Raw genomic sequence first — 72,089 nt, 5'->3', positions numbered from 1 at the left:
TATGTTGGTTTGTTTTACTCGGAGAATATTTCCGCTGTTGTTAAATGTAAGAAGTTATGTGACATTATAGGCAGTATCAAGTGAGTAAAAAATGAATTTAAAATACAATGTCAGCATTAAATTAACTACTGATTCAATTGAATGAAATTATAATATTTCTTAAAATATTGGTAACATTATTATTATTATTATTATTATTATTATTATTATTATTATTATTATTATTATTATTATTATTATTATTATTATTATTATTATTATTATTATTATTATTATTATTATTATTATTATTATTATTATTATTATTATTATTATTATTATTATTATTATTATTATTATTATTATTATTATTATTATTATTATTATTATTATTATTATTATTATTATTATTATTATTATTATTATTATTATTATTATTATTATTATTATTATTATTATTATTATTATTATTATTATTATTATTATTATTATTATTATTATTATTATTATTATTATTATTATTATTATTATTATTATTATTATTATTATTATTATTATTATTATTATTATTATTATTATTATTATTATTATTATTATTATTATTATTATTATTATTATTATTATTATTATTATTATTATTATTATTATTATTATTATTATTATTATTATTATTATTATTATTATTATTATTATTATTATTATTATTATTATTATTATTATTATTATTATTATTATTATTATTATTATTATTATTATTATTATTATTATTATTATTATTATTATTATTATTATTATTATTATTATTATTATTATTATTATTATTATTATTATTATTATTATTATTATTATTATTATTATTATTATTATTATTATTATTATTATTATTATTATTATTATTATTATTATTATTATTATTATTATTATTATTATTATTATTATTATTATTATTATTATTATTATTATTATTATTATTATTATTATTATTATTATTATTATTATTATTATTATTATTATTATTATTATTATTATTATTATTATTATTATTATTATTATTATTATTATTATTATTATTATTATTATTATTATTATTATTATTATTATTATTATTATTATTATTATTATTATTATTATTATTATTATTATTATTATTATTATTATTATTATTATTATTATTATTATTATTATTATTATTATTATTATTATTATTATTATTATTATTATTATTATTATTATTATTATTATTATTATTATTATTATTATTATTATTATTATTATTATTATTATTATTATTATTATTATTATTATTATTATTATTATTATTATTATTATTATTATTATTATTATTATTATTATTATTATTATTATTATTATTATTATTATTATTATTATTATTATTATTATTATTATTATTATTATTATTATTATTATTATTATTATTATTATTATTATTATTATTATTATTATTATTATTATTATTATTATTATTATTATTATTATTATTATTATTATTATTATTATTATTATTATTATTATTATTATTATTATTATTATTATTATTATTATTATTATTATTATTATTATTATTATTATTATTATTATTATTATTATTATTATTATTATTATTATTATTATTATTATTATTATTATTATTATTATTATTATTATTATTATTATTATTATTATTATTATGTTTTTGTTTTCTTGGTTTTTACCCGGTTGTACTGCATTCGTACGGGTTTCCACCAAGTATGGATGTGTTTTTATTTATATTGGGGATTCAGAAATTTCCTCACAATTGCGCATATTTCTATTATTGTTGCTTTTTGAACTGTACTTCGTATGTTTGGGTTGATACCTATTTTTTTTTTGTTTTCTGTGAGGGATTTTGGTGTGACTCCTGTTGTTCTGACGACTATTGGTATTAGTTTTATATGTCCTTGCTTCCTAATTTCTTTAATTTCTATGGCTAACGGGGCGTACTTATTGATTTTTTCTTCTTCTTTTATTTTTGTGTTTGCATCATTAGAGACTGTTGTGTCTGTCAGCTATGTAGTTTTTGTTTCTTTGTCTGTGTATGTTATATCGGGTCTGTTGTGTGCTACTGTTTTGTCTGTGTGTAATGTTGTGTCTCAGTATATTTTTTCTATTTGCTACTCTAGTATCGTTTTTGATTTTGCGTGGTTTGTGTAATTAGATTGTGTTTCTGTGCTATTTGTTGGTGTATTATTTTTGCTATTGTATTGTGTCTATGTGTTGCCTATTTTCCTTTCTCTATTCTCAGTATTTTACATGCTGCAAGCCAAATTCCATGTATATGTCCGTGCTTATGTTTTCTGCAGTTTTTATTAATTGCTGTATTTGGTTTTCAATTTCTGCGCATAATTTGATGTCGTCCATATACATGAGGTGCTTTATTGTATGTGTTGTTCTACTTTTACATTTTATTTCGAATTCGTATTTTGCTTTGTTTAGTGTTCTGGATAGGAGATTTACACACATGCAGAACCATGTAGCGCTTAGGGTGTCTCCTTGAAAGATCTCCCTTCCGATCTTTTACTTCTATTTTTCCGTTGCTTGTGTTGAGGTGTATGATTGTTCTCCGTAATTTCATTGTTTTTTCCAGGAAGTTTATTAGTGTTCGAAATATTCTATAGATTTCTAGTGTTTCGATTTCTAGTTATGTGGGACAGAATCGACTGCTTTTCTGTAGTCGATGTAACATGTGTATAAGTTTCTGTTCTTTTCTTGCATTATTATTGTATCTATTGTCAATTACTCTTTACAGCCTTGGCTGTTTTTCCTACACCCTTTTTGCTCTTCTGTTAGTATATTGTATTCCCATAAGTGTTTTTCTATTTTCTGTATTATTATTGTTGTAATTATTTTGTATAATATTGAGAGACATGTTATTGGTCTGTAGTTAGATGGGTCCTGTGTGTATGTGTCGTTTGGTTTTAGGTATATGATTCCTTTTGTTAAGAATTATGGTATGTCGTGTGTTGTATGCGTGATAGCTTGCGCGAGTGATTCGTGTAGTTGTGTCAGTTTCTTGTACCAAAAGTTGTGTCTTGCTTCTGTGCCTAGTGTTTTCCAGCTATGTAATTTTCTGATGATGGTTATGTCAGTTTTTGTGATTTTCACCTCTTGTGCATTGTCTATGTGTGCGTATTGGTTTTTTTCTTCCTTTATTTATGGCGCCTGATAATTGTGCGTTTTCTTGTCGTTTCAGATTCTATTCCATAATTCCTCTATTTTTATTTTTTTTGGTGTCGTCATATGTATATCTCTGTTACTATTGAGTCCCTTATAGAAGTTTTTCTGATTTTTGTAAAACAGGTAGTTTTGTCTTCTTCTGCCTATTGCATCTTTGTATCTTTTATGTCTCATGCTGTACACTACTATTTTCTGTTTTATCGTGTAGGTGGTTTTGTGGCTCTATTTCGGTATTATTTGTTATGTGGCTTATGCTTCTTAATTTTGTGTGTTGCGTTAGTCTTCCGGCATCTTTTCGTAGTATATCTATTTCAGTCTCGATCCTTTTCAGCCAATATAGATTTCTATTTTCCTTCTGGTAGTTTGTGATGGGTTCTTGCTTATTCAGTTGTATTGCGGTGCTAGCTGCACTATATGTTATTGTATGTATCTCTTGGAGTGTGGGTGTATTCTTGTTGGTCAGTGTTGGTATATATTGTCTTATCGTTTCTATTATTTCATTTATTTTTTTGTTTATTTTAAGTTTTGGTAGTCTGGGTCTTGCTTTCAGTTCTATTGTGAACTAGTGTGCATATTGTTCCTTTAGTTGTTCCACGATTTGGTCCGTCTGTGTGTTTCTTTGCATATTTTCTTGCATCTCTTTATTTAATAACCTGTGTGGATGTAGTCTTGTGTCATTTAGATCTGTGGTTTCTGTGTTTGTTCCTTGCTGCGCTATTTCTTCTTTAATTCTTTGTATTCTGTTTTGTAGTATTCTATTGTTATTTATGGTTGTGCGTTTTTTGGTCTATTAATCTTTTCCATGATGTTCATACGATGGTGTTTTTCTCTAAATATTTGTGATACTCATTCATTTCGATCGTTTATTTCATGTACTACCGAATCTTGCCTGTTTCTGTAGTCATCGACCTACTGTCTGATGAAGCACATTCAGTAGTTGCAGATCGAAGCTGTTGGGCTCTGCTACTTCTTGTCATGGCGGTTGTCTTTTCGGGTGACGTGGTACAGTAGTGTCAAATAAACAAAAAGAAAGTCCAATCTACGATACCAATATATATATATATGAAGTATAATTAAATATTTCTGTCGTATGACAATTACTTTTCTACCTACATTCTTATTACTTTATAATATAATAATATAATTTAATAAAACATAGTATGATCATAGTATCATTATCATCTATTTTACTTAAACTAATATTTTTGCCGCATTGTTCAGCTTATTTCCTTTTTTGCTCTCTTTCTTATAGGCAGCCGAAACGTTCGTGTTTTTCTTGTCAGTTGATTCAGGGTTTCTGTTTTCCGCAAGTTTCAACGGCCTCGAAGTGAAACGAAAGTTCACGCTTAACTCCATCGAAGGAAGAACGAGTAGTCTACGGAAAATTTTATTTCGCCCAATCAGTGTAGGCGCACCGTGAACCGTTAAGAAGTTTTTTCACGCATGAATCGACGATAGGGGAAGGAAAATGGAAGAACCGGGAAAGTTCCGGCCGAGAGACGAAGCGCTAATCTATTACTTTTATCTGCCATCGGTTTTTTAGCGTTGAATCGATCGAAGCATTGAAATCAACTTGATTTAATCCCGATAGCAAATCTGTAGCCTTATCAGACTGGAAGTGGTCTTAACAGCGATTTTAAAGGAAATGTGAACAGTCAGTTGCTAACGTGTCATCCGAGGAACATGCTGTTGGCGTTTCTGCTGCTCGCGTTCGCGTTTGCGGACTGTTACGATCCCAGGATAATAGGAGGATCCAGTACGACAATCAACCAGTACCCATATCAGGTAAATTAATTTTATGTAAAAGATTTTTCCATTCTTGAAGACACTATACTTTTAGAGGTAACACAGAAAGAATAATTTGCATCGTTTTCCTGTACTGATAAATGTAATTAATGGTAATGCAATTTTGTTTGAAAAAACATAACAATTTGAAACCAGGGAAAATACATAGATAGATATATATATTTTAAAATCTTATGCCGTATAATGTTCTAATAAAAATGCATTATCTTTTACTATAGTGATAGAATATTATAGGAAATTAAAATTTATTCAATTGAATGATATTCCTTGCAATATTTAATTCTACCTAGATCTGAACAAATAAACGTTCGAGATTTTCTGGCGGTCCGAACACATTATTGGCATTCAAAATATTTGCTTGAATAATTTAACCTTCCACACATATACGATACACACACAGTGACTCGAAAGGAGCTGAGATGTTTGTATTGCATAAATTTTATCCATTGTCAATTTTAATTCTTATTAACATTAGATCCCTGATATAGACCTATTTATTTCAAACATTCCATCTACATTTTCGCAAATTCTAAAATGCAGTTATGCTTAATAATTATAAATATCAAACGATCCCACCCGCAAAGCGTAATAGATTTCCATTTTTGTTTGAGAAACTTCTGATTAACACGTGTCTTAAAAATTCATATCATTATGTACTTTCTTTTTTACACTTGTAAAGTGTTCAACGCTGCATGTTTTTTCTTTGTAAAAGGTATTTTAAAAATATATGTCATGATCACTACAGCGTGATTCTATATCTTACATGCGATGGAAAGTAATGTAACAAAGTACTCGCAAAATTCATTCTGACCTTGAAAAAAGGCTTAAAATTCTAGTAATTATTTACAACACTGATTCCCCTCCGAATTGACTGACCTTGCAATATGTTCGTAGGGGACTTGATTCTGAACAACGTTTTCAAGAGGTTTCATACTCATTTACAAAAAGAGTAACCATTGTATGACCTTGCTCTTGACATATATTTTCAAGGTCATTCTTATGTACACTCAAGACTTTAGGCTTTTTGACCGTGAGTACTGGTTCAAAAGTTATAAAATATTAAAGTTTCGTATTGCGCTAGAAATTTTCGTCTTCATTTTTATTTATTGAAGTTGTACCTTATAATATGTGTATTTGAACTTCATTTAGATAACAGAAATTGATATTAGTGGGATGGAATTTTCTCTCTGTTATCTAAATAAAATTCGAGTACACATACTATAAGGAACGCGATTTCGATATATGAAAATGGAAAATGGTTTGATGAGTATACATGTCATCTTAAAGCTTGAAATGATACTATCCTTTCAACGATGAATTCTTTGGTATTGGTATGTTTCTACAAAAATTGATTTTCCATTAAAATATACTCTACGTGAGTTCGTCCTGCGTTTGACGAGTACGCACTTCATTTTTTGATTTTATTGCGCGCAAAACGAAAGATTTTTCAAACTAAATTCCACAGTTAACAGGTTAATGCTCCTGGGTGTATAAAACAATGGCCTTAATAATATATGTCAAAGTGAAGGTCATAAAAGGATTACTATTTTTGTAAATAAATACGAAAGCTCCCCATTCCTGGACGTACGTTTGCATAACATTTTTGTAACATGTATGGGGAAAACTTGTTTAGAATTATGGCTTTGATGACATATTTCAAGGTCATCCAAATTGGCGAGGAATCAATGTTGTAAATAGTTGGTAAAATTTTTTATCGCTGCATCGAGTTATACTCATTGCGAAAGTAAATAGTCTGAACAGAACTATGGGCCGAAAATGAATAGTTTATTTGCAAATTCCTGTTAATGTTTCCATGGGAGTGTAAAGAACTACAATATCCCATATTAAGTTAGATTAGTTAAAGTAGCAAATGTAATGACTGCATTCTCTGACGGTACAAAATGATAAAATGTGACGCAGCTTGACACAGGATGAAGTTCTGTGAGTCTCGAGTTTGGTGACCCATCGTGTAACAGAAAAGGACATTGAATACCGTGGTCCTTCACTCACCCATAGGAATTTCAACAGCGTTTTATAAGAAAACTATTCAATTTCAATCCATAGTTTCTTCCAAACTATTTACTTCGACACACACGATGCATCGACAACAAACTTTAACCCTTTTTTCAAGGTCAGGAAAAATTTTGCGAGCATTTGCTTACAACCTTGTCTATCAAATGGAAGATGTAGAATCACGCTGTGGTGGTTGTGAGATATATTTTTGAAACACCCCGTACATAATATTAATTTTATTGTAGACAAGAAACTTTTGTTCAAAATGAATGAGGTAAAGATATTTTTAATCTTGGTCAAGAAGTTGCTTTTCTCAAGCGGAATAATTGTCCCTTTCTAAAGCAAATTATTACAACCACTTGTATTTTATCGCAGAAAATCAACTTGTGTTGAAAAAACATGGATATAAAGGTATTTTTAATTTTGTCTATGAAATACTCCTCGTCGAATCTGTGTACGTTTTACCTAAAATGTAAGAATTTTCCTCTAAACTTCATAAAACAATTGTATCCAGTATTATTAACACTAAAACTACCGAATGGCTCGAAATGACTGAATGACTTGAATGTTTCTTTTACAATTATTGAAAAAATAAATGTTTTTCTGAGAAAGTATGAAAGAAATTGATTTAGTAACACGCAAACTGAATTGAGCCGTTCATTTTGAAAGTGGATTAAACCCAACAAAAAAAAGGAAAACTATTAAAAATAAAATGATAATATAGAATTCGAATTGTTATAACCATTAAGTTGATTTTTTTTTAGGAAAATGAACTTACGCCACTTTCAAAATAAACGATTCAATTATAAGTCAATCGAAATCCCAATAGATGTACTCTTAGAATTTCTATAAAAAAATGTTAAATGTCAACTTGACTGCTTGGTGGTTCTAATGATAGAACATCATGTTATCCGAACTGGCGAAATAATCATTTCTGTTATACAGGTGTCTATCCACTTTAATGGCAAGCTTATATGCGGTGGTTCCATAATCAGCCCGGACTGGGTGTTAACGGCGGCGCATTGTGTCTACGGGTTTGTGTTGATTGAGTTATGGAATGACGCGAGACCCAGTAGATAATTTATTAATTATCGAGACGCGAAATTGCTACTTCGTAAACTGCTTCGTACAATGATCCGTAGTTAATTGGAAGTACATTTCAGGTATAACCCATCGTCTTTTACAATTCGTACCAAGAGCACTTATGGCTACCAAGATGGTACATTGATCACCGGGATACAAAGAATATACACTCATGATTATTACGATGACGAAACCGACGAATACGACGCTGCTTTGATAAAGGTACGTCTATCCAGTGAATTGTACTTGCCGGAAAGATGAATTATTTTTTGGCTGGAAGAATAATAAAAAGGTTATTTGCTTATTTCAACAAGTTTATTGATAATTTTGTGATTATAACGTAAACGGAAATGGTATAAATAGATAGGATAATGATAATCTTTCGTTTTTATACCGGTGATCGTTTTATTTCTGTTTGTGTCATTTTAATCTCGATAAACTGCCTATACTTATCTATCTATAATCCGTTATAATAACTTTTGATATATCCTTTAACGATGTTTCAACGCCTTACACCGATAGACGTTTCTACGGTAAAAATTTATGGGAGAAACTTTAACTATTAAGGAAGATTAATGAATTAAGGTTAAACTTTGAGAACAAGAATAATCATCTTCAGAACAAAAATATTATGTTTTTATACTAATGGAAACAAAAGCCCTTTTTGTGGAAAACTGTCGTAGTTTAAAAAACATACTCTTACCTCTTAAGGATTACGTATTCAGGCCATAGAACAATTGCAACTCAGAAATTTCATTTCTGCCAGAGTTATAAAGTTTTTTTATTTTGGCGTGCCAAGTAAAAACCACCTGCTCTGTATGTCGGTCCTCCTTGCTGCAAAGCTTGTTTTCTTTGTAATTATCCAGTTCATATAATCTTTCTTGCACACTTGTATCAAAGCTTTACTCTCACATCTTAATACTAGTTTCTCGTGGCAATGTTAAGTAAGTTTTACCGATTATTTGTTCATGTGCATAGTATTGTTTTTAAATGATTCCAGCATTTTTAGCATGACTTTCATTACATTTATTGGTAGTTTTTGTAAACTTTAACTTCATAGCCTATTTATATTGTTAGTATTCAGCATCTGTATGGCGATATAGAAAATCATTCTTTAAACAGAAATCATCTCTTTGCACCCAAAATAATCAGTATAAGAGTTTTCATTACAAAATGCATATTTACATATTTCATATTAACAAAAGTAATATAATGTAAATACAAAAGTTTTGAAATCTCATTGGTGAATAATTAAAAGTTAACTGCTTTTCAGCTGAGTTTTCCCTTCAAACGGTCTTTAAATATATCTAAAATATTCTTAACAGACGATAGGGAAAACATATTGTTAATAGATTCAAATTTATTAATTATAAAATATACACAATGCAATTAATAATAGCTTCTATCGCCAATAAAAAGAAATACTCTTACAATTAGTAGATATTTCTTTTCCTTAACAATAGATCTACCGAGCAGTCAAATTTGTCCAGTTTCTTTCTTTATTTATTATATATATCATTGATTAAGATTTCAGTTGCCTTATATGTTAGATTACTCATTAGTAAATCAACTGATGCAATAATTATTTACAGTTAGTAAAGTATCAGTATTTGTTCAGCAGTGTTAAAGAAAAAATCCGAAGTGGGCAACTTTGACTGATCCAGTAATTCTAAAGTTAAATTTACCAAATCAGTATCGAGCATCATAAAATGTATTTACATAGCACAATTATCCTAGCTCCCATCACCGATAAAGGTAGACGCGAATGCGAGGCCGATCGGCTTGCCGTCTCCAGGCAGCTCTGTGCCGACCGGAAGTGTCGCCGTGGTAACAGGATGGGGCTACACGTCGGTAAGTTTTTCCTCGTGTCTCTACATGGATCGTTTTGACAGCTATTGCATAGGTAAACTGTGTTTGACGATGGCACGATGCTTCGGTCAACGGTAACATTCCCCGAGACTGATTACCCACTGCGAACTCGCGTAAACATTAAGGTTTGTTTGTCGATCGGTCGACAATGTTCGATCGTCAGGGCAAACATTCCTCGCGGCGAGTATGTACGAGCACGTTTGCATTGCCTCGACCCGTCAGTCTGCGACTCGGTTAGGTCATCCGTTCGAAATCACGTGGTATAATATGCAGTCACTTACAGGTTGGGGGATCGACACCGAGCAAGTTGCAGGTATTGAATGCGCCAGTCGTCGATCAAAACACTTGTAAAAAGATCTATGCCACCAAGTACAAGGAAGTGACGAAGGCGATGCTGTGCGCTGGCACTATGGTGGGTGGCCAGGACACTTGTCAGGTAAAGATTTTGGGTCAGCTTGCAGATTAACCTAAAACCATCATGCTAGACCTTTCGAAATTCTATAAATTTTCTTTCTCGTGTGATAATATTATTAATCCTCGATAGCTACAATATGGAATATGTGCTAAGTATTGAATACGACGATATCTGAAAATCTTGATACTGTCATCCACTGGCAATAAATGTGTTACGGTTGATATAATAAATCCGGTTTGTATAGATAGTACTAGTATTAATTATATTTATCGGTAATTATTAATAATTACTTTTGTAGTTTGATATATTTCATAAAAACATTTTTTTGTATTGTTTCTACTATTTATGAACAAATATATACTACACTTTTTAATGTGGTTATAAACTATTTCTATATTTTTGTACAGGAAAAAGTTTGGACAATATAATTTTTATTGGCAAAAATATATTACAAAACATTTTTCCATAAACTACTACAAAACGAAAACTATACATTTATCTGGTATAAATTACTTATTTATTTCTATAAAATGAAGTTTTGATAAAATAATATTTATTCATAAAATTATATTATATAAATCATGACAAATTATATATTTTATCAGATTATAAGTAATTTATTTATTTTTACAGAAAGAACTTTTATGGCATTTGGAATTACAAATTATTTTTGACTGCTTACATTTTCAGCGATTTGAATTACAAACGCCTGTACAATTGTATTGAAATCCTTGACCAACTAAATTAGAATTCAACCGAGCACATTCGCTCAAAATTACTCCATTGTTTGGAACTTTGTTAATCGAATAAAAGTTTCCTTGCAAATACTAAATTAATTTCTTGCATACAGTTGGTTTGAAATGCCTTTTTTACCCAGTTTCTAGAGTATTTCAATTTTCCTAGCATGGGATACTTTGAGGAGCTCCATATAGGACGACTTGAATTGCAGATTATGGGTATCTGCTTTCGTCGAATTCTGTTATGACGAAACGAATATAGATTATCACTGATTTCTACAACATAAAATATTTAAATATATTACTTTTTCGTTTAATTTAATATAAAAATATTAGTTTTGTTTGATTTTATATGAATAATAACAAATTTTATTTTTTTTAAAGTTAATTATAAAATTTATTGCTTATTCATTTACGTTTTACTTTCTGTATTCTGAAGAATAAATTCCATGTAATGTACTATTCCGTGTTAGGTACACATAGTATTTCATATTGGGAGTCGTACAAGCCTAACATGGGAAATGATTACTTTAATAGAAATAATAAGTATTGTTTAAACCTTTATGATATTTTAAATTTGACTGTTATCAGTCAAAAGAGTGTAAAATTCCCTATAAAGCCACAGTATTCAAGTTTGTATAAACGCACTGTGAATGAGTAAAATACCAACATAAAGAAATAGTAATCCATATTGTGGCAATTCATTCTATATTAGATAGAAACAAAATTTTGTTGGTGCAGTTTGTTTTAGTATTAATCAAGTTAAATCAAAATTTTCTGTATACAAGATAAATTCAAGAAACGTAAAATTCATCTCGACAGTTAAGGGTTAAGTACTCCCTCTCTGATTTTACTGATTTTTAAATATATTATAGAATTCGATATTTTGAATAACTTTTTTCTGTTATAAAAATGATGGATAATTTTAACTTTCTACATGTTCGTAAAAGATTATCGGTACTGGTACATTGATTCTTACTGACACGTATGTATCTGTGACATACTCGCAAAAATAACGGATTAAATAGTCATCACCCATGTTTGTTTTTGTTTGACATCATGTTTCTCATCGTGTTCATATTTTTCTTTTTCATTTATTAGTGCTTTCTTACAGTATACACGGTGTTCGGTAGTACAACGGAGCAAGGACGAATTCTATGCGAAAAAGTGAATGAAAACTGTAGAATAAACTTTTTTCATTTGAGACTTAGTTTCGCAATTGACTTTGAAAATTTACTCGGTACGCAAGCACTTGACTAGAATTAGGTTTGCATTTATTACATTAGATAATAGGAAATATAGAATGAAATAGAGTATTGCCGTATAATAAAGTTTATTGTTAAAAAGACTGCTGAAAGCAATGCTCATTTTTCTGAATACATAAATCTGCTCGTCGAACTAAATTTCTATGAATATTTCCTATTGTGTTCCGCGCTTTTAACACGTTGAATGCCATGGGGGTCGCAGGTGACCGCCAACTAAATCGAATTACTACAGTTTACTCAATGAAACGATGATTATTTGAAAACATTTATACATTATAAACAATGCTACTTAACGGGATGACATTGAGCTAAATGAATGTGCAATAATAATAATGCAATTCAATAAAATGATCAAATATTATACTTTTTCCATTTCGTGTATTGTGCTTTATGAAACCGTACGGCATTCAATGTGTTAATCTGCTCAATGCGAACGCGATTTTGTCTCTTAATTGTTTCATATTAGTGATACCTCTGTATCCCTGATTGCCGTACGTCGACACAGTGATAGACTGATGAACATTGATTTTCCAGAACTGGAAAATTATGATAATAGAAATGCTACGAAGTCCGCCTTAGTATTGGGAATGTTTATAAATGTAAATCTAATTAATCTTGGAGCCAACAATCAGGTCCATTAAGTGGAAATATAGTCAAGTGCACGCATACTGAGCATATGTTCAAAGTCAACATTTTATTCTACACTCTCGATTTACTTTTGCACATAGAATCTGGTCTTATTTTGTTGAACTACCGGTTACGAACACCCTGTATAATACAGTAATAAATATCTTACTTGCCTTTGTGCAAATTACTTTCTAACATAAGTAGGGTTTTAAGTGGCATACTAAGAAATACTATTTAGCCCTGATAAAATATAGAACTGGCACTCTGTATAGGAATGAGTTTCATCTAGATAGCAGAGAGGTACCTATTAGTGGGCCTCATAATTTTGAGATACGGCATTTGCTTTATAAGTGGCAAAAGTCGCTCGGAAAAGAAAAGAGCTCGATATTTTTGGAAGAAGAAAACGTCGATCAAAATTTTGATTTCTATAACATATTTGTAAATGATTAAAATCGATGGGAGAATAGTTAATCTATTAGCTAATTTATTAGCGAATTGAACGGTATTGAATAAATATTTTCCAGTAATTAATTCATGATTATATAGATAATAAAATAATATAAAAATCTAGCATTCAATAATTGGAAATTTTTGTTAATATAATTTGTTTGTGTTACGAATAAAATAACTGTTACATTTACATATATGTAACGTATTTATAACATATACTGCTAATTCAAATAATTTCTCAAATTTAATATGCTTATAATATCTTAGTTTTCTTATTTTAAATAGAAATATTCTTTTGTACTTCCAATATCGTATTTTACCCTGTAATATTGAAATTGATTAAAAGATGTCATTGATATTAAACTAATTGATTACTTGAATATCCGTTTCTCGGTTCGGTATGTACGCTGAATGATGTTATAATTTTCGAACAAGCTGTTTGTTTAACTTCATTGAAATTATGTACACTTTTAACAAAATGTTCGCACATAATTGATAATGTAAATCAGTTTCCAACAGAGGAGCTGTGTAAATACCACTTCAAAAATACACATTTGATATGTATCGCACATTTGCTCATCATGTTTTCCTGGAAATCAAAGACACTTTAATGAATTCTCGTTATAGAATCAATATTTAGATAAACGTTTTTTCCAAGAATCCAAATGATTACCATCAAATTACACAAACAAGGTTAAAAAATATTCAAATGTAAAATATGTTTGATTAGATCTATATACATTTAAAAATGCGTATCAACTGAAATTAAATCAAGTAATATTGATAATAATTCATCAAACTTTGTCTTAATGCGGATACTTCGCTAATTGCTTTGATCGATTAAGATTATGTAAGGTATCGTAACATGTTATCATCGAAAAAATAATATTGTGGTCCGCGTTATCTCGACACATTTTTTATCGCATTCACATAATATTATTTTTTAATACTTCAGGGTAATTAACGATTACAGATATTTTTCCTTAAATATTTTGTGTCACTGTTTTTTCTTTTCCATATATTTTTTACATAGTTACATTTTTAATACTGAAGATGTTTTTCAATAAAAATAATAGATATTATTTTTGTGCCACAGGGAGACTCAGGTGGTCCTCTGGTGTACAAAGATGTTCAAATTGGTATCGTATCCTGGGGCTTCGAATGCGCGAGACCTGGATTTCCTGGAGTATACACGCGAGTGTCCGAAGTGCGCTCCTGGATAGACAAAACTCGCCGAAGTATAAAATAAATATCTTTCGGTGTACGCCTCGAGCAAAGATTAATTTTTCCTCGTTCATTGTGAACGTGCTTCTATCCAATAAAAAGAGAACACCGATGAAAATTGATCCTATTAATTTTTCATATAAATACATTCCAAGTTTAAGTCACTAATTTATAGTTTTTGTACTAAGCGAAAAAAAGACGTTGAAAGGAGTCTTTAAAAAAGTATATTGAAAACGAATCAGCGTAACTTAATGAACACTGATTGCTTCGCAGAAATTAACAAGTCGCTCGTATCTCGGAATTTCGAAGTGAATTACGGATTCAATGTTCAGAAAGATGGTAATCTCGGGATGTTAATACCTCGTTCGTTTCGAATCGGAAAGTGATTCGGTGAAATTAATATGGGTCAGAATTTTCGCGGCTTGTCAGATAAATTTGGCGCGGAAAGAGCAGATTTAATATTTGATATGGCGCCAATGTATCCACCGCGTGCGACGACAGTCAATTAAATTATCGAAGGAACTCTTCCGCAAGCGTTCCGGAACAATTAATGCTTCTTGTGCCGCGAAATACGATGATTAACCAATTCACTTTCCATCCGACCGAGGATTGTGTTCAGAACCGTATTACCGTTAATTTTCCAGGAAGGGCTGCGCAATTTTAAGTGCCATTGAAGCATATCGACGAATTCGGCTTGCAACATTATCTTAATGACGGTTCTGCTTAAAAGCCGCTGGAAATCGATTCTGGTTGCAATCAATTTGTTAATGCTTTGCGAAATCTTCGCTTTCATTAAATAATTGTCCTTTTATTCATAATTACATTTACAATTCCAGAATCAATCACGGAATTAAATTTCGTGGGAACAAATATAAGAAATTTGATCTTTAAGTAGTACTAATTAATAAATGAATTACTATTTTAAGGTTATGTATTAAATAACGCAAATGTAACGAAATTTCTGTAAAAAAATGTAAAGAGTTTTGTGGAAAAAAGGTATTGAGAAAAAAGAAAAAAAATAACGTAATACATGAACATTTCATTGTGTGGATGTCAGTTATTCGAACAGAGTATTTATTAGCAATTAATGTTCTAATTGAACGATCATTTTGCGCGGTAACTGATATCAATAAATTTATGCAATTTAATGATTAGGGGGGTATATTATTAATACACAGATATTTAAGCCAACTGCTAGTATTTATAACCTCTATTTAAATAATTGTCATTTAAGTGTCAATAAAATAGTGGTTCCACTATTCGAAGATTTCTTCATTCGAACAGTTACGTCTCCCTATTAATGTGAATATGGGAGTATAATATTAGTTGTCCACAATGAGATCTTCATTAAATATCTAGCAAATAAGTTATTTCTATGAAAGGCGAATAAAATATTCTCAAGAGATAATTATATAAAACATTAAAAACAATCTTAAACATAAATGCTAGGGTTCAACCCATTTTGAGAAAAATACACGAAAAATAAAGAAGTTCTGCAGTTTAACAGAAAAAATGACTTTTTTCGCTAAATAATTTTAGCTTATATCGTTTAAAATGTGCTACAAATGAAAAATAAAATGATGATTACATATTCAATTTCTCATGTGTAACGAATAAAATATATTTCGTTTTAAGTCGATCGACCAATCAGTTTTCCTGTTATCGTGCACACCAATTTAAAAAACGCATAGTTTCAAGAAAAATGTGTATGAAGCCTCCCGATTCATACCTTACAGGTCTTACATTTTAGATGTTTTAGTTTCAGCGAATAAATTCGATCTAATTTTCCCAAAGTTCCTCTTTTTTTAATATTTCAAAGCCGAGTTGTTTAACATGTTTAACACATTTAGTTTTCTTAATTTTTATATTTTCGTCATCTCATCATTATCGTAAGTCTCTGATGTGTAACTGTGATGTATCGTACTATTGATCTATGATAAAAAGAAAACTCGATGTTTTTGACTCGTCATACCAAAATCTCACCTTTCACGTTCGCGACCACATAAGCGCTTATGTATGACATAGTGATTCGTTTAAAGTGTCTATGTGTGACGATGTTGATTACCATTGCTATGATGATACTACCATGTACTTGGCGTACGGTATAACCTATTGTCACTTTGGCTATATCAAAATATCATAGACGTATGATATTCATGTGAAATGTTTTGTTTGATTTATTAATTATGTTTTAAATGTGTAAAAGTTATATGATTAACATATGGCGTGTAGGGTATTTCAAATTCGACTGCGGTCGCGAACGTGTTAATATGGGTTGAAATTGTTACTTTTACTGATAGAAATGGACAAGGTCAGCATATACTTCGTAAAATTAAAGTTAATTAATGTAATTGAAGAGAAATGGTTGTTATGACAATCATAATAAATAGACCACGAAGCAAAAGAAACGGTGGCAAATACTTTGCGAATCGCTAAATTGACATTATTTATTCAAAGGATTATTTGAAACTACGTTATACTACTCTATTCGAGTTTTATGAAAGCAAAAGGTTAGTACAAAAGCGCAGAGGAACACAACGTTTCAACTAGATTATTTGATGTACTTATTTGGCGGTCTCTCATCTTTCTTCTTCTAATTATTAGAGATGTACGTAAAATATATTTAATATTGCATAATGTGTTCCGTATTTAGGTCTGGTTCATGTTTATGTTGGTACATAATAAACTTAATAATTATCAATTACAGTTATCCTTATTCGTTATTATTTATAATTATGTAGTAAATACCAAGAAGAATACCTAAAATTCGTACTTATTAAATTTATTACGTGGTAACATATTAAGAAAATCATTCCAATTCTAATCAAAACACGATCAATGAGTATAATATGATTGTAATATCGAATATTGTACATTTCTTAAACTAACTTGTCAGATCGAACGAGAACGGAGTGATTAAGCGTTGCAGTGATGCGTCTATACGAATTCAAGAGTGTTCATAACGATGACAGCTTTTACTGAATTTCTTATTGAGAAAGCTATCTTTAACATTAACTAATCACAAATCTAATATATGTATAAACATTAATATATAAAATTTATGTAAATCTTGCTAATCCTACACCTTAAATAAATTTATAGCTTGGTTAAATAAATCTAACTCAAAATGTTAAAAATTTTTTAACGAATATCTTACAACCTATAAAAGACGTCAAATAAGTTATTTAAAAAAGTTGCTCAGGATCATGATCTCAATAGCAAACGTAAAACTCAAATTCGTTACTAACGTAACTAAAATTTTTACATATTCCTCACTATGACTAATTTGTTAAACTAATATACAGTCAGCAGCAGATTTACCATCGAAAGAACATTCAAATACACAATTCCCAGGTCCATGGAATCTTCCCAGGTGTCAATTTTAAATACTGTGCTTCGATATGCAAACAGCGTTCCACAGTTTGAAATTCTAAAATGTTTCGCCAAGTGAAACGTATCTTTTTCCCAACGACCCCCCCCCCCCCCCCTCCCACACATACAGTCCAAGTATACGTCTGGACAAAAATACGTCCGCGATAACACGACCGGTGTAACAGCGTGTGCAACGAGAATAAGGCTGCGTTTACACCGCAACTTCAACACTAGCAAAGAGAGTATCGATCATAGCGGCGATAAAGACTATTCAAGATAGCTTTCTTTCGTTTAGGGTCTATGCATACGAGCGACGCGATCCCGCGCGATTGACAAAACGGTGTAGCAGTTATTTCACGTCATTTGTCAAACCGCAGAGCCAACGTCACAACGGTGCCTGCGTAATCGCAACGCGTCGCGATAAGGATGACAAATATACAGTGAAAAGCATAACCGCACCAATGACCACACGTTACGAATAAATAGTTTTTTATTTTTATTAATAGCAATATATAGAAAATATTAATATGATAAATGTATTTTACATACTAAGGTGACTGAATGTAAACCTTATTATAATATAAAGATTACTAGAACTTGACCTACTTTATATACATCGGTGCAAAACTGTACCAATGAATATTTTTTATTACAAGTAAACTAAAAAATATTTAATATTTTAAAAAACTGATTGAGTTACTTTAAATTCTGCTACATGTTTCTATTCTAATTAGTTTTTGAATACCAAAGCTCTCATGACAGTAAAAATTGTTCGCTTGTAATGTGTGGTTATTGGTACAGTTCTGCTCTTCACTGTACATATTTCCTTTTTCTCCATTGTAAATGTTGTTTAAGGTGAAATTTGCTCTGTGTATGTGGTATATATATGTACGTAAAATCGATTATACGGACCGCTAGCTACACCGCGATTTCGCGCGATTGACAAAACGGTGTGGCAATGATCGTTTATCATTTTCTAAACATTAGAGGCTACATCGAAACTCGCACAACGATCGCTGCGTGTTCGCAACAGATCTTTCAATCTATTTCAAATAAGGTAAAAGCACCAGTAGTTGACCAACTAAGACAAATTTTCTGCGTGAATAATAATAAACGCTTGCGCGTTATCCTTACATTATTTAACAAAGCGAACTTTTTTGAAATAGTTGTATTATCAAAATTTTACAGACATTTTTGAAAATTGAATACCTGCGTCAGAAGTTGGCTATCCTTGAAAACGAGAAAACTATTGTAGTAATTGATCATATGTTAGTAATAGAACACTTATAGTAAAACCAAAAACACTAGAAGTGATTACTTTAATATCGTTTATTTGCGACGATTATGACAAATTACAATTAACAGGACAAATACAAATGAAACGAAGTTAATTCCATACAAAATCTAATTCAGGAACAAAGTAAATGTATCGAGTTTCGCTTGACCTGGTAGGCTCATTAATATGAGAAATTACATTCTTAATATTTTCCGAGGAAAATATTTATCTTCACATAAAAATATTCCATTTTCATTTTCAATGCTTTTAATGGGTAAACATTTATCGTTGTCCAACAATTCATTTCCTTCCGTAGACTCTTCGTTACCTTCACTTTCTACATAATCGGAAATGCCGAAGTAAATGTACTTTGATATTTTGTTGACTTTAATAGGATTACCTAAGTAGTTATTTAACAAATTTAAACTGTATATATACAAATGTATATATACAAATATTTTTAATTAAATTAAGGTAACAAGTGTATGAATAGTTTTTCCCATGTTATTTTCGTAATATTTGCTAACTCTATTTGTTATTTTGTCAATATATCTATACAGTTCAATGAAATAAATATTATTTGAAATATATTATTATTCTGAGCACTTTTATGCGAAAAAGTCTTGATCTCGTTGTATTGTAGTAAAATAATTTTAAGTTAAAGTTGGAATGCGACTGTGTATGAGTATCTTTTTCGGTCACTGTATATCGAAAGTTAGTCGATTTAGAAAGAAAAAGAACCGAATGCCCACAATGTTCGCGCTACAGAATCGGCAGCGTCCACTGCCGCGATACCACAATGTTCGTGTGCATAGGCCCTAGTAGAGCTGCGATAATCGCATGGTTTCTGTTGTTCAGTCCATGTAGCAAGATCTAATAAACATCTAACCATTTCGGACATTAATATATCCCTACACCCATTACAGAGGCGACCAGAGCAAAGAAATAATACTTATCGACGCTTCGATCGGTGCTCGTCGTTTTAATCGCCGCATCGACGTAAAGCTAGGGCTTCACGAGCGTTTTACACGCGGCGTGTATAACACGAAATATAAATATAAACTGAAACATAAACTGTGTATTTTAATGTAGCCGACTACACGAACGTTTAACAGCGTGAAATACGCTGTTACACGCTTTCGAAACGCCGCTTGTCGCGTGTGCCACGCGAAAAGAACGGAACACGTTAATAACGCAATGTATTATTTACTATGTGTTTCTTATTATCATATTTTCGTACTGAACTGAATACAATGTGTAACGTGCAGCGCGTAATACGATTGTAAAACGCTGGTCAAAATTCCGTGTCAGCGGAGAAACTGTTCTTTTTCAAATTCTTTCACTGAAATTCAATGTCTAAACGTTTCTATAGTAAAACAATGAAACATATTTCTACGCTTCGCCCTCATCGACGCTATAATCGAGTATCACAGCTTGCGGTGTAAACGCAGCCTAACAGGAAACGAAAGGGAAAGGGAGAAAGAGAGCGAGTCACGTACTTACCGTCCGTTGCAGCGATCCTGGCACTCGTGACGTCATAGAAGCAGAAACAGTCGCTCCGAGAAATCCAATTGCGAGTCCGGAAACGGCTCTCCATGCTCTTTGTCGCGCGATCCGATTAGTGTGCGTGAGCGCCTCAGCGAATTATATATCAGAACCTAAAATTCGGGTGAGCAAGCCGTGCAACTTCAAATCTGACCATTCAGACGAGAGCGCCAAGTTCGCTGCAACGGGCGCACAGTGAGCAATTTTGTCGTTTTAGTTAGCCAAAATTAAAAGCAACTATATATTGAATTTTTTCGGGAAAATATGGTTACATAATTAATAATATATAATGATACTCAATTATAAAGTATATAACAAATAAATAAATAAACACTAAATATTCTTTATTATACACTTATAAGGAATTGCATATTTATATAGAATGTCTTATATTATATACCATGTAATAAATAAATAATAATACAATAAGTACTAATATATAGTAACAATCAATTACATATTATACGATAGCCCAATAAATATTAATTACACAATTATCCCGCCGCAGCTAAGTGCTCAAACAATTCGTGTCGTGGAATAGAAAAAACACTTTACAAAAAGAGAGGACAAATATGAGGAAAAATTCTTTATGTATAATAAACACAAAAATTTGTCAAATATCATGACGCTTAAAAATATTCTGGGATTTATCGAAAAGTATAGGAAAACATTAATGAAGTATTACAATTGTGAGGAGCACGTATTGAATGTTTTCAACAAAATATGATAGTATGATGCAATGATATATAATAATAATAAACTGTATGTTATATAATAAATGAATAAATGATCAATATTTGTAATCATATGTATTTATATACATAATTGTATATTTATATAAAGTGAGTTATATTACACATCATAAACGTAATAAATAACAATAACAATAGTCTAATAGATAATAATACGTTATAACTAACAAAAAACAACTAATCAATTACATAATATATAATTCAATAAACATTCATTATAGGAAAACTCGGTTGAGACCGGGTGCCCGAACGCTTTGTGTCGCGTTATAAAGAAAATTCTCTAAAAAAAAGGGGGCAGGTTAGGGCAAGATTTTTTTTCTATAATAAGCATAAACCTTTGTTAAATGTGGTAGTGCTTGAAACAAGGCCGGATCTCACCCTACAGCAGATCAAAATCATTCATGAAGTATTATACTTATAAGTAGTATCATTGATTATAAATAATGCTTAAATATAAACAATTAAAAAAAGATGGATAATACAACGATCATGTATTATTTAAAGCATAGTATATATTTATCTGTAAAACTTTCACCCTGATCCAAAATGTTCACAAGTTTTTTAAAATACACAAAAATTAGAAGAGTAAATCATGCATAACGAAAACTCCGAATTTTTAAGAAAACACAAGAGCTTATGAAAGAATGATTGACAAAAAACTATTAGTGCCTTATTCCTCACACATTTAGCTATCTTGGGGAAAAAAATTTCTCAATTTAGGTGAAATTTTTGAAATTGACTTTTTACCAGCTAAAACAGCAAAATTGCCCACGGACGATACAGTTGGGTGATGACTCGATTTGCTGACACAGTGAAACGACAAAGGGGCAAAAGGTTTTCCTAGTTAACAGTTTTACACTTTTGATTGATTACGCTTAGCTATATCGACGAACAGCAAATTAGCGATCGAAAACATCAGGAATTAGAAAATAAAACCAACAGAAAATTGGCTGAGAAAAATGAACAACACTGATTAATCAGCCGAATTTTTCAGCCTAGACATAAAGTGATCTCGTAATGGTATAGAATTGGTGCTTGATAAAAGAACTAACTGTTCAACGTGAAGCTCACTAATGAAAACGCGTCTCCTCGATCAGTACGTATGCACAGCGGAGTGCAAAATGTGCAAAACGGAGATCAGAGGCGACTCTTGAACCGAGGCACGCTCCGTCGTTCTCACCTATCCGGTCGAGTCACGCGACTCGTCATAGAAATATTCCTTCAAAATTATTAATTTTACAACCATCGCGTACGTGCTTCGGCCCCAATAGGTCGCACGGCCGGTTTTGCAACTTTGCACAGGTGGCCAAGTCGTAAAGGGAGGCCAGAAACGAGCGTCGCTATTGTACGTGACGCCGTTGATCGGCGTCTTCGTCTTCTGAAGAGACTCGACATCGATTCCGAGGGAGTTTACGTTGCTCCTAGACGTCCGTGAAAAGTCTGGCGGAGACAGCATACTAACACTCTTGTCTTCCGCCTTCGCCATATTGTAAACTGTCGTAGTTGTGTGTAAATACATGATAATTATTAGAGGTACCCATTAGTAATGTCGTTTCTTGAAACTAAAGTTTATTTAAATTTTTGAATTCGTACATGAAACAGTCAATGAGATAATCGTCACAATTGTTTGTGATATTTTGCCATCTAGAAACGAGCTTTTGTATACCCCTTTTATAAAAATTTCTTAATCTTTCATTAAAATACTTTTATATTCTGTTTTCGACATCTTCGTGATTGGAAAATTGTTTACTACGTAAAAAATGCTGTAGAGATCTAAATAAATGGAAATCGCGTGAAAATAGGGCAGGAGAGTACGGCGGATGTAGTAAAGTTTCCAAGTCAAGTTCTCTGATTTTTTGCTGCGTGACTTTTACAGTGTGCGGCCTTGCATTGCCGTGCTGCAACATGACAGCCTTTCTGTTAACCAAAGTAGAACGTATTTTTGCAACTGTACTGCTTAAGTGTATTAGATGTTCTGAATAAAGGCTGGCTGTAACAGTATTTCTGGGCTTTAAAAATTCGAAATGAATAATTTCCTACAAATTCGACCATATAATACGCAGCAACACTTTATTTGCACGAATAGCCGGTTTTGCTGTTGCCATCGGCGCATCACTTGGAAAGAATCATTGTAATTTTCGCTGTGGACTATCGTACATAATCTATTTTTCCGTCATAACTAAATGATCCAAAAAGGGGTTCAATTTGTTTCTAACGAATAACAAATTACATACAGCAACTCTCGTTGCTCGATTGTCTGCACTAAGGACATGTGAGTTCCATTTTCCGCATCACCGCACCTTTCCAGTTTTGTAAATGTGTTTTTGAAGTGTATACCATAATACAGCAAGCATTTCTGCAATCTCTCCAATTGTCAAACTCGGATCCTTTCAGACTACAGCCCTGAATTTGGCGTCTTTAAAAATAGACGGACTTCCTGACCTCTCATCGTCTTACAGAAGAAAGTCCCCGTTCCAAAAGTTTTGTGAGCCATCGTTAACATTTCCCGAAACTTAGAACTTCGGGACAAACACTGTTAATATTGACTGTTGCAACGGTAGTATTGTTTATTTGACAAAATTCATAAAGCATACAATGCTACTGAAACTTTAATGCTACATAACTTTTGCTCTAATGCTAACTACTAAAAAGTTTAAAGGCTTTGGTGTATAGAACAATAAACTTAGTAATATATGTCAAGAACGAGGTCATGCGAGGCTTATCCTTTTCGTAAATAAGTACGAAAGCTTCCCATTTTTGATATACTTTTGTGAATATCTGGAAAACTAAGGCCGAGCGACAGTAACACGTATAGGAAGAAGTTGCTTAGAATGATAATCTTGACAACATATTCCAAGACTAGCCAAATCAGTGAGGAATCAGTGTTGTAAAAATAATTACCAAATATTTGAACAGTCTGCCGGATGGCCGTTCTCGTTGGACAAAATTATTTTTCCTCGATAATGCATTTCTATCGGATTTTAATTGTTGAAAAGGGAAACAAATTTGCTTCGTATCACAGTTTACGATTTTATTAAATATGTTTATGACAAAGAAAAGGTTAATAATTTTGTAAATAAAACCATGTAATACAATTAATGTGCTATGTTTATCTAATTATAGAAATAAATACTATAAATATTATTCGCTGCTAGAACAGTAATTACAGAGCCTGATGATTGCTCATTATCTTCATTAGAACTAATATTGCTATTATTACTTGCATCATCATATTATATAAATAAAATTTAAGCAATGACATATGGTCACATAGAGTTTAAATATTATTGTTTAATTACATTTGGTGAATATTTATGAGATACGAACTGAATTTTATCATGTTTTACGAAGTCTTATATAGACCCCACTTCTTTACCTTGCTATGGAAGCTCGATTAATACTATGTAATTATTGCTTAAAAATATAATTAAATAAATAGATAAAGAGAAAAGAAAACTTTGACAATTTGTCTTTTTTTCACCTAGATTGGCCATCAAGAAAAGAATAATACACATGGTTACGCAAAGTTGCGCAAATAATTTTGATGCTTAATACAAAGTAGAAGATCTCAGCTTTTCATTCATCTATGAATCATCGTGTGGAGTGACATGGTCTTATACTGAATCATTGACAGAACATTACAAACATCCAAGTTGCTGTTCAAAATTTATTATTTGATTGTACATTGGATTTTAAAAAATATGGAAAAGTTATTGATAATTTGAAGTTCTCAGTACTAAGGTATATGATTACAGATGTTATATTCATCGTGAATTTCAAGTTTAGATGCATCTTAACAAACTTACAAGACATTCTTGTTGACCAAGGAAATGTGGTCGACCGACTGTCGATAAACTATCTGCCTTTCAGTCGAACTTTACCTAATCAGTACTTATTCAAAAATGGAATTTGAGGTCTTAACTTGTGGGACTGTTAATATTTGATTATTATAGAATACAATGTAGCACTTAATTATGTTCATTTAAAAAATAATTTTGATGATTTTGTCCATCCATAACAACCATTCGGCGCACTGTGCAGTGTGGTGAGAAATAAATGATCATTCAAAATATTGTACATTGTATATTGATATTTATTGAAACAAGTTGCATTCATAATATATACATGCAACAAAATTTTAAAAATATTTAGCAATATGCAAATAAATTATGGAACATTTATTGTATCTAAGCATGTATGATGTTCGACTACTTTTGTTGCTAATTATATTCACAAAAAGAATAATCCTCGTGTGACAATGACTTTGACATATATTTTTAAGATTATTATTCTGTATATCTCTCATTTGAACCTTTTTGGCAGAGAGCATCAATTCAATGGTTATGAAGCAGCGAAGTTTCGTATCGCGATTAAAATTTTCATCTGCACTTTCATTTATTGAAATTGTTTCTTGCAATAAGTGTAAATTCGCGAACTTCGTTTAGATAATAGAGACTTACGCTGTGTACAAAATATTCGTAAAGTCCTGGTCTAATAGTTTCAGAATACTAACTCATAATGCACTTCAGTCGTTTTAACATGTCGGGTGCTGAGCCAATTTCAGTGTGTTTTTCGTTCGACTAGCAGAATGAACTCAATATGAATTGAAACTCACGAAGTCACCTTTTATGATACCTGTAAAACTAAACCGCATTTATGTTTACAATGTTTAATAATTTCCATTTAAAAAGTGTAAACATATTGTTTTTATATTGTACGAATTACCAAGTTTAGAAGTTCAATACTGTTGGTCTACAGGGACCGATAAATAAACTTAAAGTGCCATGTCAGTTCCTAGGGACTGACACCGCATCCATCGCGTTAACCTTTCACCCTTTGAGTGCTGAATACTCCTAGACGAAACGATACGTGTGGACGGAATATTTTCTTGCACATATAAAGATCGAAGAATTATGTTAATTCATACAATTAATTACGCTGTAATTAAATTGATATTGTAATTTCTCAGTTATTTTTTATACGCCCGTATCACTCAAATGGTTAATAATGGTTGTTTGGCTTCACAGGCCTTTATATAAAACACCGTAAATTTTGAAACCAACGTTTTCGTTATATAATTGATACTGTTGCTATGCGGAGATATTTGAATAAGTAAAAACAAATAAACACAATAAATTTGTTTATTAGTTGCTGAGAACGAAAATATTTAACATTAATCAATAGTTTTCAAACTTTCATACTTAAAAGTGAAATTCGCGTCCATATTTAAAAGTTAATTTTCTTCTTTTACTGATTATTATATTTACTAGCTAATGAATTGAAATCCATTTTAAACTTACAATTAGATCACCTCCTGTCTTGTCGTACCATCCAACATGAGACAACCTGTATACTGATAAATGCATTCAGTATTTTCAATTTAAACTTTTGTTGCTCACATGGAAATATTAATACGGTGGGATCCCGGATTTACGTCCTAATTGATTCTCGAGTTGACGATGTAGTCAGAGAAGGATGTAAGTCGGGGTACACAGGTTAGATATGTATGCATGTATGCGAACATAAATATCTGTACATGAATTTATCACATTTGGAGATACATTTTCTTCTAAATGTATAAAAATAATAGAAGAGGTTACATTTAACAAACGTTTACGGATAACCAAAGAGATCACGATGTTCACGAATAATACTGTAACGTACTGGATGGCTTTCTTTTATAGCCATTAAAATACATTCTTTATCTTTAAAAAACGTCCTCACAGTTGTTTCTTTACAAATTTATTTTTTAGTTAATATAATATCAAAACCTTGTATTCCACTATCTAAAAGTTTGATTATTTCTAATTTAGTTTATAAATTTATACTTTATATTTTTAACAATATAATTTAAAGATGGACATCTGGTGTCTTTACACATACGTAAATAGTGGTCCTAATTCTCGATTAATTTGTACTTATCTGCTTAAATTTACTATAAATATATTTCTGTAAGTTCGTAAACTGTGTATGGACTATATAATCTAAAATTATTTACCGATAAGTAAGTTTCAGACTGATTCAGTTAAAACTAGCCACGTGGAGCGAGAAATATCTCTTTTTCTTTTTGTTTTTTGTTTTTTGTTTTCCGTTTGAAATGTTGGCAAACGGCTAGAAATATTAAAATTGATTATGCGAAGCAAAGTGCTAGGTAGGAAATATGTAATTTAGATGATGGAAGAAATCGAACGTCAATAAATTGGTTTTGGTTTCATTTACGTGATCACTTTGCCAACTATACGATTTATTGTAAACTTTATTACAAAGTTTACTATGATGCCTCTTGAAAGTTAGTATATTGTTTATGTAGAAACAAATACAGGTTGATTCACGCAACTGTTACAAGGCATATTTTTCTTCAAATTGAACTTACAAAAAAAATGAATGGTATAATATTCTCCATATATAGCAGTATCTTTTAAAAACATGGAACCTACCTCTTCCTTCAGATGAGAAGAATCCCCTTCCCATTCTACGTGAAAAAGTATTATGGTAATATCGAAAAATTATTATTTAGCGAGTTATTTTGAAAAGAATATCTGTATTAGAATCAATGCTCAAATATCGTGATCCAAACACTTTATAAAACTTTCTCACTTATTTTCATAATTTTTTTTCATTAAGTTGATATTCTATTATTGCTTTATATGTTGCTGGTAGGCATGAATATAGTTTAGTTTTCATGAAATCACATAGAAAAATATGTAAATGGTTTAAATTGGGTGAACTATTATATAAATTGTTTGCAAAAACAACCGAAGAGCGGTATGAGGGCATAATACGTATTTGCGTAATATCTATTCTTGTAATAGATTTTTTAACATTTCCTCCAATTTTGTCAAAATATCGTGCTAATAGCTTTTTGTGCAGAATAAAAAGATAATTCATCCCATACAAAGGAAAAGGTAAGTTGGAATTTAACAAAAATATTGCAACTGCTAGTGGCACATATAAAAATCTGCGACTAAATGAATTAATATATTTTTCCTAATTTTAACCAGAAAAACGGCGTAACTTGTAACAGTTGCATGAACCACCCTGTAAACCTTTTGTTCGGAAATGAGTAACACACTCGACCTTTTAAATCTGAAATGTAATATTTATTCAGTTTTATTATTACGAAATATTTTTGATCGGTGCGCATTTTAATTTGTCTGGGAAAATAGCTTCTATATGACGTTTGATGGTTGATTCACGATGCAATGCATGTCGTGAAATTTAAAAATGCGCAGAATATCAAAAATTTATTTTGTCAATTTGTTTCAGCAAGAGATGTAAATTTCTGCCATAAAAGAATAAATAACTGAAATGATGCTGAAATGATTCAAATAAACTAGTTTAAAAACAAAGAAATATACGACATATTACGTTCATATTATGTTCAGATTAATATTCATTCCTTTTATAAATAAAACGGTAGTTTCGATATGACAGAATGAAACGCCGACAAACTCCACAGAATCGATGTCCGTTTAAATGTTTATTTTCCGAGAGCTTACTTACAAATTCTACTAATATATTGAACGCCGAAGCCCATTTGAAACACAGTTAATGACTTTGTACGAAATGAACGTTGTAATCGTCCGCTGGCGGCGCTGAAACTTTATTTCAGTCCTTCTCCTTTTTACGTAATCGATACAGAATCTAGGTCGACAGTCCGAGACTTTCGAGGATCGGAAATTTTTCTCGTGTTCAGGTAAATTGATACGAACGACAATTAACCCGAATATCGAAATAAAAGAAGGGCGAGCCAGATGGCGGACAGGTAGTTTCTTCGCCAAGTTCCCGCCATGTATACCTTACTCCTGTTTCTGTGGTTGCAGCTCGCGCCTGTCGCGTTGTCGCAGCAATTCTTTTTACTGCAGCGTAAGTATACTCTATCTTCATAAAGAACATTAACTGAGTAAAAAGGTTAAATCACTTGCAAGAAAAAAAAATGTATCGTCTCAAGTGTTCTTCATGGGTTGCAATGCACACTACAATGAAAAATTATAATTATTGTTTATTATTGGTGGGTTTCATTTACAAATCAAAATGTCTACTCGCACTTTAATTCACCATGATAATTTGCCTTTACTTTTTTACCAGTGTCTAGCATAGCATTTCTTTTTTCTTCGTGTTCAATCGTTCCCGATTCGAGGAAGCCTGTTAAATTTCATCGAAACACGTCGAGCAACGTTACGCTCTAATTACTATTTTCCCAATAACCATGCAAGTGGAAACCGTAATTCAGCTATTGATTCTTTTAGTTGATGACGAGAGTCGTATTGTTGGTGGCCAGCCAGCAAGTATCGATGATCATCCGTACCAGGTGAGTACTCGGAGCGCATGTAGTTGGTTAACCACGACTAACGAACTGTAACGATTCAAACCTTCGTGCAATAAATCGCAAGAGCCTATTTCTTTTAGTATGATTGTTACTGCACGAAGTATAATAATGATCGAATACTATAGATAATTATCGAACGATTATAATTATGAATAAGATTGGATAAGATTTTCGATATTGAACATTTCGAGTTTAGATCTGAAGTAAAATGAAATATTTGTATTTATATATCTGCGGTCAATTTTATTGGAAATGAACAAGAGACTTCATCGTTGTCCGATAGAAATGAAATACAGAGATTCCGATAATAACAAGCATTTTTCATTTCAATAGACGATAATCAGTTTACCTTTCATAAAACTCCCCGGGTCTGAGTACAAAAGTAATGCAAATTCGTGCTTAACACGGATCCGCTGATTATACGGGAGAGTATTGTGAATTTCATGGGTGTCGGGGCCGATGATTCGCAAAATTAATACACCAGCGAAATTTATAGGTGTCTCTTCGATATAATAATCGTCACGTATGCGGTGGCGCTATCATTAGCGAACAATGGGTCATTACAGCCGCGCACTGTGTCCAGAGGTACGTATATTTTTTTGTCAACCATGCATAGAATCATTTATAAATCACGTTACTTTCCACAATCGACACTGAAAGTTTCATATAAATTGAAGTTAAAAAGTTTATAATAGGATTTTCAGTGATTTTGTTACTGGGTTAAATAGCTAATATTTATTTTAGTATGCAATTCAAATGTAGACCTTAAACACAACTAGATATGGTATATATAACTAGAACCGTATATATACTGTTTACGAGTACAATAAATTAATCGTTCTGTTGGCGATAACCACCTTGAATACTATATGAGTGGCAAAAGTTTTTGTCGACGAAAACATGTAATCACGTATAATTAAAGCGTAAAATGAAATATGTACTAGAAAGCATTACTATTATTTGTGCAAAGTACAATAAGAAATGGAACTGCATGTAACACTTCCTATTTAAACCTTCGAAATAAATCAAAATAAATTCAAAATATAAAATAAATTTTCTTCCTTTAAAACCTGATTGCCAAGAGAATCAAGTCAAACATTTGTAACATTTATTTATTATAATATTGTTGCTTAAGGTTTTCTCCTTAAAAAAAATACAAGTTTGAACATGTTTCGTTAACAGTTCTATAAGTATAGGTAATTTCGATAAATTTTCAAACTGCATTATCTGGAAAAGAAAATTTCAAACGAAGAAGGTTTATTTTTTTAACGTGTCTTTTTATCTAGAATAACTTCCATTGCTGCTTGTCTCGCTAGTTACGGAATACTCTGCATATGCATGCGAACATTGCTTCCGTTCAATAATACTCTTCCGTTCTAGAGCTTTCGTTCCATTAATTTCGATAAAGGCTGGGTCTTCCAATCTGCGGGAGAATGGGATAATCGTCGAAGCTGAAGAAATCATTAGCCACGAGATGTACGATCCCAGAAACTCTGATTACGATATAGCTCTAATTCGGGTGAGTGGCGTCCACATTTAGAACTGAGTCGTAAAGTCGGATCGTACGATACAGATTCACGTTAGCCGATATGTCGGTAGAACGATCTAAGAAATTAGGCCACAGGATATATATATTTATGTATTTAGGAAATAAATATTAACCCATTTGCATCATACGAGAAAGTGGAAAATTGGTCCTCACCACCACAAACGTTTCAATTGCATCAAAATAAAAATAGTTAAAGGTATAAAAAATTAAAAACGGAGTGACGTGAACAAAAAATTCGTAATTTTATTTAGCGCAATAAAGTTGATACACACACACACACACACTTATATATCAATATTGATAAAATATTGATTTTTAAGTAAAGTAAAAAAAAGAAGAATTATATGTTTATCTGAAAAAATAAAGAATTCATTGTTGGAAGAATTAGTATCATTTCAAGCTTTAATATGATGCGCATACACGTGAAACGCGGTTAACTCCTTAACCCACAACAATAGAACTTCTATTTTAATTAAAACCTCTGCCAGGATTTCTTTCAATCTCCCATTTCAAACTCGGAAGATCTTCGTTTCGATATCCTCGATTTAACACGATAAACCTCTTAAGCTATTGTTTCAAGGAGAACCGTTTAAACTTTCCATAAATTGCTCGTATTCTCTGTGGGTTTAACTCGGCCATTGTTTACTTTAATAAGTACTACAAGCGTCCACATGATTCGCCCTCTTTCTGTTCATTCGTTATATTGTTTCCAAAGGATCGCCGTCCCTTCCGTCCCATCGTCTTCACGTTGGATCCGGTATTCTTTCCGAGATCGTATCGGTTCACAGTACTGTTTGTAAAATCGCAAAGAAAATATAGGATCCACCGATATTGTGCCGACAATATCGCGTTACCGGGATCCCTGGCTAGTCAAGTAAATAACAAAGGAATAAAAGCGGGTTGTTGCGCAATAGTCGGGGGTGGAGGGCGGCATTCCGTTGGATCGAAAAATCGTGTCGTAACGGCGAGGACCGCAACCGATCTCGAGTAAACTGAGTTCCCGATCGGTGAAGTTTATTTATTAACGGGGAATACGTGTCTCCCGTCGAATAAAGCCGAAGAATTCAATTACCGTTTCACAATCAATTCCGCAACGGTCTACATCAGTGATGCACAACCTGCGGCCTCTGATGAGTTCACGGCTCGGTTTAAAATTTTTTCTATCTATTGATCTTTCGCGGCTTATTCAAATTTTGTTCTTTTGCGAAACTGTTTAGGATTATGTTCCAATTATATGATTTGCGAGAGAATTCAATGAATTAACACGTTGACCGACAAATCAACATTCACAAAATCCCATATAGTCGAAACGGTTTTTTTTTACACACCGCCCTATGATTTCTTTCACGACTGCGCAGGTCAGAACTATTTTATTTTTAATCTTTTACTGGAAATGAAAGAGAATTCCATGTTCTACATTTACTCTAAAGATGAAGGATTTGTAAGAGAAAAATAACATTTAATATTAATTCAAAGGAATGGAATGACGTTTAGGTTGAACAATTTCTGTGTAAACTCATAAATCTGACAGGAGATTGTAACGCAAGGGGTTAATGAAACAGAAATGAAAAAGACAAGATTTTTCATGTCGATTGCTCCAGTGTTCTTTCTGTTTTCATACGTCTAACAAAATTCGGTTTGTCCCATACGTCACCAAGATCGTTAATTTTTCAGTCTACATATCTCTAATCAAAGCGTTAAAAGTATGTATACAGTGTGTCTCACGAACTCTGTCCATTTAAATATTTTGGTTATTTCAACTAATATAAGAGAATGTTACTTACAGAACTTGTAGGATTTAAGAAACTACTGCTATAAATGTTATGCTATAAATGTTATAATGCAATGTATTTTTTATATTAGATTTCGATAGATTTGCATATTGTAATTATAAAGTATTATGGTGCATTTGTACTAATATATATATTTCTTTTATTCTTTTATGCTTAACACTTGTTCATTTTACTCCCGAGGTAGAGAGGAAATTCATTGTAGCGGTCTACGCCGGATACACGATGTTGCTTATAATTTTTTAACACTTTGATTACTATGTCATCCAAATTTGGGTGACACAATCTTTTAAAAAAATTTATAATTTGGTCATCTCTGCTGAATATAAAAAAAATCAAATTTTCTTGAATTTATGGAATGTATGAAAATTAACCTCTCCGATCAGAAGGGGTGGTAGTCCGCATGTCTTCACGCGCGGTCGATGTGTTAAAATAAATTTTGAATAATAATAATAATATTTCTTTCGCAACATTATATTTAAAAAAAGGAAATAAGAAAATTATTGTGCAGCATACTAAAATATTATTATGAAAAAGTTTTTGTTCAAAACATACACTATACTTAATGCAAAGATGGAAGTTTGACTGCACACAGTAACTAGTAGCTTGGCACACTGTACCGACGTCGCCCTTGAGGGGTTAATTCTTTTAGTGCTGATCGAAAAAGTTGTAAGCAATCGAAGGATACCGAAGCAATTTGAAGCAATTTAGCGAGGCTTAAGAAAAAATCATAAAAAGATAAGGATAATATTTATAAAATTCAAAAAGGAACCTATTACGAAATAAAAAGCAAATGAATATTTGTTGAAAATAATACTAATAATAATTATTGAAAATCATTAGTAAAAATGAAAAAATCAATTTTTTTTACAAACAGTATTTTCAAGTAAGAAGAATCATCGTTTGATCATAGTTTGATATAGAAAATGTAGTATAAAGCATAAATACTGTATTTTCAATTAGTTGTAGCATAGTAACTTGTAAAAGTAACTACAAAATTATTTGCAGCAAATCCCCCGTGTCGAATTTCTACCTAATTGCTCTAGCGTATATACAGTCCCGGTATCAATCATCGCGAAATATGACAAAAAGTTAAACCTATAATCAATTTTTTCAATTTGTGGGACATCTCACATAGAGCATTCGAAGATGAATTTAACCATTTACGACGTTTTATAAATTAATAGTAATAGTAAGTAACGAATAGTAAGACACCATCGTATACGCAACGACATATCATCGTTGGCACTTTCCGCAAGTGTTGCTAACAACGATATACCGTTGTTCGGTACTAGAAGTGTCAAGAGAGCATTCGTTGTGAAAGGTCTTAACTTTTCAGTGTATCTTCTATTAAAAAAATAATGTCTGTATATAATTTTGACGAGTGTCGATTTGCCAGTTAACGTGTTATACGTAGTTTAAACATCATTGGTCTACGTACAGCTACTACTGATCGCCTAGTAACCTGAAGCTAATTACGATTTTCAGTTGAAAAAGCCGCTGGAATATGACAGCAAGGTGAGACCGATCCTCCTGGCACCGGTCGCCGATTATTACCAAGCTGGTACCAAGGCGATGGTTACCGGCTGGGGAGTGACGAAAAGCAATGGCCAGCTGTCCAACCAGTTACGTAAAGTCGAGGTGCCGCTCGTCTCTAACACCGATTGCGCAGAGCTGTACGGGTTCCGGCCCATCACGCAGAGAATGATTTGCGCCGGTTACGTAAACTTCGGCGGGAAGGACGCGTGCCAGGTAATTGCTTTCATTAATCGCAGCTTAGACGCGTGGCATGGGCAGCAACATGCGTTATCGCGGGAACCCCCCTGGTAATCGTACCACCAGGCCTTACGGGTTTCAACCGCGAAACCTGCTGATTGCTGTTACACGCGACGGACTTGTTTTTAGCTGTCTCGCGTGTATCGGCGATTATGAAAGGGGATCGAGTTAATAGCCACTAGCTATCGATTGTCTTGTGAAAGAATTTCTTATGATGAAAGCAATCGGTTTTTCTTACAAGGAAAGGTATCGAACCAGAAAATTAAAAAAATTATGAAACTTTGCGTGTGAGTAGAGTAAATCAAGCCTAACACATTGCAATTCTTTTTACTGCCGAATTTTACTTTGACGGGGTAAAACCGCGACTTGAAAAAATGCAAATTTTTCTTCTCGTGGATTATCTTAAGAATGGTAAGAGATAGGGGAAAAGAGTTTTAATGAAAAATACTTTTTTCTTTCACATATGTAAAATTGTACAATAGAATAAAATTTTTGGAAAATTTATATTATTTTTTTTAATTTTGAAAAATTTGAATTTTTTGTAAAATTTTATTTTTAAATTTTATAGACGTGAAAGGAAAATATATTTTTTTATTTAAATTCCCGTTTGCTGTTTCGTACAGTTCTCAAGGTAATCCAGGGGAAAGAAAATTTGCATTTCTTTCAAGAGGTGGTTTCACCCTTTTAAAGTGAAGATTTGGCACGAAAGAAACTGTAATGTATTAGGCTTGACTTATTATACTTACACACAAAGTTTCATAATTTTTGGAATTTCCGGGTTCGATACCTTTCCTTGTCAATAGTTATGTGTTATCTTGTGTTTTGGAAATGTTATTCCGAGGTACTGTACATGGATTTGAACTATTGGCAATGGTACAGATTTTTAAAATGCACGTTGTACATGGAATTTTCGAAATCATGATATACTGAGGTGGGTAATCATTTTCTAATTAATTTTAGATAATTTAATGAAATTAACATTACATTGTTATCATTAATCTATATTTTTCGTCGCTGGTCAATTTATTTCAGAAAATATGGGAAATGGAAAGTCTATCTTCACAATCCTTTAATGACTAATTAAATTTTCCTCTAAGTCCTAAAACCCATTTTTTACAAAAATATATTTATTCAAATATTTGTGATTTCATAATAAAATTTTAATCAATTTTTTTATCTCAAAGATAAAATACAAGTTGGAGGTACAGCTTGTTTTCATTTAAGCCTTATTTATCGACAGATATTAGTGTCTCCACAATCCTTGGAAGACTACAAAATTATTGATACAACAAGCACCGTTTTCTTTATTTCATGTACCTGGTATCGACCCGACAGAACCTTTTATACACAAATTTGCAGTCAAACCGGCTTCTCCCCGGTAAGACTGTCTTTTAAGTTACTTCACAGAGATACGTTAGCTTTCAAACTTAAATATCTTACATTCCTTGTATTTCGATATTTCTCCGACTTATTCTAGTATGAAATATCTTCTCTGCAATCTCAAGTTTTCCTGTCAGATCGCGGAACCGTTTCGACTAGTTTGAACATACTCGAGAAACTTTTTGATATATACGTGAATCAAGTACCCGAACGAAAGTTGACACAAGTTGTTTTATAAATATTAAGCGACGAATAACCGATGCCGCGATATTGACGTTCGTTACGCGGAAGAGGGCTCCGCCACGTCATCTTTGTTTTCGTCTTATCAGCTTTCAATTTTCGTAACGACGCGAGAATTGCCGAGAATTTCAGGAGTGAAACGTTCCACGGTATCGTAGAACGGAAGGAGCGGATAATATATCGCGACCAGCTGTATCGATTTTCCCTGGATGTATTTCGAATATCTTGTCCGGATGGCCCCCGAAACAGCGCCGTTAACCCTTTACAGTCCAATTATTTGTTACTTTCTTGTGTTCGCTGGCCGGATTTAATTCAATGATACTTCTACTCGTCCTCGTTCGATATCGACTGAACTCGTGTCTCGAATGTTATACTTCTCTTCGATATCTCCATTTACGTTCGAACGGTACGACGGGCCAGTTTGAAACTGGATGAAACAGTCAAAATTATTTTTTCATTGAATATTTCAAGTCCACTGCACTGGGCGATTTTAGACGATACATTTGTTATTATAAGTCTTCGGTAAGAAGTTTCTCAGTTCCATTATTTTCTATTGGTATTAAATTTAGACGGCTTTCGTTATTCCAAAATAATACAAAAACGGTATGTGAAACGGTCGTATATATTTATTCTTAAAGTAACCAGTCGAATAACTGGTTACAAAACATGGTAAACAAGTTAGATGATAAATTTTTCGTAGTAGAAACGGAAGCAAAAGGAAAGACAGAGGAAAAACTGATTAATCAGATAATATAGGAATCGATGTAAGTTAAATGACCGAAATAAAACGCAGAATATTTAAAAATCGGGCATTTGGATAGTATGCGAACAGTTAGTATTAAAGGGGTTGAATATAAAGGGTTGAATGAGGTTAAAGAAATCGTTAAAAGTATACAGAAAAAGATGAGTAGAATCAGGATCATCTCAAGGTTAGCATTGTTTCATGATTGCAATAATTCTTCGAGCTTTAAAATCATAAGAATTTGATTTATCCTCTGTAGGGATATACTTTTATACTATTTATGTATGTATAAATTAAGATATAGTTTCTCAGATGATTTGCTGTTCAAATCTAGATCGTTTCTTTTAAACATATGTGTGGTAATACTATTTATAAGGCGTGCTGTAATTATTGATATGAACAAAGAGAAAATTGTTCTATGTGCAAAATAAGTTAAAATATAGAACAAAATTTATGCACTTAAAAAGTATTCTATATGGAAAATGTTGAAAATATAAAATTAACTTTTTTCGCTGAAAATTTGTTTTCTTCTTTTAAGACCAGTTTAATACCTTATTTACCACAATAACATTTGGCTACCTGCTGACGGGATATATTTCAAATTAAAGTTTTTTGATAGCATGTCTTCAAATAAAAGAATTTTAATCTATATCTTTTATTTATTTTCGCGTGTAAAATAACTCGCAGTCGATTGCGTCGCACGCTCGATAAATACTAATGTTTTGTTTTCTGAAAAATAAAGTCATGAATGGAAAAATATTATTGCATGTTGCCGACTTATTTTTTCATGGAGATTTATATGCCTCCCGGTTGAACAATCATAATACAGAACGCCATGTATTTACTTATGTATACATAGAATCATATATGTCAGCAGAGTACACAGGACAGAGTGCAATAAATCCAACAAGTTATATTTTAAAATCGTTCAGAACTATTAACACTAGGTTTACGGGCGTTTGTTATACATATATCTGTTGCTAGCTGCTGTTCCTAGCAAAATGGATATTCATTTAGATCTTGGAAGTTAGGGGTTGAAAAATAGACGATTAGGATGTATACTCGTGCAGCTGCATCAACCAAATCCATGTAAACATGCATCAAATAATGTTTATAAAATTCAATATGCGGCGTCAAATTGATGCGTTTCGTAGACCTAGTGTTAACGGGCCAGGTAATTATTTACAACACTGATTCCTCATCGATTTGTGATCGATAGTTTTTCAGATATTCGCAAAAAATAGTCCAGGAATGGAGAGTTGTCGCACTTATTTAGAAAAAGAGTAACCTTTGTATGACCATCTTGGCAGACATTGTTAAGGTCATTGTTCCGTACATCCACGATTTTAAACTTTTTGACAGTGGGTGTTGGTCCTAAAGTTATAAAGCATTAAAGTTTCTTATTGCGCTAGAAATTTTCGTCATTTTTATTTTTTGAAATTGTTTGCTATCATATAAGTACACGAGTTTCACTTAGATGATAGAGATTGGTATTAGTGGGGCTAGTTTATCCGGGGTGGGGGTGTACTTTTCAACCCCCCTCCAGTCCCTCACAACATATTTCAAGTTCATTAATTCGATAAAGAATCAGTATTGTAAATAACTACCAGGGGCCAAAAAAAAATGAAAATTGTATCTCATGGGCGTGGGTAACAGTTTCATCTTCATGTATTCTTGGTTTTCTCGTGGAATAGTATATTTTATGCGTAACGGTAAAATCTTTACTGACAACATTCTATTTTACTGACAGGGTGATAGTGGCGGACCAATGGTGCAACACGACAAATTAATCGGGATCGTGTCCTGGGGTATCGGATGCGCACGGCCATCTTTCCCCGGGGTCTACACGCGCATCACAGTGCTTCGTAGCTGGATCACAGAGAAAACTGGTTTATGAGAGCACTGCTTTTGTCTTCGGCATAAAAATTGGCCGAAGCGCAATCTCTTAAATTTTTCGAACGAGCAAATACCCCGAACCCGCGTTGTTGCTCCGCTGACGTTTTTGTTAGCAAAAAGAATTTATCTGTTCTGCGGGTTCGTCGAATTCATTTATGCGGCCAGGTCACGCGGTGAAATGCAATATTCAGTTTCTGTAGTTAATTAAAAGTCCCGTAATCCATTGACACCGTTATTTATATAGGCATACCAGTATCTTTTAAAAGATAATCATCAGATTGAAAATTATGAAGTGAGATTAATTCATTGATGCGTTCTGTACAGTCCTCTTTCTTATAAGTGCATTCCTTATATTGTTGGATAAACTTCTTGATTCTATTACTTGCAAAATATTTTTATTGTAAATTTAACCCTTTGTGGATCGAATTATTTTGCAAAGGCCTGTCGAATAATACCCAATAAGAAATCGTATTAAATCTAAGCTAAGTGGGGTATTTTAAAAGATGTAGCCCCTGCATTGACATCAAAATCCCACAAGTATATTTACACTTTCGCCTGAAAAATAATAAAAATAAAACTATCAGATAAGTTTGCAGTTCTATATTATTACAACATATTAATTTTACAATGTTTTACAAGGAAATAAAGTTTTATAATGATTTTCAAATGATCTTCATTTTTACGAAGAAAAAAAAATGTTAAACTGTGCTGTGAAATCCAATACATATAGCTAAATCGAATAAGTGATTCACAAACAACAGAACATGTTCACAAAATAAAAACGAGACACCTAGAAATCTGGGGTATACATAATTATACGTGAATTTGATAGATAAAGTAAATCCATATTAACCCTTTTTCCTACAATGCCGTGTTACACTCGCGATGAAAATATTTATTTATTATTTATATATTTTTAACATAAATGAAATATTATTTGTCTACATCATTCTTTAACCTATAGAATGAACGTTGTATACACGATCATGTATACACGATTACGATCTTCAAAGTGTTAGCTCTCACCGTACTGCGTCTCCGTTGATGACTATTATGTTTTTTACAATCATTGCATTGTTCAATTATTCAAGATGCGAAGTCTCACGAATTATTAAATTTATTCTATTTCTCATTAGTGATACAACGTTGCAAGAAACTTGTTGAGACGGACTATAATCATATAGAGAAATTATGTACCATTAACATGCGTCACTGAATTATCTGTCTTATAATTTTCAATGTGATACTTTTTGAAATGTTTACAAGCATGTTTCGTATCTTTCTGTAAATGACTGTTTATTACAAATGAATGAATTATCGCGTGTATGCGAAGGTACAGCTGCCTTTCGGAGTATTTTTTCCTTGAATCACTCGCAATTGATGCGGGAGTAAACGAAGTCCGATAATATCACTACATTTTACATTGAAATAAATGTCAGCGTCCGGTTTTCAGTGTTGCCCGTTTGTTTAAACGCCGGAATACGTAGCCAGGTCGATAGCGAGCCGTTCGTGGTAACGGTTCCTAATGTATGAGCGTAACAAGTGGTCCCATAATTGAGCCTGTTATTTCTCATCGAAACTACCAGATATTTATCCGTGCATTTAGCGCGCAAAGATATTATTAGTTCGCTAATGAACGAGGCGAAATCACTGACAGCCAGTTTTTGCCTTTCACTGAAATGAGTCACCGGCTCGTAGTAAGGTACGAGCACGACGAAACCGCTAATTAGCCGGATAATCGATACTCCTTCAGGGGTCTAGGTGCACGTACTGTAAATTAGTTCGAGCCTGTGTAAATGTTATCGCGAATTTTATGTGCCTCGAGTGCGACTTGTCTCGCTTTTATTGAAGTCGCTACGTTAACATCGACTGGGTCGTTTATTTTGAAAGTGGTGTAAGTCCATTTTCTTTTGTGTCGAGGTATTGAAGGAATTTCTGTTTCCATCGATTGAAAAATTATAGTAGGTTTACTTACAAAAGAAATCCGAGTGATCGGTATACACCGACTACGCTGAAACTTTGCGCAAATGTTCATTAAACTTACGTGGTTGAAATAAAAATTGTAGCGTTTTCCGAGACCTATAAACCTATGGAAGAAAATGTTTAAAACAGTCGTTTTTTGTAAAAATTAAATTAAGAAATTGATTCGATGAATAAACGTCTCGCGGATATTTAAAGGTTTCAAGAAACTATAACTTTTAGTTCAATCATTTTATAATATTTTCTATTAATTGTTTATAATATATGTATATATCACACACAAGGACCTGCTTCGAAAAAGGATTAATTTTTATCCTAAAGTGAAAAATGGACACGAGCAAACTACTACCAAAATGTGAAATAGATCTAATGAATATTTATCCAAAATTTCATCATAATCAATGTATATAAATCAACGGTTTTTTTTTATTAGTTTGTTGGCGATTCTATATTGCATAATTTTATTTAAGTAGATGTAAATTCATTATAGAAATAAACTTTTTGGAGAGTTAACTAGTAGACTACCATGTTTATTAAGTCCATAAATTAAATGCGTCATATCAGTTTTAAAACAAACGAATATCGAATTCCATTTAGCAACGAGATTCCAATTGATGAAAACAAATGAATTTTGTAAGGAACTAAATTACAAAGTGATTAATAAAAATAACTTGTTTACATTATATTATATGTTAATTTTTCGTTGTCTCAATTAAAAACAAATGGATTTACACTACTCTCAGAATGAATAATTCAATTATTGATGTTCCGTCACGGATACTCGGTAGTTATATGACGATTGAATAAAAGATCACTCTGACTTATAGCACAAGGTTCCGTTTCTCGTAGTATTATGGAATGAATATTTGCTAAAGATACTATACACATATTTGTGAATGTGACAAGCGGTAATTTTTATTATTAAGTTTGATTGACAAAGTAATAAATGTTCTTAGTTTTTACCAAATATACATAGAATAACATAGTGCTTACCTATATGTAAAAAAAATAAACAGTTATTAAATAGCATGATAAAGTATTGGAAAATTCTTATAATGTTAAAAACGGAGATGACAATTATAGAAACTGCCGAAAATTTCTTCCTGCAGTGGACAAAAAGATGAAACAGATCCTCGAATTACTGTTCAGTTTTGATGGTCTGTGTTAATGAGGGAACAAACACATTCGATAGTACATATTATCATTATTACATTTTTATTGTATTTGTTTTTACCATTAATGAAAGTATGCGTATCCAATAAACAAATAATATTTATATGAGAACCTTGGTTTAAAATACTGCTTGCCGCCATTGTATAAAAGTTGCTAATTTTAAAGGGTAACTCGCTTTTTTCCATTTTCTGGCATAATTGGATTACAGGAACACATCCCTGAACATACTTTGCACAAATTATGTTTCAAACATTTTTTGCAGATTTTTTGTCATTCACATTTGAATGACAAAGCTCCCAAAGAAAATATATAAGCAGTTTTGTATATAGGTTTATGTCATTCATATATAACTGACGTGACACTCAATACTAATTGATCAAATACTTTATACCACGACTATTATATTAATACAATACCAATATTGTTACACTAATATAAAGTACATCATCCTTAATGAACAACAAACATTCATTTGACATTGTGTTGAACAAGAATACCTTGATAAATAATATACAATAATTATAACTGAAAGCAATCATTCGTCTGTATTTATTTATATACCTACATAATCACATTGAAACCAGTTAGCGTTAAAGCAAAAACAATATAATTTGTAATTACGACGTTCACTTCTTGCCAACCAATACATTTAGAAAAACACATTCGATACTTCGAAAACAGCATATTTTACCTTTCTCTTCCGTCACGATGGTATTTGCTTATATCGAAAGGCATGGCAGAAATCTGTTAAAATACTTCCTCGTCGTCAAAGGAATGCAAATAAAAGGTAAATTGCGTCGAGAAAAATGAAATAGCGGTAGCTATAGCAACAGGAAATCGTTCGTGCCCGCGGAATAGGAGTTTCATTCTCTTGGCTCCATTATATTACCATAAAACCCTTTGCAGCGTTCCAGAAATTTGTGAAGTTACGAGAGCGTCACGAGGAGGAGGGCGAGGTTCGCGAACATGCGGAAATTTCTTCGTGCCTTTCGAATGGTGGCGACGGCGGCGGCGGTGGCGGGTTTAGCACGGGCGCGGTGTTCTTGGTAAAGGTTAGCGGTGTTGACATTGTAGTTTCACGAATATCATCTCATGTATAGCAGATGCCGGAATTCGCAGAGATCCACGCCAGATAACTGCTGACACGGGTATACACGCCCGGATGTATCATAGTTTTACACCCTAATCCATAGGATAGAATGCCAATCAGCGTCTGGGCTTCCATCAGCGGAGCACCTGGATCACCCTGCAAGTAGACGAGGGTTGACAGTATCAGTGATTACTCGCAGCAGCGCTCTTGCTGATTTGCTAATGCATTGCTGATTCGAAAAGAGGATGACGTCCCTCTCCACGATTTGTTCCTGTCAACACGTCAACCAATTCGAGCTGATTCCAATCATTCGTAAAATTGGATTTTGTTCGAATCAAATTTCGGCCTTAACACTAGAACTACCATACCGGTCAAACTGACTGATTGCGGTTTTCTTGTTTCGCATTTATTGATACCTTGAAAGCATTGAACATCCGAAATGATTTTACAAATAAATCGTTTCACATGAATATTGTAATGAATGTCTGAAGAAACTGAACATAATCTATTGTTACAATTTTTATAGGAATTACATATCAGTCGTATTAACCCCTTGCCCTATGATATCTTTTTCAATTCTGTTCGATACGATTACTTTGTCATTAGTAATTTATTGGGAAAAGAGAAAAATTGTAGGCATATTCTATGTCTATGATTGCTCTTAAGTATAATAATTGATTACAGAAAAATGTTTACATTGAATTCGACTAAATCGAGTAATATTTGTGTTTGTTAAGTGATGTTGAAAATCTTCATCACGAATCTGACACGTTGTTATAAGGCAAGTGGTTTAATGCTCGGTAATGCTAGTATTGTGGTGTGTCAAATTTCGCGTCATAGGAATAATCGTATGTTCTAGGAAGAAGGAAAGAATGTGTTTCCGTGTGCGTGTGTGTGTGTACGATGTGAGTCGTGCGTACGCGCGAGCGTAGAATAAAACACGATCGGCGACGCGATCATCGATATTCGTGTGGAAGTTCATCGCACGAGCCCAAGAGTAACGGCATCAATCCTTCGGTTGGATCTTCGTATGTACATACTTCCTTTGATTATTTAATAAACATTATTATTTTTACCATCTAACTCTGTTTTTTTATACCACAATATTAATAAAGTTGCTTCTGTATAGTACAAATATCTATGAGATTGTTGTCCATTAAAATTACTCGACAGTTATATTAATACAAAGTTACATTCAGTTCTAAAGTTTAAATTGAAGGGTTTTTCTTAATAATTGTTTAAATTTCCTTTGTGCGGACACTTCGCGTTGTAAATTGTTTTCTGTTGATGCTACTGTCGAGAAGTAATAGGATTCAAATCTGTCATGTTTTTAATAACAATTCCCTTAACAATGAAAATATTCCTCGAAAAAGGATATTTAACTTTACATATAAAATTGGATTTACTTTCCCATTACTTTGTAAAAACTTTAACAAATTGAAACCGTCACGAATTCCTGTCATTGTTTGTGTCGCATAAACAAAACTTTGCATGCTAATATATTTGAAATTTGATAATAACAATCATTAATCAACACTGTTTATACAAGATAATTGTTGTGCGAGATGCATGCAAAGGAAGCCAATCGTAACGAAGATCACGGTACACAATAAAATGAAATATTGATATAACGATCGGATCGTTACGATGAGAAAACAAAGCACGGGTGTTCTGTTTTCCGAGAGCGATAATTATTTCGCAAAGCATTAATATCGCTAGCGTGGAAATGTCTGGAAAATTCCAATTACGTAGTTTTCCTCACTTAAAGCGCGATCGTATTCAGAAATCGTATATTCGTATCGCCACCAACGCGATTATCTGATTTGAAAAGGCGAACCGAGTTATATGACTTTCGAGGGATTGTATTTTCCGCGCGAAAATTGGGCAAAAATGGTATTGAAATCTATTGCCGGCCCGGAGATTCGACTAAAAGGTATCGCTCTTTGCATCGCGCCGGCGGATTTATTGTTATTATTATAACGATGGGGCGTGTGGAAATCTCCATGCATTGTGATAATTTTCTATTATGCACCCTGAATAATGCTCAATCTCTATTGAGTCGTATATATTCAAGCCTTGCTTATAACGCAGAGCATCTTTTGTGTTACCTCTTGCAGGACGTTCGGGTCTGAAACGTTTGGGAAATTGGTATCATGATGCGATAAATCTTTGTAACTAACCATAGATAAGTTTGCCTATAGAATCTAAATCTAAATTGTGGTCAGCATTTGTGTACGTATTCTATTCGTGCTATTTTGCAATCTAATTACACCGTGCTTAATTTACTTACTATTGAGAAGTTAAACTTTAAAAACTCTCGTATTTTATGTATTTAATGTTTTTACAACAGTCAGTGAAATTTACTTACAGGGCTTACCCAAATAAGGAGAAGTACAAGTGCCTCCAAACCAAATCTATCTTCACACATACAATTCGATAGATCTCTCGAAATAACCCCTTTTTATCAAGTTTTAAGTCCCCAGCCCTACTATTAGGCTAGCTACAAGGTGAAATGCTATACACAGTTTATGCTTGATATTTTATAATCGGTTTGATAAAAAATTATAAAAATATCATAGTTATTCTAGAGGTGGATGCATTTCTAGGAATTTTTCAGAACTTTAAACTGCAAAATCGATTTTTAAAAAATTCAGAAAAATTGTAAATGCTAAATTTTTATTTAATGGATATTTTATTAAATGGAATTACCGTCTTATTATGACTATCGACACTCTATTTTTTTATATTTTTCAGATTGAGCGAACGTAGTTAAAAAAAATAAAAGCCGATATTTTTCTACATTACTGGCCGAATTATGCATACTGCCGTATTCATATTTCTACAAATATTGTAATTTGTTATAGTTATAAATTTATAAATTTCTCCGATTTTTTAGCTAGGTGTATTATAGTTAAAAATGTTAGTAGGTCTAGTGGCTTAAAACTTGATACAAAGGGATTTCTTCGACAGACCTAAGGAATGGTATATGCGAAGGTCGATTTGATTTGGGGTTACTTTTACTGCTCCTTATTGGGCTATGCTCTTTATACAGTTTCGTCTTTTCTGTAGCAATGACCACATTGGTATATTTCTATAGTGTTAATTTACCATTAGAATGTACCATTATGATTGACACTACGATAAAAAGTAAAAGGAAGCTTAATAATGTTCTTTTAAATAGCAATCCCAAAAGACGGTGTTAGGTTATACTATCACGATCGTAATTTAAGATATCTACTAGAAAATTTGTTAACGAACTCCTACCAATTGATTAATCATTTTGAAAAGACTGTCAAAGAATCGTCTACAAGAAAATGTTAATATCGTTTCCCCGAATCCAAACCGTATGACCGACGATATGCTTAATAAAATGATATACATAACAAAGTCCCTTTGACTGCTATGCAGTAAAGTTAACTTGAAGTTGAAAAATACAGGGCGAATGTGTAATAACTGAAACCAGTATATCAACTATATTACCATTTCCGTTCTTCCAAGCCCGGATCGATCCCCTAAAATATTGTCCAGCAATTAAGAATCATCCTGCGCGCTCCCGTCATCGCCGCAATTAAATAAGACTTATGACATTTCCGAGCACAATGCGTGGCGAATGTTAAAACGAGCAGCTCGGGGGACGTAAACTCGCGAGAAATTTACGATGATTTAAATTACACCGAATATTCCTTGATTGAAAGCGTGGACCCAGCTGTTTGTCGTTCGTTTTACACGTTAATTATCGTCCATATAAATTTGTCGCTTCGGTTGCGTTTGCCGAGCGCATTCGTGCTTCAGCCGCCGCGGCGCGTTGCGATAGAAATTGCACGCGCGTGCGCGCGGAAAAGGATAGATACCGTGCTTGATTTATCGGCGAACGTTAGACAACGGATGCATGGCTTCGTTGTTAATGCATCCTCGAGCCGAAACGGATTTTATTGTTCTCTTATTGGCTGCGATCGACAGAATTAACGCTTGATTCCCTCTAGCGTACCAAGGTACGGTCGGATCACCATCAGTCACAATCTAGGATGTTATCGAGGCGTTCACACTAAACGACCAGATACAATCAAATCTTGTAACAGACTCTGCACTATGGTAGTAGATAAAAATTAATGAAAGTAATCTGTTTACGTTTTCGAAATTTCTTTCGTATTTCGATGTATACTTTCGTTTCATAGAATAAGACCCAGTACTATCTGTATTCGAAATCTTATAATTGTAATTTTGTACAAATTCTGCTAATCGCACTTCATTCAGAGCATTTGTAGACTGTTGATCATTCATAGTTGACGACTAAGTTAACCCATTTTTATCATGCGCGGGATTTTCCTTACCATTATGACTTTGTTTTTTTATTAACTCCAATGAACTTCGCAATTTGTCCCATAGGTTCATTCGGCAAATTTTTATAACAAAGTTATGCAAGATGCCAGTATAACTACAGCGCATGTATGTACCATTCAGGTTGTGAATAGATAATGGTGACCGCGAAATAGCGGGATATATTTTTCATTGTGGCATATGGGCATATTTTTCATTTTTTCGTCTGATATAATAATTATATATTCTATAACAAATAATATTTATAATAATGAATCTTAATTTGACTAGCCCATATCGTTAACTGTGGATGGTTTGGTTGCATTACCTAATAAAAAAGCAGTTAAAATTAACAATTTGGCATTAAGCTTTAATATATTTAACATTTACTACAGCTTTAAAAACGTAGAACCCAGTAGTTACTTTGTTCAATTTTTTAATCAAAAAATAAAAAAAATGCTTCAAACATCTATGTAATATCATAAATTTTTCACTGAATACCTTCCCAATACTTTTAATTGAAAAATAAATTATGCACTTCTCTGCAGTCGATCTCAAACGACTTATTAGAATCATGCTATGCGATATCAACTCGATACGAGCTATTTATCTGTGGAAAACATTACTGTTCCGTTTTACCTGACCGGTCCGTTTTATCCTACTTTCTCCTATCAAAGGCTCGTTGACAAGCGTTAGAATTCATTTGTTTCGCCCACCTTCTTTCTGGCACACGTTATGTACCCAGAGGTCGGAATTTTGACGCGTCGATGAAAGAACGCGGAACAAAGACGATTTCTCCCGGACGAAACGGAATTGAATGTTCAATAATGAATGAGCGCGTGCTGAGTGATCGACGCGAGTACCAAGAGCGACCAAATAGATCCAGTTCAATCTAAACGTCAAGCGCTATCTATACTTTCGGATTTAATCTTGGTCTTTTATGCCTTTTATTGGTGATATGACTGTGGAGTGAAATTTAGGGCGTGTGAAGTTAATTTCGTAAATAATTTATAAATAATGGAATATTATACATCTGACCCTCGATATACGCAGATTTTTTACGCGAGTCTCTGTTTCATGCGGTAAATTATAACACTATTTACGCGGTAGTTTTTATGCGCGATCTTAATTCACGCGATTCGAATTTAGTAACACTAGATAAAATGTACTTTTGTTATCTGAAATGTCATTATTATTATTTCTTTTATTTGGCTATGTGAAATGAATATGTATTTTCAAAACTTACACGAGCTTTTCTTCCCAATATTTTGTTTTCACCTGTATCGACAGACTCTATTTCCGCGATTTTCATTCGCGTAAAATGAATCCACGTGGAACGGATTTTCGCGTAAATCGAGAATCGGGAGTATATAAAAAAGTAAAACATATGGAAGTAGAATAATCTAAATTGAATAGAAATATGTTTGTTTTGTACGTGCTTAAACGATTTTACCGAAAGATTAATTTACTATAAAAATAATTAATTATTGAATGAAATTCACCGAAATACGGAAAATAAAGATATTATAAGTATGTTTATATCTATCAACTAAACGTCGGTGAAATCTAATATTATTAGTAGGCTGCGGATCTTTCTGCAAATTCTAATTTTCAAGAACGTAATTAGAAAACTATAATTATAATGAAAAATGATTTTTCCTAACAAATGTCATGAAAAGCACTAAACTTTAGATATTTTATATATTTTTTGTGTCGTATGCATTTTGTACAATTCTGCACAAAACGTTAAGAGACTAACTTTTACTAAGGAAATGAACATTTTTTTCCAAAGTTCAAAATATCATATACTTTATGGAGGATGATCGGATATTTGGCAAGATGAGAGTAGTGTTATTAGGTTTTTCATAACTTAGGATATTGTTTACATTTTTAATGAAGACATAATATTTTTACCGTAAACTTTATAAATTATACGTATATCTTTGGATTTAAATGTTCACAGATACATATTTACGGAGAATAAACCCCATACATTTATAGTTAATAAAAGGAGCTGGCACATCAGTAGTTTGGATAAACTGTTATTAATCGAAAGTATTACTTCATCTACGAAAGATTTATTTCACGAAAAATCGATGCTTTACGATAAAATGAAAAATTTAATATTTGTAATAGGTTAAAGCTTCTTCTAAATCTGAAATACACCTTTTACGAAACCAAGTTTGTTATTTAGACGATTTACTTCAAATTTTAAGTGGATATATCATGTGTCATTAAGAAGATTTTGGTTTGCTGAATTCCTTATTTGATTAATAATTTAATAAAAGTCGGGATTTAAAAGTGGATACGGCATATATCTGGAATATACACATAGCATATCTGAAACTAACTCCAGTGAGTGTAATATACTTGTATGTATAGACCAATTAATAATCGTTGTCCATAATGTGATTACAGTGATAAATGAGTTATAAATCCAATGCTATTTATATATTTACTGAAAAAGAATTCCGAAAAATCGCTAGTTTCTTAGGAAACACTACTAAGTGTTCTAGGTTAACTATGTTATGTATTAAGAAACATACTGGTTGTCTACTGACAATGCATTTAATTGGAGATTGGCTTATATGCATTCACAGTGGAATAGACAACTATTATTTTCGTAAAAATATCAAAACATGAAGTAATTTTTAACCACAAAAGTAGTTTCATCCAGAACTATTTCCTTTTCATAGAATATACGCCATTTCTGCAGGATATACAGTACGTGACAAATAATGAGACAGAAGAAAGTTTTCAAGAAACTAACGAAGATAAAATGGGTGAGAGACTTTGGAACTCTGAAGTATTGTTCCGTAACACTGAAATAAGGGGATTGACCTTAAGGAAGCTTGACTAATCTTAAATGAAATGTCTGACCTTTTTTAAATTTTAATTTAAACTTTCATTTGACACACTTGAGATGTTCTTTAATGAATCGAAACAGTCTCCTTCAATTGCAACGTCTTTCTGCCATAGTAATATAAACGTGCCAATGCTTTTCAGAAAGAAATGAAGAAAACGAGAGGAAACAAATTCATCGATCAAAGTTTTTATGTCTATTTCTCCTTGAAACAGTTTTTCAATCAAAAACCTACCTAAGTGCCTGAAGAAGTGACAACTTGCGAATGAAAAATCAAAAGAAGGAGGAGAGTAATGTATCGAAAACTTCGTACCTTAATTCTGATAATTTTGTACCAGTTTGTTTCGTACTGATCATAATGAGTAGATTATTATTTTAGAATCATTTAACAATGTTGAGTTTACTTAGTATCTATTTATCCTGAATGTTTAATACCTCCAAAAACTTTAAACGCGAGGAAACAATTAAGTAATGAATGTTGGTTTTTCTAACGATTTAACGAAGAACGTAAAATCTTTTAAAATAGTGTCTTTAATAATTATGGTTACAACTTACATTTCTTATCGAACCAAAACAAAATTTTTTTAATCAACGTCCTCCAATAATTCAAGTACACACAGTACTTTCACTAGATACAGTACTTTTATACGTATTTACCGTTGCGTTCATTACGCTATATCCATGTTCTAAACTGTATAAATATATCATAATTTTCTCTATGAATGATAAACGGGTCTTAATCAAATGAAATTATGTACACCCAGAAATGTTCTTCTGAATAGAAGAAATATAATGTAGATAATTTAAGACAGTAAGATCCCATTCGACGCTGCACAGTCAGTTAAATCATTATACTCGTACAATACAGGTTACAAAATAAAACGAGAAAGTGGTATATTTTTCTATTCGCTGGTTTGTTTCACCTATCCCCATTATTTACGCGTCAACCAGTTAACTGTGGAATTTAATTTAAAAAATGTCTCATTGTGCGCGCAATAAAGTCAAGTAATGAATTGTACAGGGTGAGACACTTAAAACCGGCCACCTGAATAACTTGGCTGCTATTGGTGATAGGAAAAAATGGATCAGGCCAAAATTATTTGGTATCGCGGGGCTGATCATCCGAAGTTACTAGTTTTTTAATAGGTGGAGGCGTCAAGGGCATATGAAGGTCATCTCTGTTTTTTTTAAACGGAACGGTATATTTTTTTACTTACATTCTGATAGAGTATTTCAAGACGAATACAATGACATATTGAAAAGGTCATTCGTGATCTCGGTTAAGCCAATTATGATGGAAAATAATTTACTTTGAGGAAATGGTAGAACACTTCCTTGCCGTCTCTGGTTGTTGATATTACTTCATCTTCGTCTCGTAATCTCTTGTTATGGGTTGTTGAACAGAAATAAACATTCAATCATGCTGTACGTTTCATCTGTACATATTATGATTAGTCGTTTATGAGAATCTCTGTCGAGCAAAGTGTATCTCAAGTTTCCGAAATGCGTTATTCAATAGCGGAGAAAGTAGATACGGTTTTTGATTATGCGGAATGTCGCCAAATTGTACGAGATACAGTCCGTTTGTATACTGAACAGTTTCCCGAACGTGTTACACTTCACGATCTGCATTTATGAGTGGCCGGTTTTAAGTGTCTCACCCTGTATACTCATCAATCGCAGTGAAAATGTATCTATAACATATTCTGACAAAAAACTAAAGCAAAACGAAGAATAATTACATGTGTATCTGAAAAAATAACTAATTCATCGTTGAGAAGATTATTAGTATCGTTCTGAATTTTAAAATGGCGTGTATACCTGTTAAATGCAGTTAACTAGTTAAGAGGATCTCGTTTAATGTTGTCTCATTTAGTGCTTGGTATCTTTGGAACATATCCCCTGAATTAAATACTATCCGTCCAGATACGTAACGTTTGAATTCAAATAATTATTTCTATGGGTAATAAGATGGGACCATTTATACATAGCGTTCCATATTCGTTCAGACAGATTGTACTTCAAACATTCAACGGATAGCGGATGAAGTTAGCTGATCTTGCCTGAACGGCAACTATCGTGTGTCGGAACATACTTGAACGATTCTGCAGTTGTAAATCATTATGGCCAGCCTCTACCAACTCTCGAATTATGTTAACACTTTATCTACTGTAAACCCATTAATTGACTTTTCGATTGTTTAACAATCGGCGATCTATTAAAATTACGCTGATTTAAAACGAAAGAAATCAGAACGACATTACGATATTCCCTTATACAGTATTCTCGCGATCAGTGCCCGAAAATCGAACTACAACCGGACACAAATCGTACAGTGGCGTTGATTCCAAGTCAAGATAAGATTCGAGTCGAGTTTCTGTTTGTCCTCTGTAGAAGAGGATGGCACGAATGAAAAATGAAGAGATTCGAACTTTGGAACGATCAAAACAAACAGATGAATGAGAGGACATAAATGCAATATTAAACTTCTTTGTTTTTCACTATTATTGGCTGAAACTTTTATAAACTGAATTGTGAGGTTTTTCTTATTAAAACGAGCCCAAACACGATATGTTTTGGAACATCTTTAGTTATTTAATAAATTTCAATAATTTAATTTCTTCTAGTAAACCATAATTTGAGGTATGTCATGTTTGATTTTGTTATAATTAGAAAAATCTCACAAATGTGTTAATAAAAGTTCCATTTACAAAAAACCTTTTTATAAAGATTTGATTTTTGCGTTAATATTGTCTCGCCAATAACTATCACTGTATGTTGATTTTAAAGTTACAAAGCTTTGCAAGTAAAAACATATACTTCTACGTGATGATGAAAACCGTATTGGTAGTTAATGAGTAGTTGCCTTGATCGGGACCGGTAGATAAAGTGACAAGGTTTAGACTCGAGAGACCTTCCTCGGCGAATGTAAGCTGGAACGTGACGATGTTGCTCTTTCTCTGAAGCGAAACGTGCCTGGTAGTGTAAACAGGATTTTTGTCCGAACTGAATAGTATAAACGCCGTTAAATAGGATCTTACTGCATTTATCTAACCGCTCTCACCCTTTCATTTTACAGTCCAATTAAAGAAACTAATATATCACTATTGTAACCTTCATTCTCCCGAAGCCTGAGCCTCTCAGTTCACAACAATAAGAACACACTACGCACAGCCATCTGTCTTCTTAATGATCACTTTACCGAAACATCAGATTAGGAAACTCCCCGTTTATGTACACGTCAGATACATTAGCGGCACGTTTTTGGGTGTCAGGGCCCTCATTGTTCGCGAAACGGTTGCGTCTGACATCGAAGCCCATAAGCAACGGTACTCGGGCTGCAGATGCGAGCTGAATATACATAGAGAGACCGAGTGGCGTTACGCGCGATGACGTCGGGGGATCCGCTTGGCAGATGCTACAGGATCTTAGGTGTCGCAGGGTTGCCCTGGCTCGCGAATCCGCACAGCCCGCCATTTCCATCCCCCCGCGCTAAATTTCTCTTGTCTTCATCTTACCTGACACGTCTCCACCCCAAGGGTCATGTTACCGGCGCACAGCATTTTCTGGAACACCGGCTCGTAGGAAGGTATCTTAGAAGCGCAGATACCTTGATTCACAATTGGTACCGATGTCGCTGTCAGCTGCGACTCACCTGGACCATCCTGGAATTCGATATTTCTTTCGTTTGTATTATGGTAGATTTAATCAATTCATTAACATTTAAGTACGGACGTGAATTTAACCTATAAGTATAAAAGTCTTACGGATTAATGTTACATATTCTAGTTTGCAGAAACTAATAAACACATTTATTGTACTTATTTGTTTTTACTTATTTTAGTAGCTTTACACGGCAATAGTATCAACTACATAACGAAAATTTCACTGTTTTCAAAATTCCTAATATTTTACATAGAAATCTGAGAGATCGCACGTCCATACTGAAAAGTTAATCGCCTTGATTAACTCGTTGCCCTATGATTTCTTTCACACCTGTGCTTGATGAAAGCACTTTAACGTTAATAATTTATTAGAAAAGAATAAGAATTTGGTACTTATTCTATTCGTCACGTTTACTTCAGACGATAACGATTGACAATAGAAAGGAAATGTTTATCTTATATTTAAAAAAATAAATAACATTTGGATTTGTCAAATTTAATTTCAAATTTTCATCATCTGTCTGACACAATATAAGGGGTTAATCGAGTCAATATTTCTTGTTATCTAGATTGTTCAAAAATGTGGTTACCCACAAACTCAGTAATTTGGATTCTTAAACTATACTTCAGCATATACAGGGTATATTTTGTGACTGGGACAGGCTATAACTCTAATCTTGTTGAAGTTGAAAAATAATATCTACCAAGATCTGTCGATTAAACTTTATTAAGCTCTGTCATACTACAATATCAATTTTTTATAAATGCATTGATCGAGTTGAAAAGTGCAATTGTAAATTTGTTTAATGAAACTCTACATTTTTGTACATAAATAATTTCTTTGTACCGTATTCTATAAACAAAGTTCAAACAATTATCACTGATATTGCCATGAACACTTTGTTGTATTGGAATCACTATCTTGCTATTTCATTTACTGACAGCGTGCTTTCAGTAAATATTCAAAGTAAGATATCTCGAAAAATATTGAATATTCAATGATAGTATTTAAAATTTCCTTACGTAAAATAATACAAAGAAACTGTTTATATTTAAAAAAAAAACGTAGAGCTTCATTTTTAAAAATTGCACTTTAGAACTGCATCAATGCATTTATGAAAAAACTGGGAACATACCATGATATAATTCGTTAAATAGTATAAATTTTTTTCCCGTGGATTATCTTGAGAACGGTAAGAAATAGCGATAAAGGTCTGAACAAAATATACATTCTTCTTTTACGTGTATAAAGTTCCAAAACAAAATTTTTTAAAGATTGTTCAAATGTTCAAAATTTTGAATTTCCGGTTTCGATACTGTACCTTATCAGTATATCGATTTCGGTTCTGGTTCTTAAGAATAAATATATTGATTCTATAACTGTTGTGTTTTGGTTCTCTATTTTAAAAAAATAATAGTTATAAAACCGATGTAGAACCGATATAATGACTGATATAGTTCAAAATTGATATGCCGAATAACAGTTATGGCATTAATTCGGTTCTTCGTAACTGCTTCAAGAACCGATATCATAACTGTTTTCAACCCCTGCTAAGAGAATAAAGAACAATCAGTTACTGCTCGGTAGTTCTAGCGTTAAAGATAAAGTATTGATGGTAGAAAAATTACAAATCAACAGAGAAACAGATTGAAGTTGCAACTCGAGCAACGGTCCTAAAATTTGATATTTTTTCATTTATTACACACATGTACGTACCGTTTCTAAATCTTATTATAATATACCTAATTTTCATAAAAATGTATTTTCACTTGTATTTTCTTCTGTTGCTTAAAACTGTTTAAAGCTAATGAATGCCTCGAAAACTGTTATAGATGGGAGAATTGTGTAATATTATCTTAATGATATAACTATTTTTAATATAATTATCTAGGAAAGCATGAACACTACTTTATTATCTATAAGATTTTTCAGTTATTTATTATCAATGAAACTGATTAGAATTTAAGTTTGATTCTTTATGGATCGAAAAATACTCGACCATAAAAGGTGACCGCGTTCGTTTTACGGTTTTCTCTTTATATAGGTCTCATATCTGCGCCGAAATTTAATCGAATCGCGTAAAACTGAATATTTAGTGGACAGGCTTGCGCTTTAATAACAGCGCGATGACACAGAAAGATAATTATTACTCTGCAGTAACTGGATAGATTAAAAATAATTTTCCAGTGATAAGATATAGAATGCGTAATACCTATTGAGGATACGCATGCAATTTTATACACTACCAAGTAGAAATTATATTGAAACAAATTCAATACACAGTTTTAATACATTGTAGGCAAAAAGAAATACTCACGAGATTGTGTTTCCATCCTGTCACGTAACAAATCGCTCCATCATCGGGGTCACAATCATATACACCCGGTAGAACAATTGGTAGTAATTTTCCTCCGAATTGAACAGGAACCTTTAACTTCATTAATAGACACCATACCATTATTTTTAACATTTTGGTTAATCTTTTCATGTAAACATTTCATTGCATTATTTTTCACACAGGTTGTCTCATAAACTTTTGTACAAACTTTGCTTATGCGATTCACAAAATAAATAAACCGAAACATATAAACCTTATACACGATCAAAAGTAATTAATAATAATGTACATCTTGTGAGCCTGAACAGAAAAAATAAAAAATTAAGGATGAAAAAATTCTACGAAAAATATAAAATGTAAACAAATTATATATATATATTTTTACATTTTGGAACACTGCTTAGTTTTCTTGATATTTTTAATATTTAATATTAATTAAATTTTGTTCAATTTCACGTAATACTATCTCTTATAGTATTTTATAAAAGTATTAAAAATTGCAGGTGTTCTTAAAATTCTTAAAAAAATAATTAATGAGAATGTACTATAATTATATTATAAGTCTTGTTAAATGATACTTTGAAAAGCAATTTGAATTGTTTTACTAATAATAGAATATTTTGAGCTAATCACGTAACTGCGTTCAGTTGGAAAAAACTTTGGCCGTCGTATCCTGTGTGTTCCATATTTTTGTAATAACTTCCAAATAAAGCATTTACAGACCTTTTGTTACATGATATTCCGCTCTTGTTATTATCTGCAGAAACGACTATACGAAAAGCAACGGAACATTGTAAATCTCACAAGTGAAAACAATTATCCTACCCCCGTGTGTTTCATTCGCTGTATAATTAACTCAATAATTAGCGTCTCGGACCGATGCGCGGTACATTTGACCAAGCAACAATGCATCACTGTTCCAACGTTTATTAAATTCTTTTCGTTCACGAGAGCGCACGGGATCACGAGGCATTACCGTCGCGCAGCGAATCATTAATATTTCAATGTTAGTTCCTCCCGCTAATACGTTCTCTTCCGGAAGACATACGAGCTTCCGGGGAAATTGCAATCCATAACGATTGTGTCGGTGGGCAGGCTCGCCGTATCGACACGGAAAAACTGTAATAAAATTTCCGGGCGTGCGCATGGACGTGATAAACGTTCAGCTGGCTGGGTCGAAGTGCCCCGAAATAAATGTGCTTTTAGCCGTTTCAAAAGCGGCCTGTGTACCTTTATTAGCGCGATGTCATTCAGCAGCACGTATTTATCAAAATCCTCGTGGACGACGATCCTGCTGACCTCCAATAGATCTCCAGCCGACACGAGCTTGTCGGTGCGAGCCCGCACGAACACCGTGGATGGGTCCGCCCTGTAAGCAATCATGGTTTCGTGAATTTTCGCAGATCTTTTTACCACGAAGCAATTTGCGCTGCCTAATGTAAATTTAACCCTTAAAGCTTTTCCTACCAAATATCTCCTAATAAATCTTTTAATGTTAATCTTATGTTGAAAAGATTAATCATTTTTCTGTGAGTATGTAATAATTGTGGGAACGGATGTATTGGTGACCGAGCGTGCGTGTGCAATATGGATAAATGTTCAAGACGTTGGGGCATTTTAGACTAATTAATTTCCTGAAATATTGATTTTTGCATTCATGATAAATGAATCTGGAATATTCCAAATGTACCTACGTGAAGTTAATGTATGGCGACGAAAGAATGTTCTAGAAACTGTGCGAGAGAGATGAATGTTTATCCGAATGTATATATTGTGCGTGTGATTTGATTTTGATTGGTTGTTTTATTGTGAGTTGTATGTTAAAGATATTGTTTATTACGAATAAACTCTCCTTTTTCCTACATAATTATTAGTAAATGGTAATAATTTCTAACTTAGGTATATATTTAGTATATAATAAAAGAAATTGCTGTATTTGTTATCTAAAAAGTAATGGTGATTCGTGTTTGTAGATAATATTTCGATTGAAAAATTTATTAGAAATCCTTGGTTGTCACTAGTCGTTAAAGAAATACTAAGTATCCGCTGGTACTTAAAGTACTAAGTATCCAGTATGCTTTTATACCATAATTGATTATTAGATCATATTTGATTTGTTACATTGGTTTTTCGAATATTGAAGGGTTTGGTGCAAGAAAGAGACAGCTTCATTTTTAACATAGTTTTCGTTAAATATGCAATTCCACTTTTGAAAATATGATCTTTCATGTGACGCGAAAAGAAATTATTCTTAGGAAATTTATTATTAGTATTATTAATAAATTATATTTATTAATAATTACTAACTACTTATTCTTTTTATTTTATTTCATTAAAACATTTAAATATTATCACTCTTAAGCGTTATATATTATTCACTGCAACAATGATTATAATAAAATATACACTCGTTTTAAATTTCTTTCCTTTAGTTGATATTTGTTACTTTTTTCTACTTTGGAACAAAAGCAAGGCAACTCCAATGTTGAAACTGTATTTATTGGAACAATAAAAAAATGTGAGATTCATGTACAGTGAAAAAGTTTAACATCATTATGAACTTATAGCACGTTTGAAGTAGTACTTGATTTTCAATTGGTTTGTGTTAATTTCCCAAGTTAACTTGAAAATAGTATTGTCTCATTCTTACAGCATTCTTATTCAATTCTTAAAATAAAAAGAAATTCATTTTAAAGCAAAGGTTTAAATTAGAGGAAATAATTTCACAACAAAATAGATATTTTTGTTTCTGTATGAAAATCAGTTTGGAAATATAACCGTCGGTCATTATGAGTTATTAGTCATTTAGATTACTTCATCAGAGTACTTCATCATTTCAGCATTAATGCGATTCTCTTGCTTGCAATTAATATTGCAAATTCTAATGTTTCATTGTTCAAAACAATACAAATAAATTACATATATAATTTTATTTCTAATTAAGCAATTCATTTTAAACTACTTTATTTCTTTTTAAATAACCTATTTTGATTTATGCAAATAAATTGTTATATTCTACATCCAGGTATGTTTTTTGGTAATTGGAAAGTGTTGCATTTGAGTTCACATTTATTTCACAACGAAGTGATCGAATGGGTAAAAACTGATCTGACTTTCTGTCTCGAAGGTTGAAAAGAGAGGAGATACTCGCCTGAAAACGCAGGAGGCTGCTGTTATGATCCAGGACTCGTGGACTAGCGCTCCGCTGCACACGTGTTTGCTATACCTCTCGATGGACACCTGCGTTACAGACGGCGGTGATTTGAACGCGTGACCATTCCAATAATCCGAAACAATTTCAATTCGTTACTTCGGTACAGCACCGCAAACTTTCGACGATTTTGCTATTGTTCGTTATCATGTTTTTCGCAGAATATCAGGATGTGTAGCAATTAATATTGCATTTTAATAGAAAATATGTATCGAACATTGTTTGCTGAGTTCATGAGACAGTGGGAGAGTCAGTGTAAATTTCGGTAGCAACTGGTGAAGCAGGATACTTGATACACATGGTGCCAGTGGTGAAACGGTGTGGTTAGATAGGGATGTGAAAAGCATATTGTGTGTTTGTTTATTAAATACTTTGTTTCTGTCAGTGAAAATTTGAGAAATTATTGGATACCACGAAACAGAGGTGAAACATTCTGATAGGATCGATATTTCACTGAAGATTTTATTGGAAAGTTATATAACAAAAATTTTTCAAAGATCTCTAACTTGAAGAACAATTAGCATTCTTTAAAGTTTGATTTATATTTTTGTTCTTTGTTCTCTATGTAAATGGTGAAAGGAAATTTAATCTCATTTATGATGTTTTATGCGATTAGACTCAAATTAGTTTAGTCCAAAATAATTTTTTGCAGGAGAGAAGATATTATATGTTGGTTATAAAAGTGGGAGCCTTGAACACTATAAATTTGCATAAGTAGAAAATAATAGACATTTTCTTTCAAATGATGAATGAGTAAAATTTATATTCATGAATGATAGATATACAGAATTTTTCTAGGAAACCAGATCACCTGAATCTTCTCTATTAGTGAAATGACGAAAATCTTGTAGCACGCAAAGAAATTTATTCAGACAAGTTTGTGATGTAACCTTCAAATGACCTTGGACTTTAAGATTTTTAAATAAACGTTCTGTCAAACATTATTGCATGAATAATTCGTGTATACATATTTTTTATTTTGCTTTTGTGAAATAATTTTTTACTTTATTCTTCCTGCAATGTGATTACTAATTATTAAATATTTATTTGAAATATTAACAAACGTTAATGGTAATTATATAGATTATTGATTCCTCGTCGATTTCAATAACCTTGAAATATGTCAGGGATACAATTCTACGTAAATTTTCCCTGCGTATGTTATGATCGCTCAGCCTTAATTTCAGAAATGTATGTAAAAATGTATTCAATATTATATACCGTATTTGGTTAGAGTATACTTTTAAATAAAAGGAGTCAGTAACGCTATCGATTGATTCTTATGTCAAAACTGTACTGGAAATATGTAAATACAAAACTCTTTCTAGTGCAATGTATCACATTTCTAAATGCTGTACATAAGTATTTTCGTCAGAACTAATAGAAGTAAAAGATAAGTGTCCCATTTTTTCTTTTAGATATTTCACTTGACCTTTTTCGAAAAATTGTAACGGCTAAAATATAGTAAAATTCTATAAAAAGCTGTACTGGCTTAACATTATAACACAAAAAATTGTATTACAAGAATTTTTTACTTATTCATGCAGTAACATATGAACAAGACTACATTGATAAGAATTTTTGTGGGCGTAGTAAAGAAATCATGGCACTAAGGGATTTTGCGCTCGACTACTTGAACCGGCTGTGGCGGTACATAAGTCAAACCTAAACCTAATTTACCTACCTGAAATTTAACTCAAGCTCTTAAACATTCAGTACATTCCATACACAATGTTCGAAATATTTTTACGTACATCTCAAAACTTAAAGTTCAGCTTCAATAACATGTGTAGACAATAGTTGTTCAGAGTGATGACCTTGACAGCATATTTCACAGTTATTAAAATTGTCATTAATCCACATAATTATCACATTAATTTTCCAGCGTGTAATAAAATGTTTATGTGCATATAATTATTCATTTCGTAGGAAACGCAACGTTCCCTAATTTCTGTTCTACACTGCACAATAGATACTTACGTGATATGGATAATCCAGGATGCTCACACGCCTGGTGTTCGCAGACGCGAAAACTGCGCAAAGAGTTAAGAATATTTGCATGAAAATTGAACGCGGAATTGAATACCGATGGCAATCACGTGACATCCAACTTACCATCCTCGAATAGGATGCACAGCAGCAATAGTACTTTCTTAGACATTTCGAAGCGAATTGATACGGAATTAGGTCCGACCTGTCAAATTATTGGAAGAAGGACTGAGTTCTAGAGTTATCAGGGACGCGCGGGATCGAATTTTGTCAGCGATAAGTGGTTGTTATCGCCTATTAACCGCTTTTGAAAGCGCCTTGTCCCGTGAACTTCAAAAGATCACCGGTAATCCATTACCTTCGCTTCGCTACAACGACGGAAAAAGAACTTCTGCGTTAGGTAAAAAAGATTTCTGTCTCTGTTGACGAGCACGTTCGAAGCAGATTGTGATTAGCGATATCGTATCCAGGTCGAGATAATGGAACAATCGTGTCAAGATTAGTCGCGCAGTCGATTCGAACCAATTTAAAATTAATTGACGGAGCGCACTCAGTAAAACGTATTTCTTGTATGCGTCATCCATGTGTATGTGTATGTGTACACAATATGCACTTTTCAAATGTGAATGCTCATAATGCACAACCTTTATTGACCAATACTTCTTAAGGATTCGGCAATCTTTCTTATCTACGAGTTTTGTTTGTAAATAATGTGCTTGTGGAAACAGTAAAATAGGAAAATATTTTATCGTGGCTTATAATCAACGCAGTAGTGCATGTTAAGTTTTTCAAGTATTTAAAATTTATTGAGACACACTCACTTTTTATAGGGTTCTTTTAGAATCTTTTTATACGGTTTTAATATGATTGATAAAATTTTATACGGTTTTAATATGATTAATAAAATTTTATACGGTTTTAATATAATTGATAAAATTTTATACGGTTTTAATATGATTGATGAAATTTTATTTTATATATCATTTTTAATGAACAACCTGACGAATAAATCCACGTTTAATTCATTTAAATTCTTCTATTAAATCCTAATGATATGCATTCTTCTCTTGCACGTTTCATTAATAAATGTTTAAAAGAGTTTCTATATATTTTTGTAATTTATTTTATCCTGTTTTATAAAGTAAAATATGCGCTAAATACATAAACATTCATAGTCTGCTTATGACCAACATAGGAGTATATGTAAATTTTTTACATGTATAATAGTTTTGAACAATTAAAAGTAATTTTAATTTTGCTTAATACTCTATTAGAATTTTTTTAGTTACATGAAAATTAATTACTTCCAAATTTTCAAATAATTTGAAAATTTCATAATGTTTGCACTAATATATTTTATTGACAAGGCTTCATATCGTTTAATATGATCATTATTGTGCTGTCCTTGGTTGCTGGAAAATTTTGCAGCTTCTCTAACTACTACTACTAAAACTTTCATTAACAAAGTTAAAAATATATTCCTACAGATTGAAAGGTTTCGATAATACTGGGATCTGAATAAATACCGTCGATACTGTTAAACTAGCGAATAAAGTTTAAAGAACCTCTGGGAAACATTTGGTAATTCAATAAACTGCTCAGTTGTCGATCTGGTTTCTATTTTCAAACGATGTCTTCCTGTTTTATTATTCGATACGTTATGCAAACAGGCAAAACGAATTACTTCTGAAACATCCCAGTCTATCTTCCTACTCCCATTTTAATTTCTCAGCATTAGAGGAAACTCAATTTACAAGCTTCGTTGGCTCGTATAATCTTCCCTGAAATCTGTGAACTGTGTTTTTTAATAGATTTTATGAGTCAGCCACTTCGCGAAGATTTTATACCGAATTTAATAAATTTTAATATCGGTTCAATATAATCCATTATAATTTAAACTATAATTCAAATGATCTCGTTAAGTTTAGTTTAAACTGATTGAAAAAAAACTTTATTACTTTTATGAACCTGAAATTTTTACAGGGATTATACAGTTACAATGAATGTTATCAAATTGTAATCGATGCATGCAAGAGTATGCATACAGTTGGTTACTCACATGATCCCAGCTGGCCAGTGGTTCAAAAGTGAAGAGGGGCAAGAGGATTCGGCCGCACGCATCACCTCAGCTCGCGGTTCGGCCAGTAACAAAAACGTGCTGAAACTAATTCCGTCATCACTATTGGGTCGAGCGCCGCGAGTTGGACGTCCCTCTTTGCTACTCTGTTTCAGCGCAGACCGGCTGGGATGATGTAAGTAACCAACTATAGGATGCATATGGGTAATGTTGTTTCTTTCAACTTATTGCTTCAAAATTGAACATACAATTGTGCAATTTAGTATTTCTTGTTTTGAATAATAAATATAACTTGCTATACAGGGTGTTTCCTAAAATGTGGGCATAGCTTCAGGAATAGATTCAGTAAGTTCATATGAACATATGAGAGAGTTCATATTAATATATGCCCGATATAACCTTGTTTCTGAATTACAGCTGTTTTTATGTGAAACCTGTTATTTAATCACTTTCATACAAACTGTTCAAAGTGGCCACCCCCAGCTTAAAGAAAAGCTTCCAAACGTTGCATCACAGATCTTCTCACTCGTTCGAAAGTATACCAGGTGTTGGAATTCGTCGACGACTGTATTGAATACGATATTGCAGTTCTTCAGCATCATTTATTGGTACGTTGTAAACTAAAAACTGTAGGTGCCCCATAAATAAAAACTCAATAGATTTAGATCAGGTGATCGTACTGATCCTTTACGACTAATTCATTTATTAAGGTATATAAGGCTTTTACCACACATACGGTGGCCACTTGAACTACCGAGAATTTAATACGATTAATATGTAATCCCTATAAAAATGATAACAGTAGATTATTTTCACTTTCTTCAGACATTCATTATAGTATTCAAGTGAAACTAGTTATTTTCAAGATCATTTCAAATATTCAATACTTTTAAGATATTAATAATTGTGAAACAGAAAAGTCGAAACCAGTCATTTTGACTGCTACGCTAGTGTTAAATAACAAGTTACACATAAAGACGACTATAATTCAGAAACAATATCATATCGGGCATATGTTTATGCGGACTCTTTCTCTTATTTTAGCGCGCTAAATCTATCCTTGAAGTTCTGCCCACATTTTCGGAAACGTCCTGTATATTCAACGTGATATGATCATGAAATTAATAACGACAAAGTAATCTTTGCTAGTGCTGTATAAAAATAAACCATAAGGCAATGAGTCAATGTTACTTACTCCGAAGTTTTGAGTATGCTAGTGCTCCGATGAGGTGGCAAATCACTTACAAGCTGGAAAGTCAGAGGGGTAGGGGGATTCTTCCACTCAGGATGTCCGGGCTGCTTCGGTCTTCGACGCATAGTCGTCATTGGCCGCGCAACAGTAACGTTCGCCTAACACTAGCAATAAATCGGAAAGCCCGCTAAGTTGCAGTAAAGAGGCTAAAATTTTCTGAAAATGTCCGGTAAAAATTTGCAACTGTTGAAGGTCGCTGCAGAATTTGGCGAAGTAAATAATTTCGACGTGTCCTATGATCTTCTAAGTTTATTACCTACGACCGTCAGGACTTTAGGAACCACTGGCCATCCGACGATCACACGCGACAGCCAGAGCAAGCGGTACCTGAGAAAATCCAACAAGCGAGGTGGGACATTAGTTACCCCTACTAATTTAATCAACAAAAGTGTAGTTCCATTTCGATCCAGATTTTCACTAATGAGCGTATTCTTTCTTACCTCAGCAGCAAGTCCTCGCCCGAACGGTTACATATTTTCCAGGAAGCTAGGACAGTAATCATTTGCAACACTGATTGCTCACCCATTTGGATGACCTTGAAATATGTTGCGTGGCACTTGATTCTGAAGACCTAGTATAGTATAGTATTGTTGTGATACATAAAACTGACGAGATTGCGATGTTTCGAACTCGTCCCTCCAGCACGCACGGCTGAACCAACCCTTAGGATCTGAAGGCAATTGAAACAAACTGGTCGCTAAGAAGTTGGTCAGAGTAAACAAAGACAAGCGAGCAGTCTTCGAGCGAACGTGAACAAGAAAGGATGTATCAAACTAAAGACTACATTGTACGACATTTGTATATAATTGTAAATAGAACTGTAAAAAGAACGTTGTGTAAATAATTATGTCGCGGGCGAGCACCCTTGGACCCACCTAGCGCAAGTATATTGTATATAGTTAATATCTGAAATCTAGTTTTCTAGATATTCGCGAAAGTATGTTCCGGAAGGAGGAAATTCCGTTCTCATTTACAAAAAGAATAACCTACGTATGACTTTGCTCTTCACATATATTGTTAAGCTTATTGTTATATACACTCACGACTTTAAACTTTTTGAAAGTGTGTATTGGTTCCAAAGTTATGAAGCATTAAAGTTTTGCATTGTGCTAGAAATTTTCATTTTCATTTTTATTCATTGAAGGTGTTCCTTATAATATGTTTAATCGAACTTCATTTAGATAACAGAAATTGATATTAGTGGGATTGGTTTCTCTGAAAGGTGGGGAAGGACAGCACTCCCACCCGGAAAAAATTAGCCTCACTAATACCAATCTCTATTATCTAAATGAAGTTTAAGCACACATATTATAAGGAACGCGACCTCAAAAAATGAAAGTGAGAACGAAACTTTCTAACGCAATGTAAAATTTTAATAGTTCATAACTTTTGAACTAATACTAACTTCCAAAAAGTTTAAAATCTTGGATGTTTGGAAGAATTGCCTTAACAATGTGTGTCTAAATCAAGGTCATACAAGGATTACTCTTTTTGTAAACAAGTACGAAAACTGTCCATTTCCGGACTAATTTTTGTAAACATTTGAAAAACCAAGTCCGAACGGCGGTAATATGTATAGGAAAAAGTTGTTCAAAAGTTGACAATATATTTCAAGGTCATCCAAATCGGCGAGGAATCAGTGTTGTAAATAATTACCGCTAGAGCTTCCTGGAAATGTCAGTCATGTCAATATCGAGCCGACCACACTAAAACATACAATCGGGGACAAAAGTAAGTGGACAGGTAGTAAAAATGACTATTAATGATGTTTAATCAAGATAATTGTATTGTTATATAACTAAATTTTATTGACCACGTATTTTCATTGTATAATCATTATTCAAGCAATGATTGAAAGTATTATTTACAGTTATGTATAGATTACATAATTTAGATATATTTAGAATTTACATTAGATACATTGCAATGTTATTTGATTTCACGAAATGTGAACTAACGTCAGGTGCTTGTGACTGATACACAGATTGTAAACAAACATTTAGCAGTTCGAAATATGTTTTCGTAACAGTAAGATAGTCTGCTAATATTATCGGGATGCCAAAAATTAGAGAATTTTCATTGCAAATTCGAAATTTGACTATTTCGGACCGTTGCAGAGGAGTAAGTTATCGTACGATAGCAGACAAGTATCAAGTATCGAAAAGTGCAATTCATAAAATAAACAAGAAATTTTTAACACATTACACTGTAGATAATTTAAAAAGTTGTGGACGGAAAAAATGTACCACTGTGCACGATGATAGATGAATTGTCCGCGAATGTCGACGAAATCCAGTGACTTCATCCCGAAAGTTAGCGGAATCATAAAAATTGAATGCATCGACGAAAACTATAAAACGATGACTACGTGAAGTTGGATTTTATAATCGCAGGGCTAGATGTAATATTAGTGAAAGAAACAGAAAGAAATGTTTTGTTTTTACAAAAACATACATTAATATGCCAGTGTTCTTTTGGAAAAAAGTAATCTGGATTGATGAAAGCAAATTTTAGTTACGGCAATTAAAAGGGCAGAAGCATGTATGTAGGAAACCTAATGAAGCATATAAAAAACAATTTATTACGCCGACAGTAGAATTTGGAGGTGGATCTTTGATGGTGTGGGGATATTTTTCGTATCATGGGAGTGGAAGATTAGTGCTCATTGATGGTATAATGAATGCAGACAAGTATATTAACATAATAAACGAAAATTTAGAGTTATCAGTACTAAAAATGGGCTTAGATGAAGATTTCACATTTCAACAAGAAAGCGACACAAAACATACCGTAAAGAAAACTCAACAATGTTTCAAGATTCATGCAGTAAGTTACTCGAATGGTCAGCACAGAACTCGGATTTAAATCCTATTGAAAATTTGTGGAGTGTACTAAATTCTAAAGTACCATTAGATAGTTGTAATAAGAAAAAAATATTTTTTTACTCTTTGACTACAGCGTTTGCACAAATTAATAAAACTTATATAGAAAACTTACTAAATGATATGTCGCGTCGTTTAGAGGCAGTTGTAAAAGCAAAGGGCAATAATACTAAATATTAATTATTAATTATTTATGATAATAATAGTAGTTTACAATTACTGTGTTATGTATTCACTAACTTTTATCTTCACTTATTTGGTAGCCTTATTCAATAAATATTATTTATTTATACAGAACTGTAAATATTACTTTCCATTGTTGCTTGAATAATGTACATACAATGAAAATACGTAATCAATAAAACTTAGTTATATAATACTACAAGTATCTTCATTAAACATCATTAATACTCATTTTCACTACCTGTCTACTTACTTTTGTCCGCGACTGTATGTATACGAACTAACTCATGATGTCACAAATATTGTGATTATTTTCATCATACCTCTAATTCCTAACTAGTCTTCGTGACACTAATTTGTTGTCGAGCACACCGGTCATCGCGGTTTCAATTCACTAAGGCTTTCTAGTCGCGAGTGTATGACCGTACAACTAAAGCGAGACTAAATGCGATGAAGTGAGGTGTAACGATAGAGATCAAAGTTCATAGTGCCGTCAACTTCTTCTACTATCGTTATAACTTATTTCGTCACATTCGGTCTTGCTTGCGTCCTTAATTACTGCCGCGCGGCGTAAACTACGGTTACGGCCATGCACCGAAGAGTGAGGTGGTCCGAACATCATGAGTGGTGGTGTCTCCTTACCCCCCTGACCTTTCAACTTGTCGGTAGTCTGTCAACTCGACGGAGCAGAACTATAGTAATTGGGAAGTGTTTGTATAAATATCTGTGCTTAGACTCAGGATATAAATTTTTTCACTGCGGTAGACTCATACTTATCGCGGATAACACACGATAGGAGTTCACACGTGGCCACCACTAAGAACAACGAAATTTCTCACCACGAAAATGTCCATTATATATCAGAAAGTATTGAAATAATACAGACACTGAATTTCATTAGACCAGTTTATTTATTTCATTTTTACTCAAATTCTACACACAATTATTAATATGTATTAACTGTAAGTTAAGTCTTACAGTATACAACAATTTATGCATATGCATCTACTACATTAGCCTAACTTAAAATGATATAATTGAAATTTGAGGAAATCCAATGTTATTTGTAGTGAACGGTCGTAATTTCTCTTCCCTTGTTTAAACACCGCTGTTTTGTTTGATCCAGGAACGGAGGCTGGCAACATTCGTGTAAACACCAGGATATTTAGGATGAGCACATCCGTAGCCCCAAGAAACGATACCGTAAAGGGTGCCAGCCGACGTCAGCGGGCCACCAGAATCTCCTTGGCAGGAGTCCTTGCCACCTTCTGTGTATCCAGCGCATATCATTCGGGCGGATATTGTGTTCATGCGGCCGTAGAATTCCTGACACTTATTTCTGGCCACGATGGGGACCGACACCTTCATAAGCTGCGACGAGGTCGATCCGCCCTCCTGCGAAGTAAGTAAAGCGCGAATTTTGAGAAACGAGTCTTTCATGTAAAACAGATTATGGTTTTACAGGACTGTCTCGATGCCGCACTGATACGCTCGACGATGAATTATGGGTTGAGCAATTGTAAATGGCCAAGCATCTTTTCATTATAGTGCGAATCGTAATGACGGATTTCAGGTGTTGAAAACTAATGTTTTACTTGTATAGAACAAGTGAATTTGTTTTCACTAAATTTTGTAAGGACGTTAAACAGATCCGAAGATTATGTATCTTCAATGAAAATACATTAGGTATGATTCAATTGAAATTAGCTACGTTTAATCTTTGTTATAATGATTTTTTTTGTAGTTAGTTTAAGAAAGTTTGAAATTAGTAAAGAGTACATTTCTCTAATTTAACACTATTTATACCGAAGGTGTCAAAACACGTGTTTTGAAATTTTAATTTAAAGTTATTTTCTCGGTTTAATCATTTGTCCTCAATTGAATTTTCAACATTTTCTATAGGTAATTTTATAATCGTTATTGGATATGTCTAAAAGTCAATTCAGAATATACGACTAAACTTGGAAAATAATTTTAAGTAAAAATTTCAAAAGGTGTATTTTCATACCTTCGGTAGAAATAGTGTTCAAGAATTATTGTTCGATAATAAATTCTGATGTATGAGCACGTTTAAAATCGGTTACTACTCCTTTGCCCGTTTTTATCTTTTGGAAAATTTTGGAAAGTAAATAAGTCGAACTTCCTTTATATATTTCTAGAAAATGTATGAACGAAGTTGATTTTTTTTTAAATTTTCGTAAGATTATGGCTATTTTAATTATTTGTCGGAGAAAATGTTACATTGAAATGGGAATTTATTGGTTCAGATTTGTAATTGACAACTGTGAAAGCATAACAGGAAGTTAAATTTTGAACAGTTTGACAACTCACCCTGAGTGCTCCCCAGCCAGTGACGTCTACCACTTTGTTGCTTGCCGGTTCCGAGTTAGCCAGGTTTATGGCTTTTACGGTCGGGCCGAATTTGAATTGTCCATCGATCTGCAACAGCATTTGCACTGTATTATTTTCTGTATTCATGTGGAGAATTGAATTTTTTTAAATTGGGTATATATTTAATTGATTGTCTCAGACATCAGTAAGTAATTATGTACATATCTTTTCTATTTTATTACAGCGTTATATTTTATGTAGAACCCATTATCAATTATTCTCAATATTGTAAACAAGTAACATTGACTATAAATTAAAATGATACTATACAGTAAAAAATAAGATGTGTGTTACTAATTTGATATCATTAATTGTTTTCAATACTATTATAGTTGTTCCATTAACCAAGATCAATTTCCAAAGTAAATTCAACTTCTAACTATTTGACATTGATCAATATTGACGTAAAATTGATAACGAAGTTTTTAATTAATACCTAATAAAATTTCACTTACCTGTATAAGAGCAACGTCATAGTCGATAGTCTGCGAGTTGTATTGGGGATGTCTAATGATTTGCTTCACACTGTAGCGTGTACCTTTGTCCTTGTCATTGTTACCAGCTTTCAAGCTGTATCGACTGGGAGCTGATCTATAATCAATGAACCATCGAAATGTTATCGATTCAATTTAGCGTATGAATGACGCCTATCAAATTGTTCACTCCAATGACACGTTGCAGCTATTTATTTTTCAACGTGTTCATTATACCACACTGGTCAACAATACAAGTCAAACTCGATTCTCAAAGACCATGTAACGACATAGTTCACTTATAAATAACTAACGTAACCGTCTAAGCTGACAGGTCATATAACCAAATTATTACATCCTGGCACAAAAAGTGAACAAAAATCACAATAACATAACTGTCTATTTTCGCACTTATTAGATGTCATCAGGTACTAATTACATAATCTTATATGTAGTAAAAAATACTAGCCTTGCTACGGTTCACAGTTTGTCAATATATGTAAGATAAGTACTATGAAAAAGGTAGAAACCGTAAACCACTAACAATTTCTTCCATCTTTTAATTGAAAATTATTCTGGACAAAATGAGAACGTGACTAATTTGAAGAGATTAAATAAACGAAACGGTACTAAGAAGATAGAAAGCGTGTTTTTGTATTAAAAAGCACCCAAAAAACACTATAGGGTTAAAAGTTGTAAACTCAAAAGACTATTTACGTTGTCGCGGCACACTCTAGATTCCTACATGCGGTAAACTGATTAGATTACTCCACGTTCGCGTAGTGCATACAACACTGTTAACTTTACGCATTTGCGTTATTACCCCACGCAATGAGCAGCCGTGATGGCCCAACTACTGCTGATGATCGAGGCACC

General features: G+C 32.5%; 4 protein-coding genes and 1 long non-coding RNA gene across 5 annotated transcripts in view; 3 read left to right on the top strand and 2 right to left on the bottom strand.

Annotated features, from left to right (window-relative positions):
- The first annotated feature begins 4,803 nt into the window (after nt 1–4,803).
- Nucleotides 4,804–17,764, top strand: LOC116428742 (trypsin-4-like). Its single transcript, XM_031980778.2, has 6 exons — nt 4,804–4,977; nt 7,957–8,045; nt 8,175–8,316; nt 9,832–9,945; nt 10,247–10,399; nt 14,554–17,764. Exons 1-6 carry the CDS (start codon nt 4,876–4,878, stop codon nt 14,704–14,706), a joined length of 753 nt encoding a protein of 250 aa, XP_031836638.1. The 5' UTR covers nt 4,804–4,875; the 3' UTR covers nt 14,707–17,764.
- Nucleotides 17,765–29,835: 12,071 nt separating this feature from the next.
- On the top strand, nt 29,836–39,389 carry LOC116428806 (trypsin-7-like). Its single transcript, XM_031980918.2, has 5 exons — nt 29,836–29,937; nt 30,452–30,540; nt 31,336–31,474; nt 34,783–35,046; nt 39,183–39,389. The coding sequence occupies exons 1-5, from the start codon at nt 29,836–29,838 to the stop codon at nt 39,327–39,329; spliced, it is 741 nt and encodes a 246-aa protein (XP_031836778.1). The 3' UTR covers nt 39,330–39,389.
- Nucleotides 39,390–42,421: 3,032 nt separating this feature from the next.
- Nucleotides 42,422–62,337, bottom strand: LOC116428702 (trypsin-4-like). Its single transcript, XM_031980699.2, has 7 exons — nt 62,082–62,337; nt 61,947–61,999; nt 59,907–59,995; nt 57,986–58,124; nt 56,735–56,851; nt 54,270–54,416; nt 42,422–43,727 (listed from the first exon to the last, which is right to left on the bottom strand). Exons 1-7 carry the CDS (start codon nt 62,125–62,127, stop codon nt 43,572–43,574), a joined length of 747 nt encoding a protein of 248 aa, XP_031836559.1. The 5' UTR covers nt 62,128–62,337; the 3' UTR covers nt 42,422–43,571.
- Nucleotides 44,547–66,032, top strand: LOC116428703 (uncharacterized). Its single transcript, XR_004235322.2, has 3 exons — nt 44,547–44,599; nt 65,477–65,633; nt 65,733–66,032. It is a non-coding gene; the product is annotated as an uncharacterized LOC116428703 (long non-coding RNA).
- A 3,209-nt stretch (nt 66,033–69,241) lies between these two features.
- LOC116428701 (trypsin delta-like) overlaps nt 69,242–72,089 on the bottom strand; it is a 3,661-nt gene continuing 813 nt past the window's right edge. The window contains exons 2-5 of the mRNA XM_031980698.2: nt 72,037–72,089; nt 71,196–71,331; nt 70,681–70,788; nt 69,242–69,744 (exon numbers count right to left, since the gene is read on the bottom strand). The exon at nt 72,037–72,089 is cut by the window's right edge and continues 116 nt beyond it. Of these exons, the coding sequence (XP_031836558.1) occupies nt 69,448–69,744; nt 70,681–70,788; nt 71,196–71,331; nt 72,037–72,089 (594 nt within the window). The 3' untranslated portion in view covers nt 69,242–69,447. The remainder of the gene's footprint in view (nt 69,745–70,680; nt 70,789–71,195; nt 71,332–72,036) is intronic.

Source organism: Nomia melanderi, chromosome 10 (assembly GCF_051020985.1).
Source record: "Nomia melanderi isolate GNS246 chromosome 10, iyNomMela1, whole genome shotgun sequence".
Classification (NCBI taxonomy): Eukaryota; Metazoa; Arthropoda; class Insecta; order Hymenoptera; family Halictidae; genus Nomia; species Nomia melanderi.
Note: the sequence above shows the minus strand (reverse complement) of the source record. Positions and strands in the feature narration are given on the sequence as shown.

Coding starts and splice junctions, on each gene's coding strand:
- LOC116428806 (XM_031980918.2), top strand. CDS start 29,836: ATGCAAGTGGAAACCGTAATTCAGCTATTGATTCTTTTAGTTGATGAC. Junction 30,541..31,335: donor GCCGCGCACTGTGTCCAGAG/GTACGTATATTT, acceptor CTTCCGTTCTAG/AGCTTTCGTTCCATTAATTT. Junction 31,475..34,782: donor ACGATATAGCTCTAATTCGG/GTGAGTGGCGTC, acceptor TACGATTTTCAG/TTGAAAAAGCCGCTGGAATA.
- LOC116428702 (XM_031980699.2), bottom strand. CDS start 62,127: ATGTCTAAGAAAGTACTATTGCTGCTGTGCATCCTATTCGAGGATG. Junction 62,000..62,081: donor GTGCATCCTATTCGAGGATG/GTAAGTTGGATG, acceptor CTCTTTGCGCAG/TTTTCGCGTCTGCGAACACC. Junction 54,417..56,734: donor CAGGATGGAAACACAATCTC/GTGAGTATTTCT, acceptor ATCGAATTCCAG/GATGGTCCAGGTGAGTCGCA.
- LOC116428742 (XM_031980778.2), top strand. CDS start 4,876: ATGCTGTTGGCGTTTCTGCTGCTCGCGTTCGCGTTTGCGGACTGTTAC. Junction 9,946..10,246: donor CAGGATGGGGCTACACGTCG/GTAAGTTTTTCC, acceptor AGTCACTTACAG/GTTGGGGGATCGACACCGAG. Junction 10,400..14,553: donor GTGGCCAGGACACTTGTCAG/GTAAAGATTTTG, acceptor TTTGTGCCACAG/GGAGACTCAGGTGGTCCTCT.